Source organism: Lolium rigidum, chromosome 1, assembly GCF_022539505.1.
Source record: "Lolium rigidum isolate FL_2022 chromosome 1, APGP_CSIRO_Lrig_0.1, whole genome shotgun sequence".
Classification (NCBI taxonomy): domain Eukaryota; kingdom Viridiplantae; phylum Streptophyta; class Magnoliopsida; order Poales; family Poaceae; genus Lolium; species Lolium rigidum.
In genome coordinates, this window is record NC_061508.1 from 95,326,629 (window position 1) to 95,398,717 (window position 72,089).

Genomic DNA, 72,089 nt, shown 5'->3' on the forward strand with positions numbered 1-72,089 from the left:
TTGTTTCTTGTTTTCGAAACCAAAGCTCTAGCACAAATATAGCAATCAATGCTTCCCTCTGCGAAGGGCCTTTCTTTTACTTTTATGTTGAGTCAGTTCACCTATCTCTCTCCACCTCAAGAAGCAAACACTTGTGTGAACTGTGCATTGATTCCTACATACTTGCATATTGCACTTGTTATATTACTCTATGTTGACAATTATCCATGAGATATACATGTTACAAGTTGAAAGCAACCGCTGAAACTTAATCTTCCTTTGTGTTGCTTCAATACCTTTACTTTGATTTATTGCTTTATGAGTTAACTCTTATGCAAGACTTATTGATGCTTGTCTTGAAGTACTATTCATGAAAAGTCTTTTCTTTATGATTCATTTGTTTACTCATGTCATTACCATTGTTTTGATCGCTGCATTCATTACATATGCTTACAATAGTATGATCAAGGTTATGATGGCATGTCACTCCAGAAATTATCTTTGTTATCGTTTACCTGCTCGGGACGAGTAGGAACTAAGCTTGGGGATGCTGATACGTCTCCGACGTATCGATAATTTCTTATGTTCCATGCCACATTATTGATGATATCTACATGTTTTATACACATTATATGTCGTATTTATGCATTTTCCGGCACTAACCTATTAACGAGATGCCGAAGAGCCAGTCTTGTTTTCTCGCTGTTTTCGGTTTCGTAAATCCTACAAAGGAAATATTCTCGGAATTGGACGAAATCAACGCCCGGGGTCCTATTTTTGCACGAAGCTTCTAGAAGACCGAAGGGGAAGGAAGTGGGGCCACGAGGCGCCGACACAACAGGGCGGCGCGGCCCGGACTCCGGCCGCGCGGCCCGGTGTGTGGGGCCCTCGTGTGGCCCCCCGCGTTGCCCTTCCGCCTACTTAAAGCCTTCATCGCGAAACCCCCGGTACCGAGAGCCACGATACGGAAAACCTATGCGAGACGCCGCCGCCGCCAACCCCATCTCGGGGGATTCGAGAGATCGCCTCCGGCACCCCGCCGGAGAGGGGAATCATCTCCCGGAGGACTCTTCACCGCCATGGTCGCCTCCGGAGTGATGAGTGAGTAGTTCACCCCCGGACTATGGGTCCATAGCGGTAGCTAGATGGTTGCCTTCTCCTCATGTGCTTCATTGTCGGATCTTGTGAGCTGCCTAACATGATCAAGATCATCTATCTGTAATTCTATATGTTGTGTTTGTCGGGATCCGGTGGATAGAGAATACTATGTTATGTTGATTATCAATCTATTACCTATGTGTTGTTTATGATCTTGCATGCTCTCCGTTATTAGTAGAGGCTCTGGCCAAGTTTTTGCTCTTAACTCCAAGAGGGAGTATTTATGCTCGATAGTGGGTTCATGCCTCCATTAAATCTGGGACAGGTGACGGAAAGTTCTAAGGTTGTGGATGTGTTGTTGCCACTAGGGATAAAACATTGATGCTATGTCCGAGGATGTAGTTATTGATTACATTACGCACCATACTTAATGCAATTGTCGGTTGTTTTGCAACTTAATACTGGAAGGGGTTCGGATGATAACCTGAAGGTGGACTTTTTAGGCATAGATGCATGTCTGGATAGCGGTCTATGTACTTTGTCGTAATGCCCAATTAAATCTCACAATATTCATCATATCATGTATGTGCATTGTCATGCTCTCTTTATTTGTCAATTGCCCGACTGTAATTTGTTCACCCAACATGCTATTTATCTTATGGGAGAGACACCTCTAGTGAACTGTGGACCCCGGTCCATTCTTTACATCAAATACAATCTACTGCAATACTTGTTCTACTGTTTTCTGCAAACAATCATCATCCACACTATACATCTAATCCTTTGTTATAGCAAGCCGGTGAGATTGACAACCTCATTGTTTCGTTGGGGCAAAGTACTTTGGTTGCGTTGTGCAGGTTCCACGTTGGCGCCGGAATCCCTGGTGTTGCGCCGCACTACATCTCGCCGCCATCAACCTTCAACGTGCTTCTTGGCTCCTCCTGGTTCGATAAACCTTGGTTTCTTTCTGAGGGAAAACTTGCCGCTGTACGCATCACACCTTCCTCTTGGGGTTCCCAACGGACGCGTGCTGTACGCGTATCGGTGACTCGATAAGTTGTCGATGAAGAAGGGATGCCTTGGGCATCCCCAAGCTTAGATGCTTGAGTCTTCTTAAAATATGCAGGGATGAACCACGGGGGCATCCCCAAGCTTAGACTTTTCACTCTTCTTGATCATATTGTATCATCCTCCTCTCTTGACCCTTGAAAACTTCCTCCACACCAAACTCAAAACAAACTTATTAGAGGGTTAGTGCATAATTGAAAATTCATATATTCAGAGGTGACATAATCATTCTTAACACTTCTGGACATTGCACAAAGCTACTGAAAGTTAATGGAACAAAGAAATCCATCAAACATAGCAAAACAGGCAATGCGAAATAAAAGGCAGAATTTGTCAAAACAAAACAGTCCGTAAAGACGAATTTTTCTGGGGCACTTAACTGTGCATTGTATTGTCGAGAGTATTGTGAATCAAGTATTGTCGAGAGATGAAGAATCAACAGAGGGGTTTGGAGTTTTCTCAACTATGCATTGTATCTTATCTATGTAAGTTTCAGAGGTCCCTTTTTCATTACTCTTAGGCTTGCTATTCTCATCAAACAAATTTTCAGGAACAAGCCAACCATAGTTATTTTCTAGAGCTTCATGCATTCCTAGGAGCTTACTAGGTATCGGTACTTTAATCTCCCCACCATCATTAACATTATTAGTGTACTTTATTCTATCCATGTCCATCTTTTCAAGTGTTCTTGCAAAATCGGTGAAAAGACCAAGCCTCTTATGCTTAATAAAAACTTTTCTAGCTTCTTTAGCTATATCACCAAATTCTCTAAGAAGGACATCCAAAACAAAATTTCTCTTTTCTCCCATTTCCATATCAGAGTGTGTAAGCAACATATGTTGAATTATAGGATTGAGATTAACAAATCTAGTTTCCAACATGTGTATTAAGCAGGCAGTAGCACTCTCGTAAGTAGGAGCAACTTTTACCAAGGGTGTATCTTCAAAATCTTCATCCATACTAACATGGGTGAAAAATGCTTCTATATTATCTCTTCCAATGATAGACCCTCGTCCTACGGCCGGTATGTCTTTCAGAGTGAAGTAAGGAGGAAACATGATGAAATAAACAAAAGGTAAATAAAGTAAATGCAAGTAACTATTTTTTTTTGTGTTTTCAATATAAAGAATGCAAACAAGACAGTAAATAAAGTAAATGCAAGTAACTAATTTTTTTGTGTTTTTAATATGGAGAACAAGACAGTAAATAAAGTAAATCTAGCAACTAATTTTTTTTGTATTTTTGATATAGAGAGCAAACAAAGCAGTAAATAAAGTAAAGTAAAGTAAAGCAAGACAAAAACAAAGTAAAGAGATTGGATGTGGGTGACTCCCCTTGCAGCGTGTCTTGATCTCCCCGGCAACGGCGCCAGAAAAAGAGCTTGATGGCGTGTAAGACACACGTCCGTTGGGAACCCCAAGAGGAAGGTGTGATGCGCACAGCAGTAAGTTTTCCCTCAGTAAGAAACCAAGGTTATCGAACCGGTAGGAGTCAAGGAACACGTGAAGGTTGTTGGTGGCGGAGTGTAGTGCGGCGCAACACCGGGGATTCCGGCGCCAACGTGGAACCTGCACAACACAATCAAAGTACTTTGCCCCAACGTAACAGTGAGGTTGTCAATCTCACCGGCTTGCTGTAAACAAAGGATTAGATGTATAGTGTGGAAGATGATGTTTGTTTGCGAAGAACAGTAAAGAACAGAGTTTGCAATAGATTGTATTTCAGATGTAAAGAATTGACCGGGGTCCACAGTTCACTAGTGGTGTCTCTCCCATAAGATAAATAGCATGTTGGGTGAACAAATTATAGTTGGGCAATTGACAAATAGAGAGGGCATAACAATGCACATACATATCACGATGACTACTATGAGATTTAATCAGGGCATTACGACAAAGTACATAGACCGCTATCCAGCATGCATCTATGCCTAAGAAGTCCACCTTCAGGTTAACATCCGAACCCCTTCCAGTATTAAGTTGCAAACAATAGACAATTGCATTAAGTATGGTGCGTAATGTAATCAAGACAAATATCCTTAGACAAAGCATTGATGTTTTATCCCTAGTGGCAACAGCACATCCACAACCTTAGAACTTTCACGTCACTCGTCCCGCATTCAATGGAGGGATGAACCCACTATCGAGCATAAATACTCCCTCTTGGAGTTACAAGTATCAACTTGGCCAGAGCCTCTACTAGCAACGGAGAGCATGCAAGAACATAAACAACACATATATGATAGATTGATAATCAACTTGACATAGTATTCCATATTCATCGGATCCCAACAAACACAAATGTAGCATTACAAATAGATGATCTTGATCATGATAGACAGCTCACAAGATCTAACATGATAGCACAATGAGGAGAAGACAACCATCTAGCTACTGATATGGACCCATAGTATAGGGGTGAACTACTTACACATCAATCCGGAGGCGATCATGGTGATGAAGAGTCCTCCGGGAGATGATTCCCCTCTCCGGCAGGGTGCCGGAGGCGATCTCCTGAATCCCCCGAGATGGGATTGGCGGCGGCGGCGTCTCTGGAAGGTTTTCCGTATCGTGGCTCTCGGTACTGGGGTTTTCGCGACGAAGGCTTTAAGTAGGCGGAAGGGCAGGGTTGGAGGGCTGGCGAGGGGCCCACACCATAGGGCGGCGCGGGCCCCCCTCTGGCCGCGCGGCCCTATGGTGGCGGCGCCTCGTCGCCCCACTTCGTAATCCCTTCGGTCTTCTGGAAGCTTCGTGGAAAAATAAGACCCTGGGCGTTGATTTCGTCCAATTCCGAGAATATTTCCTTTGTAGGATTTCTGAAATCAAAAACAGCAGAAAACAACAACTGACTCTTCGGCATCTCGTCAATAGGTTAGTGCTGGAAAATGCATAATAATGACATAAAGTGTGTATAAAACATGTGAGTATCATCATAAAAGTAGCATGGAACATAAGAAATCTATAATATCTATAAAGTTCATCCCCACTAAAATGCATTTAATGTTTGCAAGCTGAAATATGGTGAAGCCACATCATCTCATTAAATTTGATCCATTGGATTGCAATCGTATGTTCCAGGCTACACTATGCTCGAAACAACATTTTGAGTACGGTATGGCGTGTCTCCTTTCCCAGTGTAATCGAATCCTGCAAACCTTCGTCTTCTAATCCATTTAACAATTCAACTTTATTCAAAGATTGATGGCGCACCTCGGATGACCCAGCAGGGGTGATCAGTTTTGCCTGTTTGCTTCCCCTTCCGATCCCCTCCACCTTCCACAATTTCAGGGTCGTCTTCTCACCTTCCGTGTGGTGTATACATATACTTCCTTCTCCTACCGCTGTAGGCTCGCGAGAGCACTCTCCGCCCTTGGAGTTATGCCTCCCGATGAACTTCCACACCATGTCCTTTCCTTCCCAGCGTCAACGCTTGATGCGTGCTCCAGAATTTTGCTTCATTTCCCGTGAGAGTTGCAGTGATGCCGGAATTTCAATGAGGTAGGTAAATTCTGAATCACGACCATCAGTTTTGTTATACTAATTATTGAGCATAATAGAAAGCAGGGAATACATGTATCACGAACTCTGTTGTTGAAATGACCAATTGCTAATGCCGAAGTTCTCCGTCAATGGCATCAGGGTCTCCGATCCTGCAACAGGTTTCTACGCTCTGTTTCTTCTCCACCAGTGCCGATATGTGTGCATGGCAGATGACCTTTTCTTTTTGAAGGAGAGTTTCATGATAACTTTGAGCCATCGCCAAGCTCGGCAACTTGGCAACGAAGCAATATCAACGGCATGTGTGAGTCGGCTTTAAATTAATTACGATTCAGGTGTTGCGCTCTGTTGAAATACCTGGCGGCATCTTTCCTTGCACAGCGGCCAGCAGCATTATATAACCTTCGACAGATTTGCAGCGGACAACCATAAGGGCCAGCAGATACATTTTTTGATATGTTATTTTTCTGGCTACGTATGCAAATTGGGCAAGGGCAACAATCAAACATGGGTGTGTTTCGCTTATGCTTATTCTGACGAGACCTCAAATTTTCTTTTCCACAAATTAGCAACTGCTGTATTTTTTCGTGTGGAGGAAAAGGCATGCCCCCTTTACTAATTTAGCTGAACATAATTTTTCCAAATTTGCTAGATATCATGTTGATGCAAGGTTGTTCAGCTGTGGCTACATTTAGTGGTGAAATTTCAAGGAAGAGAATATTGTGCAACACCAACAGGCATAACCAATGAATCCATAAGAAATGGAATAAATCATATCCATCCATATTATCGAAGAAGGAAAAGATTTTGTAAACATTAAACCTATATGCAATTACAATATTTCATTTTTTACCTTGCAATTATACCCTAGAAACAAAACATTTTATGTTGCAGCTATCATGTTACATTTTTTCACAGCATGAATTTAATAATGTGTAATGCAATTAATTTCCGCAGCAACGCGCGGGGTATCACCTAGTTATAGATACTTTTGAGACGTATCAAGTCTCATGATGTATTTTCTTTATTTTTGAGGACCATTTTATAATCTTGTATCAATCTCTTAAGTACTGCAAGTTTCTAGGCCCTTTGGGGCCTCTCTAGTTCAAAAGAAAAACGAATCACACGACAAAGTGGTAGGAAACACAGCCCTCTCCCCCTTTTAAGGTAGTAGAGAAACCTGCAAATCCATCAAGGAAAACACCATGTTTCACCTCGGGAATCCCACGCGACTCATCCTGGCTCCAAGCTCGCCACATGTGATGTGTCCTCTAATTAATCCAAAAGGAGATAACCAGGTGGGACTCCCAATAGACCTTATCCCTCTTCGAGTGATTCTCCGTAGAAATTTCCCCAATACTTCTCGCATGCGACCATGGATGCCTCGACACTGCATCAAGCATCTCATCGTCCTCTGTCACCTCGTCGTCCCTCGCCGCATTGTCCTCAAGTTCAAGCCCGATGTCACCACTAGTTCCACGGTCCTCGCGCCCGCCGTCGGTCCCCGCATATTCTATAGCTGGAGAGGGGGGTGTCGGTGTCTTGCACCAATTCCTTCTTCGATTGGAATCGGGGTTGTCGTTGCTGCTGCAAGTTGGGTGCCACGAGGGGTGGCCTTCCTACAAGGGGCGGCCAGCCTTGCTACGTGGAGCCGGTGGCGCTGCTGGCCAGCGGTTGCCGTCGTTGCTTCCAAGGCACATTTACTTCCATGGACCATGGGCGTTGATGGAAGCGCTTAGCATGTTGTTACTCCATGGCAACATCGTGCCACAACAACTGCCGTTCCGAAGCACTCCGTCCAACTTGTTTCCCACCATCTTGCGCCACCAAGGTCTTGATGCCACCATCGGCGTCTCCCTGCGGTCACCGTCACGAGGCATGGACGGTGGAATAGGAGAGCACATCAGTAGACGGGAACGGTATCATTGCATTGTGTGGGAGGGAACTTCCTCCACATCCATCCCGGTAGCCAACAAGACATGGCAGCAGGAGCACACAAGGCCCCGTCGGACCCGGTTGGGCCTAGATTGGGCCCGCAAAGCCCCCGCTGCCTCATTACATCAAGCCGACAGCCAGCACCGCCATCTCCAGTGATTGTCGGCGCTCCACCTCCACCTCAAGGGGACTAAGCCGATGCCATGAGAGCCGCCGGCCCGCCCCCTGCCCAAATGGTGCCCAAAGGGGCTGAAATAACTTGGCACTACCGCATTCATACGGGGCTCAACTGCTCTCTAGATCATGGTCGCAAATTGTGGCTCCTAAATTCTCCAAATACTTCTATTCTACCAATATCGATTGAGTAATAAAAGGAGCCATGAATCAAGAACCCTAAAGAAAAACTGCTCAAGTATGTCGTGACCTTCATCTGATCTAAAAAATAAGTATGTCGTGACCTTTTCCTCGGTCTCTCGTAGTCTCGTACGTGTGTGTTTGCGACCTGCAGAACGCTAGAACGCCAGAAAACGGTCTGCCATGGAGGAAAAAGGTCAAACCAAAATGCGAGCATCACATCACATCACATCACATCGCATCCCACGGTGGCCAACCTGGATCGCCACTTGCATATTCGCGTAATCTTAGCATATCCTTGACGCTTTCAATGGTGTGCACCATCGATCCGTCCGTACCGCGTAACGGCCAGGATAGGAGCTGGAGAGGAGGCGGTCGCAGCTCGCAACGCCTCGATCGATAGGGAATCAGCATCAGGAACGGGTCGTCCGTCGTCCACGGCTCGTGACGCGGCCGCGGCCGCGTCGCGCAGCGCAGCGCCGCACGCCGGCCGGGAGACAGACCCCCGCGGCTGAGACACCGCTCGCTCGCGGGCGTCGCCGGATGTTTGTTGTGTGTACCGACGGCGACGAACGATGGTCAACCAAAAACGCGAGCAGCCCGTCCCTCGATGCCAACCTCGATCACCACTTGCCTTCGATATAAACCTTGACGTTTCCAACACTGTACGCCCCTCTAGATCCGTCCGTACCGCGCGCACTACCGCGTAACGACCAGCAGAGGAGATGACCGTCGACGCAACTCGTCGTAACCCATCGGGAATCAGGAACGGGTCGTCACGGTCACGAGTTCACGACTTATCACGCGGCGGCACACGCCTCCACAGTCCACACGCCTGCCGGCCGACAGCCGCCGCGGTCGGGACACCGTTCGCGTGGTCGCCGGCGGCGATCGACCGTCGTGCGCCGTCGCGACGTATGGCGTGGGTGTGGGTGGGTGCTGCCGTCGCGGGGCGCCCGCGATTGCGAGGTGGGAAATGGCGGCGCTCGGAACCGTCGGGCGAGGCGTCAAGCACTGTCAACTGCTAAAAAAAAAAAGCACTGCCAACTGCTCGATCGATCGGTGGGGGACGTAGGTGGTTAGCCTGGACTTGGACGACCAGCTCGGTGATGGCGAGGCAGCCTGCCGGGCCGATGGAGCTGCCGAGAGCGGTCAAAGATGTCCAGCGTTTGATGAACTTTTTCAAATGCATGGACCGGGCCCTCGCCAGTTGTGCATTTGCGCATGGTGGTGAGCGAGCGCGTCAACGGTCTGGGTTTCCACCCCCTTTCTCGGATTACACCTCCATGTTTCCGGGTTTTCGCTAAGCGGCTATATCAGCAGCTCTGTCTTTTTTTTTTGGAATAGGACACTAGCGATTAAAAGAAATATCTTAATAGAAGTATCGAACGGTACAAAGTAACCAAAAAAAACAACAATTACAACGAGGTCCTTGAGAAGCTCTTCATCCTCTCTGAATCGGCCTGACGTTGTTGGTTGCGGACAGGAAGTCGCCGAACGGGTTGGAAAGACCACATCCGTCCCCGAGATGAAGAAGTAGGATAAACTACCAATGAAACTCCTTGACGATCGAAGATCTCCACGGCCGAACGGAATCCTCGAAGACCACACCACACCCACAAGCTTTTCGACATCACCATCGTGATGGGGTTGAAGTTGGGAAAACATTATTGCACGAGGCGCCGCCGCCACCACATGAGCGCCACCGCTACAAACAAAAACCATAAAGACTGAGAACGAACTTCCCAAATTTGGGAAACGGAGCCCTCCCATCGATGAGAGTCGCGATCCGCCACACCTCCATGGCCCGAAGGCCACAGGGGCGGCCAAATCGGAGGCGTCCGCCGACGGGAGGAAGAGGAACCCTAATCGCCTAAGGATCCCCTCACAAGCGAAGGGGTACAGGAAGTTCCTTCGTGTCAGAGCTATGTCATCAGTGGTTTATCACAACAAACCGCGCACGATCGTCCTACTCACCGTCGATTGCGTAGATGATTCTCTTACATTATGCTTTGGGCAAGCTAATTTGGTTTCCCAAAATTCCTTATATTGGTGAAAACACGAGGTTGCGATGGTATGTCTCTTTGTCCATAGCGTCGTCACCCTCTTTGGGGGCGTTGTCCTCGAGCTCCGATTTCTATCGGCCTCACCCCGCTGTCATCATCGGCGGGCATGGTCAGGGACATCTCTTGAGGCACTTCCAACGCTGGGGTGGGGGTTCACGATCGACGACCTTCTATCTAATACATGTGACTTTGGCTTCACCACTATTCGCCTTGTTGTCCACAAGCGGGATGAGCGCTCCACAACCCAGAGTGAGAGGGCAAGCAGTCCGACGCCAACTTGGTGGGTGTGGTTCGACGATGTCCGGTGGTTCACAAGAAGGCATGGTTGCACCTTTACCTTAGTTGTCTCGGGTGCTTTGTCGGGGCGTGGCTACTACTTTATATTTTCTTTATATGCTTATCAGAGGATTCTCTTATCGCTTTGTATATGTTTAGTCGAGTTTTGTTTTTGTTTATAAAGTGGGCGGAAACCTGTTTTGAGGGGTAAGAAGAACCCACGAAGTAAAATATTTGAAGTTACGCCATTTGGCCTTCGCCGTCGCCGCACCATGCGTGTTGATTGACAATCAGTCGGTGTCATGCTTAGCGAGCGCGTACACGTGTGATCGAGTGACGTGGTTGTGGGCATGAAGCTCCACACCTCAATATACTACTGCACTGATTCCAGGGACGATTACGCAAAAAACAAGAGGAACGGGCTGCGAAGAAAGCAACCAAACCCGAGACTCTCTCCGTCCCTATCTCGTAGTTATAAATCCTGCCCGCCGGCCGGCCCGAGCTGATCAAAAAGCTCAGCTACAGGCCGCCAGGACCCGGGACAGGAGGAAGAAACAAGCGCATATAATCCTCATCTCCCTCCTTGGCTCCTGCCACCTGACCTGAGCCCAGCCACCGTTCCACGAACTCATCGCCCGGCCCTGATCAAGATCTCTCCATCTTCCTCTCCGGCCGCTCCAGGAATCGACCACCATGGCAGTAAGTTCCTCTCCCCGCTTCCTTCCACATGCTAGCTTAGTTCGATGCCCCTCGTGGTATTATTTCCTGTCGATTGTTCCGACTAGTTTCCGGGTAGAATCAACGACAGTAACCTAGTTCTTAATTCGTGATTTCCGCTCTTGTTTTTCTTGTTCAAGAGCATCATTTTTTTTACTGCGGCGGCTCCCTCGAGGAGCTCGATTAGCTAGCTTTCCCGCCGTGGGCGTAGTTTCTCGTGGTATGATCTTGGCATGGGTACAACACTCTGAATTTTCTGAAGCAAGAACAGGTGGTTTCTCGTAGAGAGGATTAGCTGGTACCATCAGGTTACTAGTTTTTGAAGAATAGGTCGCCGGCCTGACCACTGAATCAACCTGTTGATTTTCGCTGCGAACTACTAGTAGAACTAGAAACATTCCTAAGGATTTATCGTGTGGATGAGTGAACGCGAATCCTTTGACTTGCAGAGCCAATCTGATTTTGCGGTGATCAAAGTCTTAATTTCTGAGCAGCTAAGGTGTATCTTTCGATCACAATTAAGTTCCGTCATCATCCCACAAAGACAAAGCACGTAGCGCGGTGATGTCGGCAGGCTAACTATCGCATGAAGATATTCTTCGTTAATACTAGCTCTCATCATGTATGTATACTATACATGAACTAGATTGAATTGTACTGTAGACTTTGTAGTACTCGTGCCTAATCAAATTCCAAAAGATAATAATAGCTGCAGCGCTCCGGCGACTTTTAACTGAATTTTATTACAGTTCGGAATTCAGACGGAACTTACCTACGTAGGGTGTCGGCAAGGTAGACCTGGCTGGCTACCTTGCGATATCACTTTAGATTAGTTTGGGTTGGCCTACAATTTGTCAAACCTGGAGAACACCAACCAGGCAACCACTGCAGTAGCCCATCCTGTAGTTTGGCCTCAACTAGTCCAAGTGGCGAGGTCACCGCATGTGATTAGCTTCCGGATTACATAATCTCGAATACTTTCCATTGATTTCCATTGATTAAGTCCATGACAGCATGTAAAATGTGTCCAGCATCCGGTCTACTACCCTCCATTTTCAATGGTCATAAGGTCGCTTATACCAATCTACCGCCACTAGCGCTTTCTTAATTCAGGCGTGTGCCAAGTTGACATATGCCCATCCGTGTTAATAATCCTCTGTTCATGCATGCTTAATGATCTCATCAAGAATGAAGCTTCCTTGTGGATCCAAGTTGGAGAGCTTGTATCAGAATATGATGATGTTCCCTAGGTTGTTCCTCTTTTATTTATGTTTTTTTTTCTATACCGGGTCCAAGCTCTAGTGTTTCTTCATACTAATGTTTTATTCCAAGTTGTGCCATTTCGGAAGCCTCGCTGACAATGATACTCCGTATTTGTTTTCGTAAAGAAATGCAAAGCCTCCCGGCAGCTATAATAATATTATTGAAATCAAAGACGCACAATAAAACTAATTTAAAAGATAACCCAAAGCCATTCACTTTAAACGAGCATCTTTGGCAAATACAATGCATTTGTTTTGGGAATTTATATGGATTGAACTGTCAATTTTGGACGCGCGGCACGGCAATTATCCCATTGTCGGATCTTTCAATTTACAATGAGATGGCCGTTACCACGTCATGTTGCCAGGTGGCAATTCCGGACTGGATCACGCTGTTGGGTCATATTAGGATCCTTTGTTTTGTTTGAAATGGACTACGTATATTCTATATTTGAAAAATCTCAATTCAATCGACTTACATTTAGATTGATTTTACATCAGCAAACTAAATACATAAACATCAATCTTTCCTAATTAAGCAGAACTTGATAATGGCATGAAAGCTCTTGAAAATCTCATCAATTTGTGTCACACAATGTGTTTCTGACCAGTGCAACCGCCCTGTTTAGTCGAGTGCTGGAGTGATATGAATTTGGAAATCTCAACGATGTCGGCGGTTGCTACAATTGGCGCGCGCGCGGCAGTTTCTGATTCTTCTCCCCTTTGCACCCATGCAGAAGCAGCAGAAGAACGGCGCGCACATCCCCAAGTTCGGCAACTGGGACAACGACGGCAACGTCCCCTACACCGTCTACTTCGACAACGCGCGCAAGGGCAAGGGCGTCGGCGGCAAGCCGATGAACCCCAACGACCCCGTCGACAACCCGGAGGCCTTCTCCTCCTCCTACGCCGCGCCGTCGCCGATGCGCTCCGGCTCCGAGCACGGCAGGGCGGCGGCGAACCTCCCTCCCCCTTCCCCGCCTCCCGCCCACCGCCACGAGCGCCGTCCCAGCGACGCGCCCGCGCCGCCGCCGCCCATGTCACCCAGCCCCTACGGCGGGGCGTCGCCGTACCGCGGCGAGGCACCGAGGAGAGCCGCCGGACGGGCAGGCGGGTACAGCGTGGAGCAGTCGCCATCGCCGTCGCCGCTGCACCCGTACAGCCAGTCCAGGGCCGCCGATAACTCCGTCGAGGGCAGCCCCTACGGCCTCGTCGCCAACTCCGCCGACCGGCCCAACCGTGCCAGGCCCGCGCCGCGCGGCAACGAAACGGTAAGCATCTGCTCTGCTCTGGACCATGGTGCTCCAAAGCTACTTCTCTCGTGGTGTGTATCTTCTTACCTTGGTTGTTGTTGCGATCCATCAATGGCAGCCGACGAGGGGTTCGGCGGTGCCCAAGTTCGGCGACTGGGACTCCAACCCGGCCTCGGCGGACGGCTACACGCACATTTTCAACAAGGTGAGGGAGGAGAAGAGCACCCAGGCCAAGGCGCCGGCGGGGTTTGATAAGGACGCCGGCCCGCGTGGGCGTGGCAACGGCCCCAGGCAGCACGACGACGGCTACGTCTCATCGGTGAGTTCCGCAGTACACTACCTCATGCTCTCTCGTCGTGGCCATTGGCTTGTCCATGCATGCCGGATGCTCGCTTTCTCATCCGTTGATCGAAATCGTACTCACTCATTCACCATGAACTCGAGCTCTGAATACTTCTCTGCTGGTTTCGCTTGCAGAGCCGCTGGTGCTTTGGGTGGTGCAAATAGGAACGGTTTGATCGATGATGCAGCAAGGATCAGTGGGAATGTAAATTGTGTGAAATTAAGAAGGGGTTTGCCATTGATTCGGCTTTGGCGACTCCTGTAATCCCCATTTTGTGGGACATTATTTGGCATTGGGCACTGAGCAGAGTCCATAATCTCTTGGTTGTGAGATCTTCTCTTTCTGGAGTTTTAGTCGTGGTTGTTGTAATGCTAGAAATTCTTTGCAGGACTTGGAATGCTAGACTGGGTGTTCATTTTTTGGTTCTCGTGTAATGAGTTTACTTTACGATACATGTATGACGGGTCTATACTTTGAGATGAATATTGCCAATTTCTCTTTCTCAACACAAAATGGTCAGCAGTGGCATTTTTGGTTGTAATCTGAACATTGTGAATTTTCTTGGCAAGTTCAAAAAATACTACTGTATTAGTTTTTTTTGGTTCATAACTACGCCTTGGGGAGAGAGGGTTTAAAATTATGACCTATGATGTTCAAGTAAGAATAAGAATAGGGATGTAATCGGATCAGATCGGACCGGATCAGATTTTTTTAGTTATATATCGTATACCATAATTTTTCGACGGATTCGGATCAGGTTTATAGATGCACCCGACGGGATTGTAGATGAATCTAGGGTTTGGAGCTATGGTGACCACGGCTACCAGTTGGGTGTAGATGTCCAATTTTGAACTTATAAGTGCACTAATCTAGTAAATTGTGTATTGATAATGGCACTAAGACATGTCCCGGTTGTAGCGCCATGTGGTTCTCTTCAAAAGGTCCCTGTTTGAATCCCATCGCAGTTTCTAGAGCATTATTAACATTTTTTTAATTATAAAAATTGAATTCAAATTTTGTTTGAAAAATGTGGTGCTTATTGTGTGGTATTTTTGGTAACCACAAAGCCCGACCGACCTCCTTAAAAAGTTAATATTAGGGAACCAAAAGCTAGGATCACTCGTCTATTCTAACTAAACCAAGCCTTCAGTTTTGTTCTCTAACACATTGCATCCATGCTTTGTGCAATGTCAAACCGGCTCGAACGAGCATTCAAATCGCTTTCAACTAAGAGTGGCATGAGAATGTTGATGGTTCAACTAAAAAAACAACGTGAATTGTCTTAGCAACTTGTCGTAATTGGTTGAGCCAGAATCACCAGGGGCCCACCTACTAGTACAACGAGAGATGAAATGAAAAGAACCACACATGTCCCGCAAAGGAAGACAGTGGAGGGGTTGCGAGTGTCTTGCCCCATCATATGCGAAGACACAGTGTCCTAGACCACGGCTATAGAGGTAGTCCGTGCCTATGACAATAATTCATACCTAGGCGACCCAAAGATGGTAGACGAAAAACAGGATACCTACTATTTCCTGAAGTCATGTCTAGGTCATCTTATCATATGCATGGTTATTCAAAATAATCTTTAGACCCAGAGCGAGTTAAAATGAATATAATTGTACTAAACTTTTATATTTATCTATATGTTTATACTACTATAATATCAGTGATTATATTTGTATATTACTTATTACTTAATTAACATTGTCAACCACACAACAATATTGCTAAACATTACTTGTGTTCTTTGTTATTTAGGTGCAATGTACGCATATGATTGATAAATACATTCAAGTTGTGATAAATTGAAAAGTATTTTGAGGTAACATTAGTTCTTATATATTTTTAGAAATTTCCCCTTAATAAGACATTCACATGCAATCAACATAATTGAAAAAATAGTGATATCATACGCCTCCTTGAATTATTTATTGTCAATCATAGGGTCAGATAGTGTATATGCATGTTTTGTTGGGGGTTCTTCTCTACTTTAATATTCTTAAATGTGTTGGTACATATTCCAAATCATATGACATAACAAATATCTTGATAGCATTTTATATCTTATGATTATATAGGTAAGGCAAATAATAGAAACTTCTGGGGTATAAAATGAACCATATGATTATTCTTCTGTAGTCAAGTGTGTCTTACAAGTAACAACGAGTTCAACAGTGAGTTGAAAACGTGTTGATACTTTGTATTTTTTATTAAATAGCATGGCTTACAGCAATTACTGATAAACGCAAGAATGTTATGGGATCTACTACATTTGTATACATTGTATTTTATTATTTAATATGTTGCGGGCTTGCGGCATATATTACACACGTTCTGCTCCCAGTTTCTCAACTAAAATATTGTGCACAAAATTAAAGCTCTCCTTCTTCTAGAGGCCCAGGCTGTCACCCAATTTTCCCGGCCAATGAACCAACCTTGATAATATGACGCAGCCACATCTGAGTCTCTGCTAAGAGCATCTCCACTCGTCCCCCGACGAGGCCCCCGGCGAGCCTTTTTTCCATCCGGACGGTGTAATTCGGTCCAGTCGCGCCCCCGGTTCCTCGTTTTCGTCCGGATTTGGGCCTAAATTCATCCGGCGATCCCACGCCATCCCCGGCCCCCCGGGGAGCGCTCGGGGACTCCGGACGAAACGAAAGCGCGGGAAATACCGAGGAAACTTCCCGCGCGTCTGGTAGCCCCAACTTGTCGGCGAGAGAAACCGATCGTCGTCCTCATCGCATCGTCTTCCGCGCGCTGTAAAAGCCTGCCGCCGGTCTGCATTCGCCGGTCACGCGGCGAGTTAATGTCGTCGTCTTCCGCGCACGCATCGTCTTCCGCGCGCACTAAAGGCTGCCGCCGGTCAGCTCGCCGCGGACGACGAATGGTACAAGCCATCTCCGGGGTGGGGAGACGCCGGCCAGGGCAGCAGCAGCCAGGCCGCGCAGCCGAAGGTCAACGACGACGGCTCCGACGACGACGGCGGCGACTACACGGTGTTCTACCGCCATTTCGGCATGTAGAGCGCCGTGTTTTAAAATTAGCATTTGAATTCCCCTAGCCGAATTCGAAATATAGTCGAATTCGGCCTCTATGTATGAACTCCGCCCGTTATATAATAAATATCATTAAATTTAGTCTATATTCACCCGTTTTTAGCCGTAGTTTGTCAAGTTTCCGTTTTTTAAATTCGCATCGTCGACTTCGCCTGGGCACGCGGCTGGGAAACTACTACTCCCCACGCCAAATCTTCCTCCAATTCGGACGAAAATTTCGCCGGATTTAGGCGTGGGGAGCACCAACGAGTGGGGATGCTCTAACATCGGCTAGGTCTCCAAGATTCTCAAGGCGGTCGGCGGTCGCAAATAATCCGAATTTGCAAGCTAAACTACCACTAATGCCGGCTGACTGTGAGACTCGCCAGCTCGGCTGCTCCAGAGGCTCTTTGTAGTGGTTCAAAGAATTTTTATAGGAATTTTGAAGGACTCGGTTCTCTAGAAAATTTTCCTATAAATCTTGTTTGGTTCGTAGAATTTGAATCCACAAGAATATTTTCTATGGTATGGCTGGATGTAATTCCATATAAATATTTTCCATAGGTCTAACCTCACCCGCTTCTGTGAAAATCATAGCAAACACATGATCGTTCAGAACAATTTCTATGTTTTTTTCTGTGTCGCAACGAAACAAGATGCAATAGAAATTCGTATGTTTTCAATTCAAGGAAGACTGAACATGTTATGACATTCTACTTCCTACGTATTTACTATTTCTGGCTTTCTAAATCACGAAAACCGAACACACTCCGACATTTGTGTTTCCTGAATCTTGTATTCTTCCACACCCACGAAAAAAATCCTTGCCCCCTTCCGTGTGTTCATGCTCCTTGTTCTAATTGTTTTCCCTACTTCTAATTTCTCCCGATTCACGTGCAAATCCTTGTGTCCCCCTTGTGCTATTTCCTCGTTCCACATTTTGCCTTTTCTCCATTTCAAACCCCTCCATGTTTTCTGAACAAATCTATGGATTCCTCTTGTTTGCGTTCTTTGTTTATTTCTTGGTTTCAACTTTGCGACATCAAAAGAGAAAGACTAGAAAAGGAATATATAGAACAAGAACCTTTTTAAAGCGTATAAGCCGACCCGGCTTACGAATTTATACCAACTATCAAGGAATTCCTAAAGTTTTGGGTGGAATGGAAATTTCTATTCTTTCTACTTCTCGAGGGATAATGACAGATCGAGAGGCTCGACTAAACAGAATTGGAGGAGAAGTCTTATGTTATATATGGTAATCTCTGTGGCTATAGTACCCGAATTCTATCTGGACCTTCCTATTTTGAAAATAAAAATGGAAAAATAGGAGAAAAAAAATAAAAAGACAGAAAAAAATAGGAGAGAAAAAAAACCCAAGAGAAGCAAAAGTCACTTTTGAAGGTTTAGTTACGGAAGCCCTACCCAACGGAATGTTTCGTGTTCGGCTAGAGAATGATACCATCATCCTGAGCTATATTTGAGGAAAGATCCGTTCTAGTTCTATACGAATACTGATGGGGGATAGGGTCAAAATTGAAGTAAGTCGTTATGATTCAAGCAAGGTACGTATAATTTATAGACTCCCACATAAAGATTCGAAGCGTATCGAAGACTCGAAGGATAGCGAAGATTTGAAGGATATCACAGATTCAAAGGATTAGGTATTTTTTCTAGGGTAATAAATTGAAGTTCAAAAATTAAAGAGAAGAGACTTATTTTTTTAATAATATTAGATTCATAGTTTAAGAAAGGATATGTGAAAGAACATCTCTCATATTATGTTTTGAGTGTTTGATGTCAATGTATGTGATTCACTAATGGTTGTTTAAGTGGTACAGGAATTACATAGATACATTTGTATGTGTGTTGGATGTGGTCAGTGTTGTCAAAAAGCAGTTGCAAAAATGTTCATCAGGCCGGATAATCCGGGCCGGATATTTCCAAAATATCCGGCCCCCAGAATTTCGGCTAAGGACTTGAGGAAATGCAGCTCAGTATAGGGGCCGGACATTTGCCCGGATATTGTCCCGGTTTTGTACCAGTGGCCGGATTATCCGGGCCGGATATTTTAAGAATATCCGGCCCCTCGAAAATGGCTAAGGACCTGAAGAATTGCTTCTCTGGATAGGGGCCGGACATTTGCCCGGACATTGTCATGGTTTTGTACCTGGAGGCCGGATTATCCGGGGGGGGGCGGATTATCCGGCCCTTACTTAGGCCGGATTATCCGGCCCCCCGAAAAGCTCAACGGCTGGATTTTGGGGAGGGGTATTTATACCCCTCTTCTTCTTCCTTACTCCTTGAGCTCAATCATTGCACAAGAAATCTGCCAAGCTTCACCTCCATTAGAGCCACCTCAAGAAACACAAGATTTGCAAGATCTCCTTTCTCCCCCAACCAAATCTCTTGATCTTTGGAGATTCGAAGGAGAAGCCACCGATCTACATCCTCACCGAAGCGTTTTTCATTTCCCCTCATTTGTTTGAGGGATCTCATGCTAGTGTTCCTATTTGGTTCCCTAGTTGATTTGTTGTTGATGTGTTGTTGTTGATTGTTGTATTGTTACAGATTTGGGAGCCTCCAATTCAGCTTGTGGATGTGTGCCCCAAGAACCTTGTAATGGCCCGGTTTCCGCCTCGAGGAAATCCCTTAGTGGAAGTGGGCTAGGCCTTCGTGGCGTTGCTCACAGGAGATCCGAGTGAAGCCTTCGTGGCTGTTGGTTTGGCTTGCGTAGCAACCACACTCCTCCAAACGTAGACGTACCTTCTTGCAAAGGAAGGGAACTACGGGAATCATCTCCGTGTCATCGCGTGCTCCACTCTCGGTTACCTCTATCCCATTCTATCTCCTATATATCGCGTAGCTATATCTTGCTTAGTTGATAACCTTGTCATATAGGTAAATTCACTTAGTTGCATATCTAGAGAATTTACCTTTGTGTCAAGCCTAAATTGAAAAAGAACTAAAAATTGGTTAGCACCTATTCACCCCCCCTCTAGGTGCGGCATACGATCCTTTCAATTGGTATCAGTGCCTCGGCTCTTATTTCGGGCTTAACCGCCTAAGAGTATGCCGAACGAGGAGTCCTCGGAAGGGGCCGCCAAGACGGTCTCCATGGAAGACTTCAATTCGTTGAAGTCCTCCATGGAAGCCCAAATGGAAAGCATGAAAAAGATGATTACCGAGCTTTTGACTCCGGCCCTTCCCAAGGCTCCTAGTGTAGAGGTAAAGGACACGGGTGCGTTAGATGAGGGAGATGCTTCGGACTTACCCTCATCTACCAAACCCGTGGAAGGTGATAACTTAAACACTATCAAATCTCCCATTGCATCTCCTAGGGGAACTAGTGGAGGTGAAAGCTACAATCGAGTAGCTCCACCTTTCCTATCTCCCGATATACCGGTTCCCCATCCCCATATGAACATTCGGGCGACCCACCTAAGTTTTCCATTGAGAATTTCGATACTTGGCAATTTGAGTTTCGCTCTCATGTTTGCAAGTGCCTCCAATGAACTTTGGAGAATCATCTTGGAAGGCTTCAAGCCATACAACCCCGACAAGTTGACTAGAAGAGAAGCGGTTGATAGTCAACTCAACAACACCGCCTTGCACATGATTCAAACTAGTGTGGGGACAAAGGAATTGCATCGTGTTCGGAACTACACCACCGCCAAGGAAGCTTGGGACGGTTTGTCCGCTAGTTGCATTGGAAGTGAGAGCACAAGGAGGAACAAGTACAATGCTCTTAAGAATAAAGCCGAAGGTTTCTTGAGGCTACCGGATGAAGATCATGAACTCATGTATGGAAGACTTCTCACCGTTGCCGATGCCTTCCGGATGATTGGTGCCACTCACATCAATGACTCTTGGATCAAGGAGAAGTACATTGAATACATGATGCCGTTTGTACCCATTGATATCAAGACTCTTGTTGGGAGGGAATGCTATTCCTCTCTCACTTCTCAACAAGTGGTGCACGAGATGCAAGCTCTCAAGGTGCTTGAAGAAAACTCTCATGACTCTCGCAACCGAGCTCTTGGGATGACAAAAGGGTCCAACCTTGCCTTGGCGGTCAACTCCGTTGAAGAAGTGATTCCTCAAGAATCTTATAGGGCATCTTGGAGTATGTCCTATCCGGAAGATTTGCAATGCCACTACCATGATCACATGGCCTTCCATGCAAAGTCCTTTTGGGTTGATCCCTCCAAGGCCAAGGAAGACAACATCAAGAGAAACAACAAAAGTGGGTTCACTAGCTTTGGTCCAAAGACAAGATCATGCTACAATTGTGATGACAAGCGCCACTTCATTGCCGAATGCCCCTATGAGAATAGAGAGCTTCATAATGGGAGGCTCATTCCCAAGGACAAGAGCAAAGACACAAAGGGCAAATATTCAAAAGCCCCCAACAAGAAATTCTACAACAACAAGACCAAGAAGGGCAAGAGGCCCTCAAGAGTTGTGCTAGTAACAAGGGAATAATATTCATCCGATGAAGTTGAAAGTTCTAGTGGTGATGAAGATGAAGAAAGCTCAAAGGAATTGGCCGCCATTGTCACCACCAACATTCCCTCTTCATCTCTCTTTGAATCTCCCAATGAGAATCCTCATATCAAGAATGCACATTGCTTCATGGCAAGGTCCTCCTTGGACACATCTATTGTGCTATCAACTCAAGAAGAGTATACCTCCGGAGATGATGATGTTGATGATGAAGAAGATGCAACCTCTAATGGATTGGTCGCTGATGCGCGTACAGCACGCGTCCGTTGGGAACCCCAAGAGGAAGGTGTGATGCGCACAGCGGCAAGTTTTCCCTCAGAAAGAAACCAAGGTTTATCGAACCAGGAGGAGCCAAGAAGCACGTTGAAGGTTGATGGCGGCGGGATGTAGTGCGGCGCAACACCAGAGATTCCGGCGCCAACGTGGAACCTGCACAACACAACCAAAGTACTTTGCCCCAACGAAATAGTGAGGTTGTCAATTGATACGTCTCCGACGTATCGATAATTTCTTATGTTCCATGCCACATTATTGATGATATCTACATGTTTTATACACATTATATGTCGTATTTATGCATTTTCCGGCACTAACCTATTAACGAGATGCCGAAGAGCCGCTGTCTGTTTTCTGCTGTTTTTGGTTTCAGAAATCCTAGTAAAGAAATATTCTCGGAATTGGACGAAATCAACGCCCAGGGTCCTATTTTGCCACGAAGCTTCCAGAAGACCGAAGGGAAGACGAAGTGGGGCCACGGGGCACCGCCACACTAGGGCGGCGCGGCCCAGGAGGGGCCCGCACGGCCCTGCTGTGTGGGGCCCCCGTGACCCCTCCGACTCCGCCCTTCCGCCTACTTAAGGTCTTCGTCGCGAAACCCCCAGTACCGAGAGCCACGATACGGAAAACCTTACTAAGACGCCACCGCCGCCAATCCCATCTCGGGGGATTCTGGAGATCACCTCCGGCACCCTGCCGGAGAGGGGAATCATCTCCCGGAGGACTCTTCACCGCCATGGTCGCCTCCGGAGTGATGAGTGAGTAGTTCACCCCTGGACTATGGGTCCATAGCAGTAGCTAGATGGTTGTCTTCTCCTCATGTGCTTCATTGTCGGATCTTGTGAGCTGCCTAACATGATCAAGATCATCTATCTGTAATTCTATATGTTGTGTTTGTCGGGATCCAATGGATATAGAATACTATGTTATGTTGATTATCAATCTATTACCTATGTGTTGTTTATGATCTTGCATGCTCTCCATTATTAGTAGAGGCTCTGGCCAAGTTTTTGCTCTTAACTCCAAGAGGGAGTATTTATGCTCGATAGTGGGTTCATGTCTCCGTGAACTGGGAGTGACGTAAACCTCTAAGGTTATGGATGTACTCGTTGCCACTAGGGATAAAACATTGATGCTATGTCCTAGGATGTAGTTATTGATTACATTACGCACCATACTTAATGCAATTGTCTCGTTGTTTTGCAACTTAATACTGGAAGGGGTTCGGATGATAACCTGAAGGTGGACTTTTTAGGCATAGATGCATGCTGGATAGCGGTCTATGTACTTTGTCGTAATGCCCAATTAAATCTCACAATATTCATCATGCCATGTATGTGCATTGTTATGCCCTCTCTATTTGTCAATTGCCCGACTGTAATTTGTTCAACCAACATGTTATCTTATGGGAGAGACACCTCTAGTGAACTGTGGACCCCGGTCCATTCTTTACATCTGAAATACAAATCTGCTGCTATTGTTCTTTACTGTTCTTGCAAACAATCATCATCCACACTATACATATAATCCTTTGTTACAGCAAGCCGGTGAGATTGACACCCTCGCTGTTTCGTTGGGGCAAAGTACTTTGGTTGTGTTGTGCAGGTTCCACGTTGGCGCCGGAATCTCTGGTGTTGCGCCGCACTACATCCCGCCGCCATCAACCTTCAACGTGCTTCTTGGCTCCTCCCTGGTTCGATAAACCTTGGTTTCTTTCCGAGGGAAAACTTGCTCGTTGTGCGCATCATACCTTCCTCTTGGGGCTCCCAACGAACGTGTGAGTTACACGCCATCAAGCTCTTTTTCAGGCGCCGTTGTCGGGAGATCAAGACACGCTGCAAGGGGAGTCTCCACAATCCAATCTCTTTACTTTGTTTTTGTCTTGCTTTATTTTATTTACTACTTTGTTTGCCGCATTATATCAAAACACAAAAAAATTAGTTGCTAGCTTTACCTTATTTACTGTCTTGCACACTATATCAAAAACACAAAAAAAATTAGTTACTTGCATTTATTTTATCTAGTTTGCTTTATTTACTACTGTGAAAATGGCCACTCCTGAAAATACTAAGTTGTGTGACTTCACAACCAAAAATAATAATGATTTCTTATGCACACCTATTGCTCCACTCGCTACTACGAGCAGAATTCTTTGAAATTAAACCTCGCTTTACCGAATCTTGTTATGCGAGAGCAATTTTCCGGTGTTAGTTCTGATGATGCTGCTGCCCATCTCAATAACTTTGTTGAATTGTGTGAAATGCAAAAGTATAAAGATGTAGATCTTGACATTATAAAATTAAAATTGTTTCCTTTCTCATTAAGAGGAAGAGCTAAAGATTGGTTGCTATCTCTGCCTAAGAATAGTATTGATTCATGGACTAAATGCAAGGATGCTTTTATTGGTAGATATTATCCCCCGCTAAAATTATATCTTTGAGAAGTAGCATAATGAATTTTAAACAATTGGATAATGAGCATGTGGCACAAGCTTGGGAAAGAATGAAATCTTTGGTTAAAAATTGCCCAACCCATGGATCGACTACTTGGATGATCATCCAAACCTTTTATGCAGGACTGAACTTCTCTTCGCGGAACCTATTGGATTCAGCTGCTGGAGGTACCTTTATGTCCATCACTCTTGGTGAAGCAACAAAGCTCCTTGATAATATGATGATTAATTACTCTGAATGGCACACGGAAAGAGCTCCACAAGGTAAGAAGGTAAATTCTGTCGAAGAAACCTCTTCCTTGAGTGATAAGATTGATGCTATTATTTCTATGCTTGTGAATGATAGGACTAATGTTGATCCTAATAATGTTCCGTTAGCTTCATTGGTTGCCCAAGAAGAACATGTTGATGTGAACTTCATTAAAAATAATAATTTCAACAACAATGCTTATCGGAACAATTCTAGTAATAACTATAGGCCATATCCTTATAATAATGGTAACGGTTATGCTAATTCTTATGGGAATTCTTACAACAATAATTACCCCCTGGACTTGAAGCTATGCTTAAAGAATTTATTAGTACACAAACTGTTTTAACAAATCTGTTGAGGAAAAGCTCAATAAAATTGATATTCTCGCTTCTAAGGTTGATAGTCTTGACTCTGATGTTGATCTTTTGAAATCGAAAGTTATGCCTAATAAGGATATATAAAATAAAATTGTTACTACATCAAATGCCATCCAAGTTAGAATTAATGAGAATATAAGATTGATGGCCGAATTGCATGCTAGGTGGGAAAGAGAAGAAAATGAAAAACTAGCTAAAGAGAATAATGTAGCTAAAGTTTGGAATATTACCACCACTAGTAATGTTAATGATTCACATGTTGCTGCATCTCCTACTATCAATAATAAAATAATTGGTGTTGGCAATGTTACTACTCCTAGAGCAAAGCGTGCAAAATTGCCTGAAACTGCTAAAACTGCTGAAACTGCCTGTGATAAAACTGCTGAAATTTTTTCCAACGTTGGGGATGATGATCCCATTGCTGTAGATTATGATGGTTTGGATTTTGATGATTGCCACATCTCTGAAGTTATAAAGTTCTTACAAAAACTTGCTAAGAGTCCTAATGCTAGTGCTATAAATTTATCCTTTACAAAACATATTACAAATGCTCTCATAAAAGCTAGAGAAGAGAAACTAAAACTTGAAACTTCTATTCCTAGAAAGCTAGAGGATGGTTGGGAGCCCATCATTAAGATGAAGGTCAATGACTTTGTTTGTAATGCTTTATATGATCTTGGTGCAAGTATTTCCGTTATGCCTAAGAAAATCTATAATATGCTTGACTTGCCGCCATTGAAGAATTGTTATTTGGATGTTAATCTTGTTGATAATGCTATAAAGAAACCTTTGGGGAGAGTTGATAATGTTCGCATTACCGTTAACAATAACCTTGTCCCCGTTGATTTTGTTGTCTTGGATATTGAATGCAATGCATCTTGTCCCATTATATTGGGAAGACCTTTTCTTCGAACTGTTGGTGCTACCATTGATATGAAGGAAGGTAATATTAAATATCAATTTCCTCTCAAGAAAGGTATGGAACACTTGCCTAGAAAGAGAATGAATTTACCTTTTGATTCTATTATTAGAACAAGTTATGATGTTGATGCTTCGTCTCTCGATAACACTTGATATACACTTTCTGCGCCTAGCTGAAAGGCGTTAAAGAAAAGCGCTTATGGGAGACAACCCATGTTTTTACTACAGTATTTTTGTTTTATATTTGAGTCTTGGAAGTTGTTTACTACTGTAGCAACCTCTCCTTATCTTAGTTTTGTGTTTTGTTGTGCCAAGTAAAGTCTTTGATAGTAAGGTTCATACTAGATTTGGATTACTGCGCAGATATCGATTTCTTTGTCTGTCACGAATTTCGACCTGCCCCTCTGTAGGTAGCTCAGAAAAATATGCCAATTTACGTGCGTGATCCTCAGATATGTACGCAACTTTCATTCAATTTGGGAATTTTCATTTGAGCAAGTCTGGTGCCTCAATAAAATTCATCTTTACGGACTGTTCTGTTTTGACAGATTCTGCCTTTTTATTTCGCATTGCCTCTTTTGCTATGTTGGATGCATTTCTTTGATCCATTAATGTCCAGTAGCTTTATGCAATGTCTAGAAGTGTTAAGAATGATTGTGTCACCTCTGAACATGTTAATTTTTATTGTACACTAATCCTCTAATGAGTTGTTTCGAGTTTGGTGTGGAGGAAGTTTTCAAGGATCAAGAGAGGAGAATGATGCAATATGATCAAGGAGAGTGAAAGCTCTAAGCTTGGGGATGCCCCGGTGGTTCACCCCTGCATATTCTAAGAAGACTCAAGCGTCTAAGCTTGGGGATGCCCAAGGCATCCCCTTCTTCATCGACAACATTATCAGGTTCCTCCCCTGAAACTATATTTTTATTCCATCACATCTTATGTGCTTTGCTTGAAGCGTCGGTTTGTTTTTGTTTTTGTTTGAATAAAATGGATCCTAGCATTCATTGTGTGGGAGAGACACGTTCCGCTGTTGCATATGGACAAATATGTCCTTAGGCTTTACTCATAGTATTCATGGCGAAGGTTGAATCTTCTTCGTTAAATTGTTATATGGTTGGAATCGGGAAATGCTACATGTAGTAAATTCTAAAATGTCTTGAATAATTTGATACTTGGCAATTGTTGTGCTCATGTTTAAGCTCTTGCATCATATACTTTGCACCCATTAATGAAGAAACACCTAGAGCTTGCTAAATTTGGTTTGCATATTTGGTCTCTCTAAAGTCTAGATAATTTCTAGTATTGAGTTTGAACAACAAGGAAGACGGTGTAGAGTCTTATAATGTTTACAATATGTCTTTTATGTGAGTTTTGCTGCACCGGTTCATCCTTGTGTTTGTTTCAAATAACCTTGCTAGCCTAAACCTTGTATCGAGAGGGAATACTTCTCATGCATCCAAAATCCTTGAGCCAACCACTATGCCATTTGTGTCCACCATACCTACCTACTACATGGTATTTCTCCGCCATTCCAAAGTAAATTGCTTGAGTGCTACCTTTAAAATTTCCATTCTTTACCTTTGCAATATATAGCTCATGGGACAAATAGCTTAACTATTGTGGTATTGAATATGTACTTATGCACTTTATCTCTTATTAAGTTGCTTGTTGTGCGATAACCATGTTTTCTGGGGACGCCATCAACTACTCTTTGTTGAATATCATGTGAGTTGCTATGCATGTCCGTCTTGTCTGAAGTAAGAGAGATCTACCACTTTAATGGTTAGAGCATGCATATTGTTAGAGAAGAACATTGAGCCGCTAACTAAAGCCATGAATCATGGTGGAAGTTTCAGTTTTGGACATATATCCTCAATCTCATATGAGAATACTAATTGTTGCTACATGCTTATGCATTAAAGAGGAGTCCATTATACTGTTGTCCATGTTGTCCTGGTATGGATGTCTAAGTTGAGAATAATCAAAAGCGAGAAATCCAAAATGCGAGCTTTCTCCTTAGACCTTTGTAGAGGCGGCATGGAGGTACCCCATTGTGACACTTGGTTAAAACATGTGTATTGCGATGATCCGGTAGTCCAAACTAATTAGGACAAGGTGCGGGCACTATTAGTATACTATGCATGAGGCTTGCAACTTGTAAGATATAATTTACATAATACATATGCTTTATTACTACCGTTGACAAAATTGTTTCTTGTTTTCAAAATAAAAGCTCTAGCACAAATATAGCAATCGATGCTTTCCTCTTTGAAGGACCTTTCTTTTACTTTTATGTTGAGTCGGTTCACCTATTTCTCTCCACCTCAAGAAGCAAACACTTGTGTGAACTGTGCATTGATTCCTACATACTTGCATATTGCACTTGTTATATTACTCTATGTTGACAATTATCCATGAGATATACATGTTATAAGTTGAAAGCAACCGCTGAAACTTAATCTTCCTTTGTGTTGCTTCAATACCTTTACTTTGAATCATTGCTTTATGAGTTAACTCTTATGCAAGACTTATTGATGCTTGTCTTGAAGTGGTATTCATGAAAAGTCTTTGCTTTATGATTCATTTGTTTACTCATGTCATTACCATTGTTTTGATCGCTGCATTCATTACATATGTTTACAATAGTATGATCAAGGTTATGATGGCATGTCACTCCAGAAATTATCTTTGTTATAGTTTACACGCTCGGGACGAGCGAGAACTAAGCTTGGGGATGCCGATACGTCTCGACGTATCGATAATTTCTTATGTTCCATGCCACATTATTGATGATATCTACATGTTTTATACACATTATATGTCGTATTTATGCATTTTCCGGCACTAACCTATTAACGAGATGCCGAAGAGCCAGTTGTTGTTTTCTGCTGTTTTTGGTTTCAGAAATCCTAGTAAAGAAATATTCTCGAAATTGGACGAAATCAACACCCAGGGTCCTATTTTGCCACGAAGCTTCTAGAAGACCGAAGGGAAGACGAAGTGGGGCCACGGGGCGCCGCCACACTAGGGCGGCGCGGCCCTGCTGTGTGGGGCCCCCGTGACCCCTCTGACTCCGCCCTTCCGCCTACTTAAGGTCTTCGTCGCGAAACCCCGATGCGAGAGCCACGATACGGAAAACCTTATCGAGACGCCGCCGCCGCCAATCCCATCTCGGGGATTCGGAGATCACCTCCGGCACCCTGCCGGAGAGGGGAATCATCTCCCGGAGGAATCTTCACCGCCATGGTCGCCTCCGGAGTGATGAGTGAGTAGTTCACCCCTGGACTATGGGTCCATAGCAGTAGCTAGATGGTTGTCTTCTCCTCATGTGCTTCATTGTAGGATCTTGTGAGCTGCCTAACATGATCAAGATCATCTATCCGTAATTCTATATGTTGTGTTTGTCGGGATCCGATGGATAGAGAATACTATGTTATGTTGATTATCAATCTATTACCTATGTGTTGTTTATGATCTTGCATGCTCTCCGTTATTAGTAGAGGCTCGGCCAAGTTTTTGCTCTTAACTCTAAGAGGGAGTATTTATGCTCGATAGTGGGTTCATGTCTCCGTGAATCGGGGAGTGATGAGAAACCTCTAAGGTTATGGATGTACTTGTTGCCACTAGGGATAAAACATTGATGCTATGTCCTAGGATGTAGTTATTGATTACATTGCGCACCATACTTAATGCAATTGTCCGTTGTTTTGCAACTTAATATCGGAAGGGGTTCGGATGATAACTCTGAAGGTGGACTTTTTAGGCATAAATGCATGTTGGATAGCGGTCTATGTACTTTGTCGTAATGCCCAATTAAATCTCACAATATTCATCATGTCATGTATGTGCATTGTTATGCCCTCTCTATTTGTCAATTGCTCGATCGTAATTTGTTCACCCAACATGCTATCTTATGGGAGAGACACCTCTAGTGAACTGTGGACCCCGGTCCATTCTTTACATCTGAAATAAAAATCTGCTGCTATTGTTCTTTACTGTTCTTGCAAACAATCATCATCCACACTATACATCTAATCCTTTGTTACAGCAAGCCGGTGAGATTGACAACCTCATTGTTTCGTTGGGGCAAAGTACTTTGGTTGTGTTGTGCAGGTTCCACGTTGGCGCCGGAATCTCTGGTGTTGCGCCGCACTACATCCCGCCGCCATCAACCTTCAACGTGCTTCTTGGCTCCTCCTGGTTTGATAAACCTTGGTTTCTTTCTGAGGGAAAACTTGCTGCTGTGCGCATCATACCTTCCTCTTGGGGTTCCCAACGAACGTGTGAGTTACACGCCATCATCAATCTCACCGGCTTGCTGTGACAAAGGATTAGATGTATAGTGTGGATGATGATTGTTTGCAAAGAACAGTAAAGAACAATAGCAGCAGATTTGTATTTCAGATGTAAGAATGGACCGGGGTCCACAGTTCACTAGAGGTGTCTCTCCCATAAGATAAATAGCATGTTGGGTGAACAAATTACAGTCGGGCAATTGACAAATAGAGAGGGCATGACAATGCACATACATGATATGATGAATATTGTGAGATTTAATTGGGCATTACGACAAAGTACATAGACCGCTATCCAGCATGCAAATATGCCTAAAAAGTCCACCTTCAGAGTTATCATCCGAACCCCTTCCGGTATTAAGTTGCAAAACAACGAGACAATTGCATTAAGTATGGTGCGTAATGTAATCAATAACTACATCCTCGGACATAGCATCAATGTTTTATCCCTAGTGGCAACGAAGACATCCACAACCTTAGAACTTTACGTCACATCGTCCCGATTTAATGGAGGCATGAACCCACTATCGAGCATAAATACTCCCTCTTGGAGTTAAGAGTAAAAACTTGGCCGAGCCTCTACTAATAACGGAGAGCATGCAAGATCATAAACAACACATAGGTAATAGATTGATAATCAACATAACATAGTATTCTCTATCCATCGGATCCCGACAAACACAACATATAGAATTACGGATAGATGATCTTGATCATGTTAGGCAGCTCACAAGATCCGACAATGAAGCACATGAGGAGAAGACAACCATCTAGCTACTGCTATGGACCCATAGTCCAGGGGTGAACTACTCACTCATCACTCCGGAGGCGACCATGGCGGTGAAGAGTCCTCCGGGAGATGAATCCCCTCTCCGGCAGGGTGCCGAGGTGATCTCCGGAATCCCCGAGATGGGATTGGCAGCGGCGGCGTCTCGGTAAGGTTTTCCGTATCGTGGCTCTCGTCTCCGGGGGTTTCGCGACGAAGGCTTTAAGTAGGCGGAAGGGCAACGCGGGGGGCCACACGAGGGCCCCACACGCCGAGGCCGCGCGGCCAAGGGCCGGGCTGCGCCGCCCTGCCTGTGTCGGCGCCTCGTGGCCCCACTTCCTTTCCCCTCGGTCTTCCGGAAGCTTCGTGCAAAAATAGGAACTCGGGCGTTGATTTCGTCCAATTCCGAGAATATTTCCTTTGTAGGATTTACTGAAACCAAAAACGATAGAAAACAACGAATCGGCTCTTCGGCATCTCGTTAATAGGTTAGTGCCGGAAAATGCATAAATACGACATATAATGTGTATAAAACATGTAGATATCATCAATAATGTGGCATGGAACATAAGAAATTATCGATACGTCGGAGACGTATCAGCATCCCCAAGCTTAGTTCTCGCTCGTCCCGAGCAGGTAAACGATAACAAAGATAATTTCTGGAGTGACATGCCATCATAACCTTGATCATACTATTGTAAACATATGTAATGAATGCAGCGATCAAAACAATGGTAATGACATGAGTAAACAACTGAATCATAAAGCAAAGACTTTTCATGAATAGTACTTCAAGACAAGCATCAATAAGTCTTGCATAAGAGTTAACTCATAAAGCAATAAATCAAAGTAAAGGTATTGAAGCAACACAAAGGAAGATTAAGTTTCAGCAGTTTCTTTCAACTTGTAACATGTATATCTCATGGATAATTGTCAATGTAAAGTAATATAACAAGTGCAATATGCAAGTATGTAGGAATCAATGCACAGTTCACACAAGTGTTTGCTTCTTGAGGTGGAGAGAGATAGGTGAACTGACTCAACATAAAAGTAAAAGAAAGGTCCTTCAAAGAGGAAAGCATCAATTGCTATATTTGTGCTAGAGCTTTGGTTTTGAAAACAAGAAACAATTTTGTCAACGGTAGTAATAAAGCATATGTATCATGTAAATTATATCTTACAAGTTGCAAGCCTCATGCATAGTATACTAATAGTGCCCGCACCTTGTCCTAATTAGCTTGGACTACGGGATCATCGCAATGCACATGTTTTAACCAAGTGTCACAAAGGGGTACCTCCATGCCGCTTGTACAAAGGTCTAAGGAGAAAGCTCGCATTTTGGATTTCTCGCTTTTGATTATTCTCAACTTAGACATCCATACCGGGACAACATAGACAACAGATAATGGACTCCTCTTTAATGCATAAGCATGTGGCAACAATTAGTGTTCTCATATGAGATTGAGGATATATGTCCAAAACTGAAACTTCCACCATGATTCATGGCTTTAGTTAGCGGCCCAATGTTCTTCTCTAACAATATGCATGCTCTAACCATTAAAGTGGTAGATCTCCCTTACTTCGGACAAGACGGACATGCATAGCAACTCACATGATATTCAACAAAGAGTAATTGATGGCGTCCCCGAGAACATGGTTATCGCACAACGAGCAACTTAATAAGAGATAAAGTGCATAAGTACATATTCAATACCACAATAGTTTTTAAGCTATTTGTCCCATGAGCTATATATTGCAAAGGTAAAGAATGGAAATTTTAAAGGTAGCACTCAAGCAATTTACTTTGGAATGGTGGAGAAATACCATGTAGTAGGTAGGTATGGTGGACACAAATGGCATAGTGGTTGGCTCAAGGATTTTGGATGCATGAGAAGTATTCCCTCTCGATACAAGGTTTAGGCTAGCAAGGTTATTTGAAACAAACATAAGGATGAACCGGTGCAGCAAAACTCACATAAAAGACATATTGTAAACATTATAAGACTCTACACCGTCTTCCTTGTTGTTCAAAACTCAATACTAGAAATTATCTAGACTTTAGAGAGACCAAATATGCAAACCAAATTTAGCAAGCTCTAGGTGTTTCTTCATTAATGGGTGCAAAGTATATGATGCAAGAGCTTAAACATGAGCACAACAATTGCCAAGTATCAAATTATTCAAGACATTTTAGAATTACTACATGTAGCATTTCCCGATTCCAACCATATAACAATTTAACGAAGAAGATTCAACCTTCGCCATGAATACTATGAGTAAAGCCTAAGGACATATTTGTCCATATGCAACAGCGGAGCGTGTCTCTCTCCCACACAATGAATGCTAGGATCCATTTTATTCAAACAAAAACAAAAACAAAAACAAACCGACGCTCCAAGCAAAGTACATAAGATGTGATGGAATAAAAATATAGTTTCAGGGGAGGAACCTGATAATAGTTATCGATGAAGAAGGGGATGCCTTGGGCATCCCCAAGCTTAGACGCTTGAGTCTTCTTAAAATATGCAGGGGTGAACCACCGGGGCATCCCCAAGCTTAGAGCTTTCACTCTCCTTGATCATATCGTATCATCCTCCTCTCTTGATCCTTGAAAACTTCCTCCACACCAAACTCAAAACAACTCATTAGAGGGTTAGTGCATAATAAAAATTAATATGTTCAGAGGTGACACAATCATTCTAAACACTTCTGGACATTGCATAAAGCTACTGGACATTAATGGAACAAAGAAATTCATCCACCATAGCAAAAGAGGCAATGCGAAATAAAAGGCAGAATCTGTCAAAACAGAACAGTCCGTAAAGATGGATTTTATTGAGGCACCAGACTTGCTCAAATGAAAATGCCCAAATTGAATGAAAGTTGCGTACATATATGAGGATCACGCACGTAAATTGGCATATTTTTCTGAGCTACCTACAGAGAGGCAGGTCGAAATTAGTGACAGCAAAGAAATTTGTTACTGCACAGTAATCCAAATCTAGTATGAACCTTACTATCAACAACTTTACTTGGCACAACAAAGCACAAAACTAAGATAAGGAGAGGTTGCTACAGTAGTAAACAACTTCCAAGACTCAAATATAAAACAAAAATACTGTAGTAAAAACATGGGTTGTCTCCCATAAGCGCTTTTCTTTAACGCCTTTCAGCTAGGCGCGTAAAGTGTATATCAAGTGTTGTCAAGAGACGAAGTATCAACATCATAACTTGTTCTAATAATATAATCAAAAGGTAACTTCATTCTCTTTCTAGGGAAGTGTTCCATACCTTTCTTGAGAGGAAATTGATATTTAATATTACCTTCCTTCATATCAATGGTAGCACGAACAGTTCGAAGAAAAGGTCTTCCCAATATAATGGGACAAGATGCATTGCATTCAATATCCAAGACAACAAAATCAACGGGGACAAGGTTATTGTTAACGGTAATGCGAACATTATCAACTCTCCCCAAAGGTTTCTTTATAGCATTATCAACAAGATTAACATCCAAATAACAGTTTTTCAATGGTGGCAAGTCAAGCATATTATAAATTTTCTTAGGCATAACGGAAATACTTGCACCAAGATCACATAAAGCATTACAATCAAAGTCATTGAACTTCATCTTAATGATGGGCTCCCAACCATCCTCTAGCTTTATAGGAATAGAAGTTTCAAGTTTTAGTTTCTCTTCTCTAGCTTTTATGAGAGCATTTGTAATATGTTTTGTGAAAGCCAAGTTTATAGCACTAGCATTGGGACTCTTAGCAAGTTTTTGTAAGAACTTTATAACTTCAGAGATGTGGCGAGTCATCAAAATCCAAACCATTACAATCTGAAGCAATGGGATCATCATCCCCAATGTTGGAAAAAATTTCAGCAGTTTTATCACAGGCAATTTCAGCAGTTTTAGCAGTTTCAGGCAATTTTGCAGGCTTTGCATTAGAAGTGGAAACATTGCCAACACCAATTATTTCACCATTGATAGTAGGAGGTGCAGCAACATGTGGAACATTAGCATTGCTAGTGGTGGTGATAGTCCAAACTTTAGCTACATTATTCTCTTTAGCTAGTTTTTCATTTTCTTCTCTTTCCCACCTAGCATGCAATTCGGCCATCAATCTTATATTCTCATTAATTCTAACTTTGATGGCATTTGCTGTAGTAACAATTTTATTTTCAATATCCTCAGGTTTAGCAGCCATTTTATTAATTAAAGAAGATTGTGACGCGGACATGTATGAGATTCGGTTTTCAGCATTTGCAAGTTTAGTTTGCAACCCAGAAATCTCCATATTCAGATTTTCAAGTTGATTTCCTATATTCTTCAATAAGGTAGATTGTTCATTCATAGTTTTAGTAGACAATTTGTTTTGCTCATATTGTGATTGCATAAAGCTCTTGGTGGATCTTTCAATTTCTAACATCTTTTCCTCATTAGGTGAAACATATCTACCATAAGAGTTACCATTAGCAGGATATGGCCTAGAATTTTGAGCAACCAATGAAGCTAACGGAACATTATTAGGATCAACATTAGTCCTATCATTCACAAGCATAGACATAATAGCATCAATCTTATCACTCAAGGAAGAGGTTTCTTCGACAGTATTTACCTTCTTACCTTGTGGAGCTCTTTCCGTGTGCCATTCAGAGTAATTATCAAGGAGCTTTGTTGCTTCACCAAGAGTGATGGACATAAAGGTACCTCCAGCAGCTGAATCCAATAGGTTCCGCGAAGAAAAGTTCAGTCCAGCATAAAAGGTTTGGATGATCATCCAAGTAGTCAGTCCATGGGTTGGGCAATTTTTAACCAGAGATTTCATTCTTTCCCAAGCCTGTGCAACATGCTCATTATCTAATTGTTTAAAATTCATTATGCTACTCCTCAAAGATATAATTTTAGCAGGGGGATAATATCTACCAATAAAAGCATCCTTGCATTTAGTCCATGAATCAATACTATTCTTAGGCAGAGATAGCAACCAATCTTTAGCTCTTCCTCTTAATGAGAAAGGAAACAATTTTAATTTTATAATGTCACCATCTACATCTTTATACTTTTGCATTTCACACAATTCAACAAAATTATTGAGATGGGCAGCGAGCATCATCAGTACTAACACTGGAAAATTGCTCTCGCATAACAAGATTCCAGTAAAGCAGGTTTAATTTCAAAGAATTCTGCTGTAGTAGCAGGTGGAGCAATAGGTGTGCATAGGAAATCATTATTATTTGTGGTTGTGAAGTCACACAACTTAGTATTTTCAGGAGTAGCCATTTTAGCAGTAGTAAATAAAGCAAACTAGATAAAATAAATGCAAGTAACTAATTTTTTTGTGTTTTTGATATAGAGTGCAAGACAAGTAAATAAAGTAAAGCTAGCAACTAATTTTTTTGTGTTTTGATATAATGCAGCAAAAAAAGTAGTAAATAAAATAAAGCAAGACAAAAACAAAGTAAAGAGATTGGATTGTGGAGACTCCCCTTGCAGCGTGTCTTCATCTCCCCGGCAACGGCGCCAGAAAAAGAGCTTGATGCGCGTACAGCACGCGTCCGTTGGGAACCCCAAGAGGAAGGTGTGATGCGCACAGCGGCAAGTTTTCCCTCAAAAAGAAACCAAGGTTTATCGAACCAGGAGGAGCCAAGAAGCACGTTGAAGGTTGATGGTGGCGGGATGTAGTGCGGCGCAACACCAGAGATTCCGGCGCCAACGTGGAACCTGCACAACACAACCAAAGTAATTTGCCCCAACGAAACAGTGAGGTTGTCAATCTCACCGGCTTGCTGTAACAAAGGATTAAATGTATAGTGTGGATGATGATTGTTTGCAAAGAACAGTAAAGAACAATAGCAGCAGATTTGTATTTCAGATGTAAGAATGGACCGGGGTCCACAGTTCACTAGAGGTGTCTCTCCCATAAGATAAATAGCATGTTGGGTGAACAAATTACAGTCGGGCAATTGACAAATAGAGAGGGCATGACAATGCACATACATGATATGATGAATATTGTGAGATTTAATTGGGCATTACGACAAAGTACATAGACCGCTATCCAGCATGCATCTATGCCTAAAAAGTCCACCTTCGAGTTATCATCCGAACCCCTTCCGGTATTAAGTTGCAAAACAACAGACAATTGCATTAAGTATGGTGCATAATGTAATCAATAACTACATCCTCGGACATAGCATCAATGTTTTATCCCTAGTGGCAACAAGCACATCCACAACCTTAGAACTTTCTCGTCATCTGTCCCGGATTTAATGGAGGCATGAACCCACTATCGAGCATAAATACTCCCTCTTGGAGTTAAGAGTAAAAACTTGGCCAGAGCCTCTACTAATAACGGAGAGCATGCAAGATCATAAACAACACATAGGTAATAGATTGATAATCAACATAACATAGTATTCTCTATCCATCGGATCCCGACAAACACAACATATAGAATTACGGATAGATGATCTTGATCATGTTAGGCAGCTCACAAGATCCGACAATGAAGCACATGAGGAGAAGACAACCATCTAGCTACTGCTATGGACCCATAGTCCAGGGTGAACTACTCACTCATCACTCCGGAGGCGACCATGGCGGTGAAGAGTCCTCCGGGAGATGAATCCCCTCTCCGGCAGGGTGCCGGAGGTGATCTCCAGAATCCCCCGAGATGGGATTGGCGGCGGCGGCGTCTCTGGAAGGTTTTCCGTATCGTGGCTCTCCGTCCTGGGGGTTTCGCGACGAAGGCTTTAAGTAGGCGGAAGGGCAACGCGGGGGGCCACACTGTCAACACCAGGATTTTTAAGTCCAGATGCCTATTATGCCATTCCTCGCAATCCCAGGAATATTGTTTTTGCGAGACATAATAGATTGATATCACAACACATCATTCATTACAACACATAATCGTCTTACAAATAAAGGATCACATGATCCAGTCTCATTACAATAATAGAAGTTCTATTTATTCATTACATAACACATAGCGGAAGCGAAATAGCGTAGTAGTAGTCCATCTATTCCACGAGCAACCGTTGACGTCGGGAGTGATCCTAGTTGTCGTAGACGTCATGCTCGTCCTTCTTCCGGTTCCGGTACTCCTCTTCATAGTCTGGCCATTTGAATAGCCAGGGACACAGCCATGAGTACTTTAAAGTACTCGCAAACTAATACTAAGGTAAATACTATCAACTATAGTAAAGGGGGTTCTAAGCTCTAGTTTCATTTGCATAAAGACAATTTTATTTCATAAACACTTTAATAATCAAAACCTCTTCATTCGACTAACTTACTCAAGTGGGAACATTAGTGTCATTCCCACAACTCAGTTGTGATTCAAAGTCAAAGTCACCTTTCAATTCAAATCACAAGTCACCATTCATATTTTTAGAAAAGTTCAATATGGCCTTTCCAACTATCCATAACCGCGGACGCGGCTATTCGAATAGGTTTAACTCTGCAGAGGTTGTACACTTGTGCCACAACAATTGCAATAGTTCGTCAGGGGTAACTGGCCCTGATTTATCGTACGCGGTACGCGAACTACCAATCCTAACCTTTCATTTACATACTCTAGTATAGGCACCTCTCCCCATGAGCTTGGCCTCCCAGTGAAGACACGCGGTCAGCCTGGGAACTGCACAGGGCTTGGGCCGGACATTCACCTCATTTCACGTCATTTCACATCATTCCTTTTGTAGAGGCAGCCTCCAGCATAACCCCGATGATGCTTGTTCAGAGGGAACCCATACTAAAATACATAAGTTTCCAGCTAAGCCTTACCCAGATTCAGGTATTGTGGGGGTACTTGTAAAATTGGAATGGTATCGCATCCGAACCCAACCATCAGATTTTGGTAAAATTCACCAAGTCATTCACCAGTCATATTCACCTTCAAAATCTCTCAATAGAATGACTCATCATTCCAAGGTTTTCAAAGTCATTTCAATTCACAAGTTCCCAACTAGAGTAGTCACTTTTAATATTGAGCACTAGCCATTAGTTATAAGGGGTGCTAAGTATCTTGGAGCTTGCTAGGCTAAGTGTGATTCTCTTGTACTACTCTATAATTCAACCAAGTGAATCATAAATCAAAAAGTAACTTTGATAAATAAAATCAAGTAAAGCTTGTAAAGTAAAAACTTGGGATAGGTTCATAAAGTAAAATGTAATGGTGCCTTGCTCTTATAGAGCTTTGCATTGCAAGAATATAAGCTTGCAACCAAAATGGTTTGCATTTGTCTAGCTTGCATTGGTAATAGCTTGCCTTGATTGGTGATGTGATCAAAGTTTTCTTGCTCTTCCTCTTGGTAGAAGACCTCTTCCTCTTGATAGTCTCCGGTACTAGCGTCTATAAACGAATACGAGGATACAATCACCAAACAACACTTAAGTATTCTTAATTAGCCTTAATGGCTCACATAATTGATCTAGTATCACTACTTAACATTTATTCTCAAATTATGCTAGGGTTTCTTTATTTAATCTTAGGAGAAATAATTTCCTCTCATTGAATCTTCTTAAAATTTAATCTTCTCAAATAACCAGGGATGATCCCATGTTGACCAAGGTCAACACTTCACCTTTAGTATTTGAGAAAAGTGATTTAAATGAGATTCATCATCTCATGTGATTTAATTAACCTTTGGAAAATTTAAATACTATTTAGATTTAAATTCTACAAGTGAGCAAGTATGAGCCTAAGCAATTAAAGGTCAACCCATTACTTCATATCACTTGAGAACATGATTTAAATGAGGTGCTACACCTCATAGATTCAAATTCCTAGAATTTGGATATAGTTTAAATGGGCTAGTATTGACTACATAGCCAATATTTTGGTTCTAGCCCATGATCATGTACAGAACCCATATCATCTTTTTACATAGTAAATTAGAGTTGGTTAAATGTGAATTATTGCAATTGGATTCACTTGAAAATTCAAAATGGTTGATTTTTAAGATTTATTTGAATACTGAAAAGTCTCTGTTTTGTTATTTTTGCTATACCAAATCTACAAAACATATGAGGTTGAAACCAGTGAGGTTGGCTAGATAATTTCATAATCTCTCTGGAACATTTTGATTTACTAGATTTGGATTTGTAGATTTGAAACTATTCGAAATATGGCACAGACCAGATTGAAATATTTGCTGAATCAATTTATTTGAATTAAATCTAACTGGGCTTAGGCGGGAAACATTTGGGCCGAAACGGTTTGAATGGGGGAAACAGGCCCAGTAACGGCGCGGGCCTGCTGACAAGCGGTCCCACGCGTCAGTGGGTTATTTCACCGAAACGGTACCTGTCAATGTTGGCCGTCGGATTAGAACAAGATCGCACGGCTGTGGTGCTTCTTCTTCTCCGGCGAGAGGAGGGTGTACTGGCGGCGGAGGTAGGGGGTCGGGGAGCGTCCTAGGCCGCCGGCGGTCGAGGGAGAGGGTCGAGGCGATGTTGTCGATGGTGTAGAGGCCCCTGGTACAGCGGCGAGGCTCGGGGCGGCTCCGGAGCGATGTAGAGGATCTGCGGGCTCCGGCGACTTCGAGCTCGCAATTGGAGCTCCTCCGGCGAGGTAGGATCAAATTGGTGGGTTGAGAAGGGGCAAGGATGAGAGAGGAGCAGTTTGTGTGAAGAATTGTGGCTCGGATCTCCTCTATTTATAGCGGGGTGAGAGGGCCGGCGGGTGCTGTGAAGGGGTCGACGACGACGAGGTCGTTCCAAGGAGCGAAGGGGCAAGCTATGGAGCGCATCATGTAGGCGACGTCTAGGTGAGTCTCTGGGTATAGCTGGCGCGTCCAGGGGACGACGGGATGGCTCGGGTTGCTTCTGTGAAGGGGACAGTACGGTGCGGCAAGCTTTTGATCATGGCGATGGCTAGGGCGTTCCCGCGTGCCAGCGAGCATGTCCAGCGTGTAGCTGGTGGCGTGATGAGCGTGCGTGCCAAGTGGGAGAGGGAGAGAAGGACGAGGGCGTCCAGGCGAGCGGCGTACTGGCGCGTCCAGGGCGTCGTCTGGGCGCGCTCACCGCGTGGTCTGGCACGCCGTGGCGAGGTACTGGGCGCACGCGTTCTGGCCACTAGCGTGCGTCTCTTTGCTTAGGGCTGGTACGAGCGTGTTTAGGGTGGTGCGAGGAAAGCGATGAGACATGGTGTAGGGGAGAGGAGGGGCTCAGGTCAATCAAGTGCATGTGTGGCCGACATGGGACTTGCCATGGCCAAAGTATGATCATGGCCTCACTTTACTCAGTGCAAAAGGGCTTGGCTGGGTACAGAGGGGGTGCAGGAAGTTGATGATCACATATGGAAAGGGGTGGAGGCTAAAAACCAGTGGACATAAGCATGTGTCACCTTTCCAGATTTGTGCACACAAGGTGCTCGACACAATGGCCGCATGAAACTTTTTATCAAATTTTGGATTTCTTTTTGGTGGAGCTCAAACATATAATTAAAGGGTTGGAATGGTGGTGGTTGTGTTCAATTTGGAGGTGTTTTGCAAAGTTTCAAATTTGAGGTTGATCTTCACTTTGCTTCACATACACTATTTGTCACATTTATTCTGGTCAACCTAGTCAACTATAGCCATGGTGGTCAACATGAAAGTTACTCACCTTGACATGGTCTTGGATGACATGGCTTTGGTTGACCAAGTTTAGTTGGAGAAAAGTCAAAGCCAGGGGGGTAAAGTAGTGAACATTTTATAAAATGGCAATATGACCATTATCACATGTAAGTTGATTTTGAGATTTCCTTTGATTTGATTCTTGTTTCTTTGATGCAATTGTGTTTTTTTATCATATATAAACATTTTACAAGCAAGGGATCAAGCAATGGTGGCCTTGGTTGAAGATTTGCAAATTTGGCTAAGTGTATGTGAGTAAAAATGGAATTATCTCACCATTTGAATTCTCTCCATTTGATTTGACTTTTCTTGACTCTAATGTGGTTCTTATTAGTTTAGAAACATTTTAAGACCATTGAAACCATTTCAAATGATCTTGTTCAAAGATTTGCAAAAATGGCCATAACACATAAGAGGTGATGTGTCACTTTTCATTATTCTTGTAAATTGTTGACTTTGCTTTACTTGGACATGGGTTGGGGTCAATTTAGTGTTATTTTAGGTTGAGGGATGGTTTCACATCAATTGGTCAAGGTTTAAAGTCTTAGATCAAATTTTGATGAAATGGCTATGTGTCACATATGCCTCTATGCATATGTTGCATTTGATTTTTAATTTGACTTGGCTTGACCCAATTGGTGTTGTTGAGTGTTGAAATGGTATATAGGAGTGATCCAACCAATCACAACAGGTCTTAGGGTCAAGATTCTTAAATTCACATATTTGCTATTTTACTCCCATATGCCTCTATGGCATTTTTAGTTTCTTTTTATTTTCTTTTGTTTCACTTTGGATTTGGTTTGATAAGTACTAGGTAAGGTGTATGAAGGTTTTCCAAACCTCTAAACAAAGTAGAAGGGCTTAGGGTAAAGATTTATACATATAGCCATAGGCACATATACCTTTTTCTTATTTAATTTCCTTTTATTTTATTTTAACTTGGGTGATGAAAAGAGGGGTGAGGTTTAGGGTTTAAGATCACTTCAAATACTAATAACAAGCAATCATAGCAATAGCACAAGAATTAAGCAAGATCACTATGTATCAAACTTAATTTAATAAAAGTTTTTGTTAGTTCCAAAATTTGGAACTAGGGAAATTCATTTGTTTTGTTTTGAATTTTTGGGATGTTACAAACCCTTCCCCTTAAACAAATCTCGTCCCGAGATTTTAAGAAAAGTTAGGTTCCTAAGAGAGATTGAGCATTTTATTAACAGGAAGACATACTTGGCATGGTCTGGGGTGCTTCCTGAGCTTCAGTGGCAGTCATGTGGTAGAGACGGCCGTTGTTGTTGTTCTGGTTCCATCTACCTGCGAAGCGACGCTGTTGCTGAGCAGGTGCTGCGGTATTGGCGGCAATCCTGGCAAGCTTCTTGGGGCACTCATTGGAGAAGTGACCCACAACTCCACATTCATAGCAGTTGACGGTGGACTTGTCTTTGGGAATGATGGGGGTAGCATTGCTTCCAGTCCTTGGGGCAGTATTGGTGGTGTTGTTGTTGTTTCCATTGTTGTTGTTGCTGTTGTGGTGGTTGTTGTTGTGGCTGTTGTTGTTGTTGTTGTTGCCTCCGGGCTTCGGGGGTCCTCCGTTGTTGTTGTGGTTGTTGGGGCGATAATTCTGGGTAGGGGGCTTGTTGTATCTTGGGTTGAATCCTCCAGAGGAGTTGTTGCGGTACTTCTGGGTATGGTGGGGTCCATTCTGGTTCATCATTCTGCGCTTGCGGTTCTCATTGGCCTGATGCAGCTTTCCTTCCATCTGTATGGCTGAGTCCACGAGGGCTTCCAAGTCAGCGAACGGAATGTTCACTAACACAGTCTGCATCTCGTCGTGCAGTCCGTTCAGAAATCTTTCCTTTCTCTTCTCATTGGTGTCGGTCTCATCCGAGGCGTACCTTGACAGAGTGAGAAACCTGTCGCGGTATTCCACCACGGACATTCTTCCTTGCTTGAGTTCACGGAACTCGTCTCTCATTTTCTTGATCAGTCCTTGGGGCACATGGTACTTGCTAAATTTCAGCTTGAAGTCTTCCCATGTCATCATCTGTCCCGCATTCATTGCACGGGCACTTGTCCACCAGGCTCTGGCAGGTCCTGACAGGTAGTGGGTGGCGAACAGTACTTTTTCTGCGGCTTCTACTCTCGCAACTTCGAGGTTTTTCTCCATGGTCTGGAGCCAGTCATCAGCATCTAGGGCCTCTTCAGTCTTGTTGAACATCGGAGGGTTGGTGTGCTGAAAGTTCTTCAGCTTCGATCCAGGGTGATCGTGGTTTCCATGGCCTTGATTGTTCTGAGCTATCTGTTGCAGTGCGGTAATGTTGGCTTGGCGTTTAGCTCTCTCGATTTCCCGGTCGGCAAGCAGGGTTTGCAGCAGTTGCATCATCGCGTCGTTTGTGCGATTGGGAGGGGCCATCTGAACATTGATGTAGATGATAAGATAAGAGGGAAATTTCTATGGTTTGTTTTGTTAAAGTTTAAAAAAATTCATAATATTGAAAACTTGAGTAGTGTTGCGGGGGTAAAAACCAACAACACTTTTTCATTCATACCAAGCATCATACATTACAAAGCTAACACACCGTTGGTTTGAAGAACCATTCATCGCTCTACGATACAAGGGGATCCTGATACAACTCACACATACGAAAGTGCTTTAAATGATACTACTCTTCAGGGGGGTGGGGATTCTTCGTCTTCACGGGTAATGTGCTTGGCGAAAAGCGAGGGCGTTGTCCAACTCCTTGCGGGTCTTGTACAGCATGAAGTCGAGGTGTGCTACATAGTGGTTCATCTCCGTGTGCGGGGGCATGGTCATCGGTCTTCCGGTGGGGTCATGTCTTGGGTAGTAGATGAAGCGAGTGTTCTTAATCTTGTTCTCATTTTGTCCACACAGACGAGAAATTGCTTCTTGCATAGCTCTGACTAGTCCTTCCTTCCAAGTGTTTCCCGTTACAGAAAACCATATAGTTTCCCATATTGGGGTTCCAGGCTTCCTTCGTAGATCGGTAGAAACTTCCCACCGAGGTGGTCCTCCGGAGTGATTGTTGAGGGGTGTTCCGAAGAACTCGGGGTATGTGCGTCCTAGATAGTCCACTAGTTGCTTCAAGTCTTTCTCGAACATCAGGTTTCCCTCGTGACCAAGCTGATAGAACTCCCATTTGTACTCCATCTGTGAAGAATTATGATGAGTAAGTTAGAGAAGTGTGTCAAAATTTTAGGTAATAGTATAAGAAGACTAGAGCATAACTTTCTTATTTTGAAAAAGATCTCAATGATAAGAGGGAGAATAAGTTTTTCATAAATAGTCACTTCATTTGTTTTGAAACTAAATTTTTCACACTAACTAGGGTCTCCTAAGGTCAAACAATGGCTCTGATACCAACTTGTCAACACCCGGATTTTTAAGTCCAGATGCCTATTATGCCATTCCTCGCAATCCCAGGAATATTGTTTTTGCGCGACATAATAGATTGATATCACAACACATCATTCATTACAACACATAATCGTCTTACAAATAAAGGATCACATGATCCAGTCTCATTACAATAATAGAAGTTCTATTTATTCATTACATAACACATAGCGGAAGCGAAATAGCGTAGTAGTAGTCCATCTATTCCACGAGCAACTGTTGACGTTAGGAGTGATCCTAGTTGTCGTAGACGTCCCGCTGTCCTTCTTCCGGGTTCTGGTACTCCTCTTCATAGTCTGGCCATTTGAATAGCCAGGGACACAGCCATGAGTACTTTAAAGTACTCGCAAACTAATACTAAGGTAAATACTATCAACTATAGTAAAGGGGGTTCTAAGCTCTAGTTTCATTTGCATAAAGCCAGTTTTTATTTCATAAACACTTTAATAATCAAAACCTCTTCATTCGACTAACTTACTCAAGTGGGAACATTAGTGTCATTCCCACAACTCAGTTGTGATTCAAAGTCAAAGTCACCTTTCAATTCAAATCACAAGTCACCATTCATATTTTTAGAAAAGTTCTGATGACGGAACAGTATGGCCTTTCCAACTGTCCATAACCGCGGACGCGGCTATTCGAATAGGTTTAACTCTGCAGAGGTTGTACACTTGTGCCACAACAATTGCAATAGTTCTTCGAGGGGTAATCGGCCCTGATTTATCGTACGCAGATACGCGAACTACCAATCCTAACCTTTCATTTACATACTCTAGTATAGGCACCTCTCCCCATGAGCTTGGCCTCCCAGTGAAGACACGCGGTCAGCCTGGGAACTGCACAGGGCTTGGGCCGGACATTCACCTCATTTCACGTCATTTCACATCATTCCTTTTGTAGAGGCAGCCTCCGAGCATAACCCCGATGATGCTTGTTCGGAGGGAACCCATACTAAAATACATAAGTTTCCAGCTAAGCCTTACCCAGATTCAGGTATTGTGGGGGTACTTGTAAAATTGGAATGGTATCGCATCCGAACCCAACCATCGGATTTTGGTAAAATTCACCAAGTCATTCACCAGTCATATTCACCTTCAAAATCTCTCAATAGAATGACTCATCATTCCAAGGTTTTCAAAGTCATTTCAATTCACAAGTTCCCAACTAGAGTAGTCACTTTTAATATTGAGCACTAGCCATTAGTTATAAGGGGTGCTAAGTATCTTGGAGCTTGCTAGGCTAAGTGTGATTCTCTTGTACTACTCTATAATTCAACCAAGTGAATCATAAATAAAAAAGTAACTTTGATAAATAAAATCAAGTAAAGCTTGTAAAGTAAAAACTTGGGATAGGTTCATAAAGTAAAATGTAATGGTGCCTTGCTCTTATAGAGCTTTGCACTTTGCAAGAATATAAGCTTGCAACCAAAATGGTTTGCATTTGTCTAGCTTGCATTGGTAATAGCTTGCCTTGATTGGTGATGTGATCAAAGTTTTCTTGCTCTTCCTCTTGGTAGAAGACCTCTTCCTCTTGATAGTCTCCGGTACTAGCGTCTATAAACGAATACGAGGATACAATCACCAAACAACACTTAAGTATTCTTAATTAGCCTTAATGGCTCACATAATTGATCTAGTATCACTACTTAACATTTATTCTCAAATTATGCTAGGGTTTCTTTATTTAATCTTAGGAGAAATAATTTCCTCTCATTGAATCTTCTTAAAATTTAATCTTCTCAAATAACCAGGGATGATCCCATGTTGACCAAGGTCAACACTTCACCTTTAGTATTTGAGAAAAGTGATTTAAATGAGATTCATCATCTCATGTGATTTAATTAACCTTTGGAAAATTTAAATACTATTTAGATTTAAATTCTACAAGTGAGCAAGTATGAGCCTAAGCAATTAAAGGTCAACCCATTACTTCATATCACTTGAGAACATGATTTAAATGAGGTGCTACACCTCATAGATTCAAATTCCTAGAATTTGGATATAGTTTAAATGGGCTAGTATTGACTACATAGCCAATATTTTGGTTCTAGCCCATGATCATGTACAGAACCCATATCATCTTTTTACATAGTAAATTAGAGTTGGTTAAATGTGAATTATTGCAATTGGATTCACTTGAAAATTCAAAATGGTTGATTTTTAAGATTTATTTGAATAATGAAAAGTCTCTTTTTTGTTATTTTTGCTATACCAAATCTACAAAACATATGAGGTTGAAACCAGTGAGGTTGGCTAGATAATTTCATAGTCTCTCTGGAACATTTTGATTTACTAGATTTGGATTTGTAGATTTGAAACTATTCAAAATATGGCACAGACCAGATTTGAAATATTTGCTGAATCAATTTATTTGAATTAAATCTAACTGGGCTTAGGCGGGAAACATTTGGGCCGAAACGGTTTGAATGGGGAAACAGGCCCAGTAACGGCGCGGGCCTGCTGACAAGCGGTCCCACGCGTCAGTGGGTTATTTCACCGAAACGGTACCTGTCAATGTTGGCCGTCGGATTAGAGGATGATCGCACGGCTGGGGTTCGTCTTCTTCTCCGGCGAGAGGAGGGTGTACTGGCGGCGGAGGTAGGGGGTCGGGGAGCGTCCTAGGCCGCCGGCGGTCGAGGGAGAGGGTCGAGGCGATGTTGTCGATGGTGTAGAGGCCCCTGGTACAGCGGCGAGGCTCGGGGCGGCTCCAGGCGATGTAGAGGATCTGCGGGCTCCGGCGACTTCGAGCTCGCAATTGGAGCTCCTCCGGCGAGGTAGGATCAAATTGGTGGGTTGAGAAGGGGCAAGGATGAGAGAGGAGCAGTTTGTGTGAAGAATGGTGGCTCGGATCTCCTCTATTTATAGCGGGGTGAGAGGGCCGGCGGGTGCTGTGAAGGGGTCGACGACGACGAGGTCGTTCCAGGGAGCGAAGGGGCAAGCTATGGAGCGCATCATGTAGGCGACGTCTAGGTGAGTCTCTGGGTATAGCTGGCGCGTCCAGGGGACGACGGGATGGCTCGGGTTGCTTCTGTGAAGGGGACAGTACGGTGCGGCAAGCTTTTGATCATGGCGATGGCTAGGGCGTTCCCGCGTGCCGGCCGAGCATGTCCAGCGTGTAGCTGGTGGCGTGATGAGCGTGCGTGCCAAGTGGGAGAGGGAGAGAAGGACGAGGGCGTCCAGGCGAGCGGCGTACTGGCGCGTCCAGGGCGTCGTCTGGGCGCGCTCACCGCGTGGTCTGGCACGCCGTGGCGAGGTACTGGGCGCGCGCGTTCTGGCCACTAGCGTGCGTCTCTTTGCTTAGGGCTGGTACGAGCGTGTTTAGGGTGGTGCAGGGAAAGCAGTAGACATGGTGTAGGGGAGAGGAGGGGCTCAGGTCGATCAAGTGCATGTGTGGCCGGCATGGGACTTGCCATGGCCAAAGTATGATCATGGCCTCACTTTACTCAGTGCAAAAGGGCTTGGCTTGGTACAGAGGGGGTGCAGGAAGTTGATGATCACATATGGAAAGGGGTGGAGGCTAAAAACCAGTGGACATAAGCATGTGTCACCTTTCCAGATTTGTGCACACAAGGTGCTCGACACAATGGCCGCATGAAACTTTTTATCAAATTTTGGATTTCTTTTTGGTGGAGCTCAAACATATAATTAAAGGGTGGTGGTGGTTGTGTTCAATTTGGAGGTGTTTTGCAAAGTTTCAAATTTGAGGTTGATCTTCACTTTGCTTCACATACACTATTTGTCACATTTATTCTGGTCAACCTAGTCAACTATAGCCATGGTGGTCAACATGAAAGTTACTCACCTTGACATGGTCTTGGATGACATGGCATTGGTTGACCAAGTTTAGTTGGAGAAAAGTCAAAGCCAGGGGGGTAAAGTAGTGAACATTTTATAAAATGGCAATATGACCATTATCACATGTAAGTTGATTTTGAGATTTCCTTTGATTTGATTCTTGTTTCTTTGATGCAATTGTGTTTGTTTATCATATATAAACATTTTACAAGCAAGGGATCAAGCAATGGTGGCCTTGGTTGAAGATTTGCAAATTTGGCTAAGTGTATGTGAGTAAAAATGGAATTATCTCACCATTTGAATTCTCTCCATTTGATTTGACTTTTCTTGACTCTAATGTGGTTCTTATTAGTTTAGAAACATTTTAAGACCATTGAAACCATTTCAAATGGTCTTGTTCAAAGATTTGCAAAAATGGCCATAACACATAAGAGGTGATGTGTCACTTTTCATTATTCTTGTAAATTGTTGACTTTGCTTTACTTGGACATGGGTTGGGGTCAATTTAGTGTTATTTTAGGTTGAGGGATGGTTTCACATCAATTGGTCAAGGTTTAAAGTCTTAGATCAAATTTTGATGAAATGGCTATGTGTCACATATGCCTCTATGCATATGTTGCATTTGATTTTTAATTTGACTTGGCTTGACCCAATTGGTGTTGTTGAGTGTTGAAATGGTATATAGGAGTGATCCAACCAATCACAACAGGTCTTAGGGTCAAGATTCTTAAATTCACATATTTGCTATTTTACTCCCATATGCCTCTATGGCATTTTTAGTATCTTTTTATTTTCTTTTGTTTCACTTTGGATTTGGTTTGATAAGTACTAGGTAAGGTGTATGAAGGTTTTCCAAACCTCTAAACAAAGTAGAAGGGCTTAGGGTAAAGATTTATACATATAGCCATAGGCACATATACCTTTTTCTTATTTAATTTCCTTTTATTTTATTTTAACTTGGGTGATGAAAAGAGGGGTGAGGTTTAGGGTTTAAGATCACTTCAAATACTAATAACAAGCAATCATAGCAATAGCACAAGAATTAAGCAAGATCACTATGTATCAAACTTAATTTAATAAAAGTTTTTGTTAGTTCCAAAATTTGGAACTAGGGAAATTCATTTGTTTTGTTTTGAATTTTTGGGATGTTACACACACGAGGGCCCTACACGCCAGGGCCGCGCGGCCAAGGGCCAGGCCGCGCCGCCCTGCTGTGTCGGCGCCTCGTGGCCCCACTTCCTTTCCCCCTCGGTCTTCTGGAAGCTTCGTGCAAAAATAGGACCCTGGGCGTTGATTTCGTCCAATTCCGAGAATATTTCCTTTGTAGGATTTCTGAAACCAAAAACAGCAGAAAACAGCAACTGGCTCTTCGGCATCTCGTTAATAGGTTAGTGCCGGAAAATGCAAAAATACGACATATAATGTGTATAAAACATGTAGATATCATCAATAATGTGGCATGGAACATAAGAAATTATCGATACGTCGGAGACGTATCAGTCGCTCTTGCCTCCCTCTCCACTAACTCTTCATCACCAAGTGAATCCCCCAATGAGGTCATTCATGTGGAGGAAGAAAGTTGCCTCATGGCTAAATCCTCCGAGGTATCATCTCCTAGCCCCTCTATGCCTAACATATCTAGTGATCTAGGGGTTGATGATGCTAGTCTAAAAGTGAAACAAGAAATGCTAGATTTTGATGATTTCATTCTCAACCTACAAGGTAACACTAAAAAGCATGTTTCAAATCTCATGGTTCGTATAGCTCAACAAAGTGATATTCTTGAGAAAAAGGGTCAAATAGAGAGAGAAGACTCTCTTGAAATCCATGCTCTTAAAAATGCTCTTGAGGAAAGTCAAGAAACTATAGCTTCTCTTGAGGAGAGACTAGAAACTCTTGAAGAGCCTCAAGATAAAATTAACAAGCTCACAAAAGCTAGAGATCTTGCTAGGGCTAAGACTAAAGTGCTTAAAAAGGAAAAGGCCCAATTTGAGGTTGATCATGAGAAACTTGTGAAGGATCTAGATGAACTAGACAAAGCTCACAAAGCTTTGAAGAGTGAATACACTCTCCTATCCAAGTCTTATGAGCAACTTCAAATTAGGCTTGCTTCATATGATGTGCCTAGTTCCTCTACTCCTTCATGTGATCATGCAAATGTTATTGAGGAAAATGCTAGGTTGAAGGATGAACTTGCTAAGGCCTCCTCTCCCCAAAGTAAACTTTCGTTGGATGATCTTTTGAGTAAGCAAAGATCAAACAATGGGAAGGAGGGCCTTGGTTATGGGGCCAAGGCAAAGAAGGCAAACAAGCAAAAGGCCAAGCCCGCACAAGAGAAGAAGAAAGATATCACTAATGGTGAAGCCCCTAAGGGCAAAACCATTAATGATGATGATGCGGGAAATGCTAACCCTCACTATGTTTTATTTAAAGATTATTATGGTGATGTTTATGCTAAATATGTTGGCCCATATGATGGTTATGTTGCTTGGTCTATTTGGGTCCCAAAGACCCTTGTTGCTAACAAAAGAGGACCCATTGAGAAATGGGTACCTAAATCCAAGAATTGATCTCATGTAGGACTATGCCGTCGGAGGTTCAAAATGGGTACTTGATAGTGGATGTACAAGTCATATGACCGGCAGCAAGAACCTCGTCAAGGAGTTGAGGCCTAACATAAATGATATCACCGTCTCCTTTGGCGATAATTCTACATCCGAGGTATTGGGTTTTGGCAAGGTTGTGGTTGCACACAACATTACTCTTGTGGATTTCATGCTTGTCAAAACCCTTGGTTACAATTTGCTTTCCATTTCCGCCCTTGGCAAGATGGGTTTCGCCGTCTTTATTGATAATGATATTGTGGTCCTCTTGTGGAGCAAGACTCTAAAAGTCGCTTTCGTTGGGTATCGCGAACACAACTTGTATGTGGTGGACTTTTCCGGGACCACCACGACAAGTGCGATGTGCCTATTCGGAAAGGCGGACGTGGGTTGGTTGTGGCATCGCCGCCTAGCCCATGTCAACATGAGAACTTTGCAAAGTCTTCACAAGGGGAACCATATTGTGGGACTAATGGAAAATGTGTAATTTGCCAAAGATCGTGTTTGTAGGGCTTATGTTGAAGGTTGATGTCTACGGGAGCTTCTATTCTTGTAGACAGTGTTGGGCCTCCAAGAGCAGAGGTTTGTAGAACAGCAGCAAGTTTCCTTTAAGTGGATCACCCAAGGTTTATCGATCTCGGGGAGGAAGAGGTCAAAGATATCCCTCTCATGCAACCCCGCAACCACAAAGCAAGAAGTCTCCTGTGTCCCCAACACACCTAATAGGTGCACTAGTTCGGCGAAGAGATAGTGAAATACGGGTGGAATGAATAAATATAAGCAGATAGTAGCGGCGCCGGAAAAGTGCTTGTCTGGCGTGCGATTGATGGTAGTAATATTGCGAGAAGTAAAGATGCGGTAAAACGAGTAAACAAGCAGCGATAGCAGTATTTGGAAACAAGGCCTAGGGATTATACTTTCACTAGTGGACACTCGTCAACATTGATAACATAACAGAATAAATAAATAGATGCTAGACTCTACACTCTCTTGTTGGATGATGAACACCACTAATCGTGTAGGATTACACGAACCCTCAATGCCGGAGTTAACAAGCTCCACAATATTCGATGTTCATGTTTAAATAACCTTAGAGTGCATGACGGATCAACATAACCAAACCAAGTACTAACATAGCATGCACACTGTCACCTTCACACTACGAAAGGAGGAATAGATCACATCAATACTATCATAGCAATAGTTAACTTCATAATCTACAAGAGATCACAATCATAGCCTACGCCAAGTACTACACGATGCACACACTGTCACCATTACACCGTGCGGGAGGAATAAACTACTTTAATAACATCACTAGAGTAGCACACAGATAAATTGTGATACAAAACACATTGCAATCATAAAGAGATGTAAATAAGCACTTCACTATGCCATTCATAACCGTGAATAAGTATTCTGTGAAATATAGCCTAAGAGACCCACACGGTGCACACACTGTCACCTTTACACACGTGGGACAAGGAGTCTCCGGAGATCACATAAGTAAAACCCACTTGACTAGCATAATGACATCTAGATTACAAGCATCATCATATGAATCTCAATCATGTAAGGCAGCTCATGAGATTATTGTATTGAAGCACATAGGAGAGAGATTAACCACATAGCTACCGGTACAGCCCCGAGCCTCGATGGAGAACTACTCCCTCCTCATGGGAGACAGCAGCGTTGATGAAGATGGCGGTGGTGTCGATGGAGGAGCCTTCCGGGGCACTTCCCCGTCCCGGCGGCGTGCTTGGAACAGAGACTCCTATCCCCCAGATCTTGGCTTCGCGATGGCGGCGGCTCCGGAAGGTTTTCTCTCGGTTTCGTCGAACGTGTCGAGGTTTTTAGGTCGGGGACCTTTATATAGGCGAAGAGGCGGAGTCGGAGGGTCGACGAGGCGACGACACACTAGGGGCGCGGCCAAGGCCCGGGCCGCGCCACCCTGTCGTCCGGGGCCCACAGGGCCCTCCTCCGCGGCTCTCGGGTGTTCTGGAAGCTTCGTGGAAAAATAGGATGCCGGGCGTTGATTTCGTCCGATTCCGAGAATATTTCCTTACTAGGATTTCGGAACCAAAAACAGCGAAAACAACAGAACTGGCCCTTCGGCATCTCGTCAATAGGTTAGTTCCGGAAAACGCATAATAATGACATAAAGTATGCATAAAACATGTAGATATCATCAATAATGTGGCATGGAACATAAGAAATTATCGATACGTCGGAGACGTATCAGCATCCCCAAGCTTAGTTCCTGCTCGTCCCGAGCAGGTAAACGATAACAAAGATAATTTCTGGAGTGACATGCCATCATAACCTTGATCATGCTATTGTAAACACATGTAATGAATGCAGCGATCAAAACAATGGTAATGACATGAGTAAACAACTGAATCATAAAGCAAAGACTTTTCATGAATAGTACTTTCAAGACAAGCATCAATAAGTCTTGCATAAGAGTTAACTCATAAAGCAATAAATTCAAAGTAAAGACATTGAAGCAACACAATGGAAGATTAAGTTTCAGCGGTTGCTTTCGACTTGTAACATGTATATCTCATGGATATTGTCAATGTAAAGTAATATAACAAGTGCAATATGCAAGTATGTAGGAATCAATGCACAGTTCACACAAGTGTTTGCTTCTTGAGATGGAGAGAGATAGGTGAACTGACTCAACATAAAAGTAAAAGAAAGGCCCTTCGCAGAGGGAAGCATTGATTGCTATATTTGTGCTAGAGCTTTGGTTTTTGAAAACATAAAGAGAGCATAAAAGTAAAGTTTTGAGAGGTGTTTGTTGTTGTCAACGAATGGTAGTGGGCACTCTAACTACCTTATCAACCAGACTTTCAAGAGCGGCTCCCATGAAGGACGTTATCTCTACCAGCAAGGTAGATCATCCCTCTTCTCTTTTGTTTACACATGTACTTTAGTTTTATTTATGGTTGACACTCCTCCCAACCTTTTGCTTACACAAGCCATGGCTAACCGAATCCTCGGGTGCCTTCCAACAATCACATACCATGAAGGAGTGTACATTTGCAAAATTAAGTTGCTTACTGATGAATCAGAGCAAAACATGTGAAGAGAATTATTAATGCAAGTTAATTAATCGGGGCTGGGAACCCCATTGCCAGCTCTTTTTGCAAAATTATTGGATAAGCGGATGAAGCCACTAGTCCATTGTGAAAGTCTCGTCGAAGTAAATGACAAGATCGAAAGATAAAACACCACATACTTCCTCATGAGCTATAAAACATTGACACAAATCAGAGGTGATAAATTTTGAATTATTTAAAGGTAGCACTCAAGCAATTTACTTTGGAATGGCGGAGAAATACCATGTAGTAGGTAGGTATGGTGGACACAAATGGCATAGTTATTGGCTCAAGGATTTGGATGCATGAGAAGTATTCCCTCTCGATACAAGGTTTAGGCTAGCAAGGTTATTTGAAACAAACACAAGGATGAACCGGTGCAGCAAAACTCACATAAAAGACATATTGTAAACATTATAAGACTCTACACCGTCTTCCTTGTTGTTCAAACTCAATACTAGAAATTATCTAGACCTTAGAGAGACCAATTATGCAAACCAAATTTTAGAAAGCTCTATGTATTTCTTCATTAATGGGTGCAAAGTATATGATGCAAGAGCTTAAACATGAGCACAACAATTGCCAAGTATCAAATTATCCAAGACATTTTATCAATTACCACATGTAGCATTTCCCGTTTCCAACCATATAACAATTAACGAAGCAGTTCAACCTTCGCCATGAACATTATGAGCTAAGAACACATGTGTTCATATGAACCAACGGAGCGTGTCTCTCTCCCACACAAGCATTTATTCAAACAAAAACAAAAACAAAAGCACACGAGACGCTCCAAGTAAAGTACATAAGATGTGACCGAATAAAAATATAGTTTCAAGAGAAGGAACCTGATAATTTGTCGATGAAGAAGGGGATGCCTTGGGCATCCCCAAGCTTAGATGCTTGAGTCTTCTTGATATATGCAGGGATGAACCACCGGGGCATCCCCAAGCTTAGACTTTTCACTCTTCTTGATCGTAGTATATCATCCTCCTCTCTTGACCCTTGAAAACTTCCTCCACACCAAACTCGAAACAACTCATTAGAGGGTTAGTGAACAATAAAAATTAACATGTTCAGAGGTGACACAATCATTCTTAACACTTCTGGACATTGCATAAAGCTACTGGACATTAATGGATCAAAGAAATTCATCCAACATAGCAAAAGAGGCAATGCGAAATAAAAGGCAGAATCTGTCAAAACAGAACAGTCCGTAAAGATGGATTTTATTAGGCCACCAGACTTGCTCAAATGAAAATTCTCAAATTGAATGAAAGTTGCGTACATATCTGAGGATCACTCACGTAAATTGGCATAATTTTCTGAGTTACCTACAGAGAATTAGACCCAGATTCGTGACAGCAAAGAAATCTGTTTCTGCGCAGTAATCCAAATCTAGTACTTACTTTACTATCAAAGACTTTACTTGGCACAACAAAACACAAAACTAAGATAAGGAGAGGTTGCTACAGTAGTAAACAACTTCCAAGACACAAATATAAAACAAAGTACTGTAGCAAAATAACACATGGGTTATCTCCCAAGAAGTTCTTTCTTTTTAGCCATTAAGATGGGCTCAGCAGTTTTAATGATGCACTCGCAAAAGATAGTATGTGAAGCAAAAGAGAGCATCAAGAGGAAAATTCAAAACACATTTAAGTCTAACATGCTTCCTATGCATAGGAATCTTGTAAATAAACAAGTTCATGAGGAGCAAAGTAACAAGCATAGGAAGATAAAACAAGTATAGCTTCAAAAATTTCAGCACATAGAGAGGCATTTTAGTAACATGAAAATTTCTACAACCATATTTTCCTCTCTCATAATAACTTTCAGTAGCAACATGAGCAAACTCAACAATATAACTATCACATAAAGCATTCTTATCATGAGTCTCATGCATAAAATTATTACTCTCCACATAGGCATAATCAATTTTATTAGTTGTAGTGGGAGCAAATTCAACAAAGTAGCTATCATTATTATTCTCATCAAGTGTAGGAGGCATAGTATAATCACAACAAAATTCACTCTCCATAGTAGGTTGTACCAAAAGACCACTATTATTATCATCACAAATAGGAGGCAAGGTATCATCAAAGAAAATTTTCTCCTCAATGCTTGGGGGACTAAAAACATCATGAAAACCAGCTTCCCCAAGCTTAGAACTTTCTATATCATTATCAACAATGGTGCTCAAAGAGTTCATACTAATATTACTACCAGCATGCAAATAAGATTTCATAGGTTTTTTAATTTTCGCATCAAACAATCCATGTTTTAAATCAGGAAATAGAATAAGAAGCTCACTCTTGTACATTATGCCAAACTAGTGTAAACAAGAAACAACAAGATGCAATTGCAGGATCTAAAGGAAATAGCTTTGAGCACACACACAACGGCGCCGGAAAAATACTTTACCTGAGACCGTAGTATGAGTGCCTTTTTACCTTTCCTCCTCGGCAACGGCGCCAGAAAAGTGCTTGATGTCTACGGGAGCTTCTATTCTTGTAGACAAGTGTTGGGCCTCCAAGAGCAGAGGTTTGTAGGACAGCGAGCAAGTTTCCCTTAAGTGGATACCCAAGGTTTATCGAACTCGGGGAGGAAGAGGTCAAAGATATCCCTCTCATGCAACCCCGCAACCACAAAGCAAGAAGTCTCTTGTGTCCCCAACACACCTAATAGGTGCACTAGTTCGGCGAAGAGATAGTGAAATACAGGTGGTATGAATAAGTATGAGCAGTAGCAACGGTGCCGGAAAAGTGCTTGGCGCGTAGTTGATGGTGGTGGTATTGCAGCAGTAGTAACGCAAGTAAAACGAGAAACAAGCAAGTAGTAACTCAGCAGTATTTAGGAACAAGGCCTAGGGATTACACTTTCACTAGTGGACACTCTCAACATTGATCACATAACAGAATAGATAAATGCATACTCTACACTTTTGTTGGATGATGAACATATTGCGTAGGATTACACGAACCCTCAATGCCGGAGTTAACAAGCTCCACAATAATGCTCATGTTTTAGTAACCTTCAGTGTAAGATAGATCAACAGACTAAACCAAGTACTAACATAGCATGCACACTGTCACCTTCATGCATATGTAGGAGGAATAGATCACATCAATATTATCATAGCAATAGTTAACTTCGCAATCTACAAGAGATCTTGATCATAGCATAAACCAAGTACTAACACGGTGCACGCACTGTCACCTTTGCACACATGCAGGAGGAATAAACTACTTTAATAACAAATCACTAGAGTAGCACATAGATAAATTGTGATACAACATGCTGCAATCATAAAGAGATATAAATAAGCACCTCACTATTCCATTCAATGAGTAAGTATTCTGTGAAATATGGCCTAAGAGACCCACACGGTGCACACACTGTCACCTTTACACACGTGGGACGAGGAGTCTCCGGAGATCACATAAGTAAAACTCACTTGACTAGCATAATGACATCTAGATTACAAGCATCATCATATGAATCTCAATCATGTAGGGCAGCTCATGAGATTATTGTATTGAAGCACATAGGAGAGAGATGAACCACATAGCTACCGGTACAGCCCCGAGCCTCGATGGAGAACTACTCCCTCCTCATGGGAGCAGCGAGCGGTGATGAAGATGGCGGTGGAGATGGCAGCGGTGTCGATGGAGAAGCCTTCCGGGGGCACTTCCCCGCTCCGGCAGGGTGCCGGAACAGAGATCCTGTCCCCCAGATCTTGGCTTCGCGATGGCGGCGGCTCTGGCAGGTTTCTGTGGGTTTCGTCAATTGTGTTCGGGTTTTCTGATCCAGGGGCTTCTTATAGGCGAAGAGGCGGCGCAGGAAGGTCGAAGGGCTGGCCAAACCCTAGGGGGGCGCGGGCCCCCCCTAGGCCGCGCCAGGGTATGGTGTGGTGGGCCTGTGCCCCCTCCGGTCCCTCTCGTGTGTTCCGGATGCTTCCGGGGATTCTAAGATCTTTGGCGTTGATTTCGTCCGATTCCGAGAATATTTCGTTACTAGGATTTCGAAACCAAAAACAGCAGAAAACGAGAACCGGCACTTCGGCATCTTGTTAATAGGTTAGTTCCAGAAAATGCACGAATATGACATAAAGTGTGCACAAAACATGTAGATAACATCAATAATGTGGCATGGAACACAAGAAATTATCGATACGTTGGAGACGTATCAGCCATCATCATGCTTATATCTCCTTAGTGGAACCCAAGAAAGTATTTGAAGCCCTTGAAGATTCGGATTGGTTGGAAGCTATGAATGAAGAACTCAACAACTTCAAGCGCAACAAAGTGTGGACTTTAGTAAAGAAGCCAAAGGAGTGCCGCAATGTTATAGGCACTAAATGGATTTTCAAGAACAAGCAAGATGAGTTTGGAAATGTTGTGAGGAACAAGGCAAGATTGGTGGCTCAAGGGTTCTCTCAAGTTGAGGGAATTGACTTTGGAGAAACCTATGCTCCCGTGGCTCGCCTTGAGTCCATCCGTATCCTTCTTGCTTATGCTTCGCATCATAACTTTAAGTTACAACAAATGGATGTGAAAAGTGCTTTTCTTAATGGTCCTTTGCATGAAGAGGTTTATGTTAAGCAACCCCGGGGTTCGAGGATCTCAACTTCCCTAACCATGTCTACAAGCTTGATAAAGCACTTTATGGTCTCAAACAAGCTCCTAGAGCTTGGTACGAGCACCTTAAGGAATTGTTGGTAGACCGTGGGTTTGATGTTGGGCTAATCGACCCCACTCTTTTTACTAAGAGGGTCAATGGGGAGCTTTTCGTTTGCCAATTATATGTTGATGATATTATATTTGGCTCTACTAACAAAGCTTTCAATGATGAATTCTCAAAGCTTATGACCGATAGGTTTGAGATGTCTATGATGGGAGAGATGAAGTTCTTCCTTGGTTTTGAGATCAAGCAATTGAGGGAAGGAACCTTCATCAACCAAGCAAAATATCTCCAAGACATGCTCAAGAGGTTCAAGATGACCGAGATGAAAGGTGTGGCCACTCCTATGGTTACCAAATGTCATCTTGCTCTAGATCCCAATGGTAAAGAGGTGGATCAAAAGGTATATCGCTCCATGATTGGATCCTTGCTTTACCTTTGTGCATCTAGACCGGATATAGTGTTGAGTGTTGGTGTGTGTGCAAGGTATCAAGCTTCTCCTAAGGAGAGCCACATGATGGCTCTCAAAAGAATCTTTCGATATTTGGTTGATACCCCAAGATATGGTATTTGGTACCCCAAAGGCTCAAGTTTTATTCTCAATGGTTATACCGATGCGGATTGGGCGGGTGACAAGGATGATAGGAAATCAACTTCCGGGGCTTGCCAATTCCTTGGTAGGTCCTTGGTGTGTTGGTCTTCTAAGAAGCAAAATTGTATATCTCTCTCCACCGCCGAAGCCGAATATGTTGCCGCCGCAAGTGGATGCACTCAATTGTTATGGATGAGGCAAACTTTAAAGGAATACGGTGTCATTTGTGACAAAGTGCCTCTATTATGTGACAATGAAAGTGCCATCAAGATTGCCTATAATCCGGTGCAACATTCAAGAACGAAGCATATTGAGATCCGGAATCATTTCATTAGGGATCATGTTGCCCGTGGTGATATTGAGCTTATCTATGTTCCAACCAAAGATCAACTTGCCAATATATTCACGAAGCCTCTTGATGAAGCAAGGTTCACTTATTTGAGGAATGAGCTAAATATCATTGATTCAAGGAGTATAGCTTGACCATCTTGCAAACACACCTTTGTCTCAAAACTTTATTTGGTTTAGATGTGGGCATGGAAATAGGGGGAGTGCGGTTTAAATTATTGAGCTATCCCTCCCCCATAATGCCAACATTAAGAAATCATTCTCTTTATATCATATGTTGATATGTGAGCGTTCAATGATGAGTATTGGTTTGGACCCAAGATATATCTTCGCGGTGCCATGCCATCACACTCATATATGGTGGCCTAGGCCACCACACTCTTCTTTGTGAAGAGTTGGAGTTATTTGGATCTTATCGCCTTTTATTTGACAACTCCATGTTCTTATGGGAAATCACTCTAGTTTGGCCTTATTTGCTCATATCTTGCAAACTTGAGTGATCATGTACCATTAACAGTTTGTGTCTTCTAAACCCAAGCCGACACTCATCTATAAGCCATTTCCATCTTTCTCATTTGTCATGTTTGGTAAAAACTTGGAGTTTGAGGTTTCTCGGTCGGATGATCTAGGTTGCCCCATCTTATTGGTAAATATGCATCTTATATGTGAGGTGATAGTTTATTGCACCTCATATGGGTACGCAAATAACCAACTAAAGATAGGCGGGATTGACGGTGTTCGAAATTTTCAGAACACCGGATAATCCGCCCCCCTGGCGACCCGGAAAATCCGGCCCGGCCGGATTATCCGCCCTAAACTAGGGCCGGATTATCCGGCCTGGGCTGATCTTGAAAGGGCTGAGGACGAGGCCGCGGGGGGGAAACGGTTTATTCCACCCCCACGCGCCTCTCTCTCCTCTCAAGGTCGCCGGAGACTCTCCTCCTCGCCGGAGTTGCCCCGTCCACTCCCTCCCGGAGTTTTTGGGTGGATCGGGTGCTCCTCCCTCCTAGCTACCTTCTCCTCCAAGCGGCTTTCGCAATGGATGCGGGTATGACTCACAATCCCTAACCCTAGGTGTTGTGTTTTATATGTGCTATTTTCTTGGTGGATTTGGTGTCTAGTTGTTCCAAATCGCTTGTAGTGTACTCCTCTTGCATGCTATAAGGCCGATCTGTTCCAAGACAAGTTGTTGATTGCAAAATCTGCTAGATTTGCGGGGCCGGATTATCCGGCCCCGCGAGGACCGGATTATCCGGTCCGGCCGGATTATCCGCCCCTTGGGGCACCGGATTATCCGGCCCGGAGCTTCATCGCCACCTGCAGTTTTAATTCAATCTATCTTGTTTTAGACTTGTACCAGCTTATAGTATGTTTCTAGAGTGCATTACTGTATCATACATGACTCATGAGCATTATCTTCTCTTTGCTATCCATCTTTGCTATTCACAGGTCGTTCTTCTCGGGGTACCTCTCGGAGACGCCCAAGGGCTGATCGTTCAAGTGATGAGTTCGTGTCCAACGCTCCTCGCAAGTCAACCTCATCTAGGCACAAGAACAAGGCTTCAAGGGAAAACTACAAGACTATGGACATTGTCTCTTATCAAGCAATCCGTATGAAGAACTGGTATGAAGACCTCCCAAGGGATGAAGAGACGAGAGGGCAGAAAATACCGGTGCATGGAGCAGGAGTTCATCTATAAAGATATCTATGAGCCCATGAGGAAAGTACGTCCCATGCAAGCTATCGATGTGGACGTTACGGCGATCAACAATCACTTTGAGGATGCCATTTGGGTGGCTGGAAGGTTGGGCTTGAAGGACTTGATGAAGATTCAATGTGACTATAGTCCGGAGTTGTTGAAGCGAGTTCTTTGCTACGTTGGCCATCAAGAAAGATGAGGACCGTACTATGGAATGGATGTCTGGCTCCACTCACTGTAGTGCCACCTTGCACCGTTTTGCTGCTATTCTTGGAGTTCCTGCAGAAGGAGGCCGTCGTCTCCATGGACCTCAGAGGGCAGATAAGAATGCACTGCATGATCTCTATACATCTGCTGGAAAAGTGGGAGAGTCCAAGGGGCTGCTTACCATCTATGGTCAGTTGCTTAGGTTCTTTCGGGCCACCATCGCTCCTAGTGGTGGTAACAATGATGCACTCCGGGGAACTCTTGTGGACCTCATGTACCTCAGCTTTCGGTGTGCTCGTGATGAGAATGAGGAACGTAACTTCACTATTGATATCATGGACTACATCTTCCATGAGATTCGTGATGCCATGGTCTCCCGGACCACTATACCTTATGCGCCTTACATCCAGCTCCTCATCAACAACACTGCGGGCGTGCGTGGTGAAGACTTGAGCGGGTACTCTTATTTGAAGCACACTATCAAGAAGGCCTACAAGCTTAAGCCTGTCTCTTCTGCTGTACCTCCACCTGACTCCTTCATGGGTGATGCTCGTTCTAGTGGATTTGCTCCTGCTCGCCATTCTGACCTCCCTGCTATGAAGAAACAAGTGAACAGGCTCAGTTGGTTTCAGCGTTACATTCTTTGCATGAACATTGAGATCCATAAGGAGAACTATGCGGCCAGCCGGAAGCGTTACGAGATTAAGCATACTCGGGCGGTTATTCCGCACAAGCTCGGTGGTGAGCAAGGACCCCCTCCTCGGCCTCCGAGTTCACCCAGGTTACAGTGGGTGGCATTCTGCACAGGTTCCGTGGAGTGATCTTGATAGTTGCATTCAAAGGTCCAGCCTCACTCGCCGCTCTCCGGATGCCCCTGACACTGATGAAGAAGAAGAAGAAGAAGAAGAAGAGGCGCAAGATTCCGATGATGATGATGCCTCCGAGTGATCCCCATGGGGCGAGTAGCATCGCGCTTGTCCCCTTTTTGGCGTCTCGATGCCAAAGGGGAGAAGCGTTCTATTAGGAACTCTCTCGGGGATTTGCATGGTTTGGGCACAAGCATATGCGTTTATCATTCCTTTATTGCTTGTGTTCCATCTTATTTGAACTATTTGCTTTGGTTGTGTTCCGTTTAAAACTATGTGCTATGTGGTGTGAGACATTGTTATGGTTTTCGGATTTCTATATGTTGAGATCAAGACTATTATATCATGTGTGATGCTATATCTCCGTATCATATATCTACACATGGGTATGACTTCTAGCATCCTATCTCAACTTCATATATGTATATGTCTCTTGTTAGAGCTCATGATGGATACCTCTAGTGTTGAGGCACCTCAATCCTATGTGTTGTGTATTTGTATTCAAATGCAAATTACTTATATGCACACATGTAGGGGGAGTTTCTCTATGTTTTTGCCATCATGCTTGCCTCTATAGTTATTCTCTTGCAAATCTGTATATTGTCATCAAACACCAAAAAGGGGGAGATTGAAAGAACATCTCTCATATTATGTTTTGAGTGTTTGATGTCAATGTATGTGATTCACTAATGGTTGTTCAAGTGGTACAGGAATTACATAGATACATTTGTATGTGTGTTGGATGTGGTCAGTGTTGTCAAAAAGCAGTTGCAAAAATGTTCATCAGGCCGGATAATCCGGGCCGGATATTTCCAAAATATCCGGCCCCCAGAATTTCGGCTAAGGACTTGAGGAAATGCAGCTCAGTATAGGGGCCGGACATTTGCCCGGATATTGTCCCGGTTTTGTACCAGGGCCGGATTATCCGGGCCGGATATTTCAAGAATATCCGGGCCCCCTCGAAAATGGCTAAGGACCTGAAGAATTGCTTCTCTGGATAGGGGCCGGACATTTGCCCGGACATTGTCATGGTTTTGTACCTGGAGGCCGGATTATCCGGGGGGCGGATTATCCGGCCCTTACTTAGGCCGGATTATCCGGCCCCCCGAAAAGCTCAACGGCTGGATTTTGGGGAGGGGTATTTATACCCCTCTTCTTCTTCCTTACCCTTGAGCTCAATCATTGCACAAGAAATCTGCCAAGCTTCACCTCCATTAGAGCCACCTCAAGAAACACAAGATTTGCAAGATCTCCTTTCTCCCCAACCAAATCTCTTGATCTTTGGAGATTCGAAGGAGAAGCCACCGATCTACATCCTCACCGAAGCGTTTTTCATTTCCCCCTCATTTGTTTGAGGGATCTCATGCTAGTGTTCCTATTTGGTTCTCTAGTTGATTTGTTGTTGATGTGTTGTTGTTGATTGTTGTATTGTTACATATTTGGGAGCCTCCAATTCAGTTGTGGATGTGTGCCCCAAGAACCTTGTAAAGGCCCGGTTTCCGCCTCGAGGAAATCCCTTAGTGGAAGTGGTTTAGGCCTTCGTGGCGTTGCTCACAGGAGATCTGAGTGAAGCCTTCGTGGCTGTTGGTTTGGCTTGCGTAGCAACCACACTCCTCCAAACGTAGACGTACCTTCTTGCAAAGGAAGGGAACTACGGGAATCATCTCCGTGTCATCGCGTGCTCCACTCTCGGTTACCTCTATCCCATTCTATCTCCTATATATCGCGTAGCTATATCTTGCTTAGTTGATAACCTTGTCATATAGGTAAATTCACTTAGTTGCATATTTAGAGAATTTACCTTTGTGTCAAGCCTAAATTGAAAAAGAACTAAAAATTGGTTAGCACCTATTCACCCCCCCCTCTAGGTGCGGCATACGATCCTTTCAATATGAAAATATGAAAATAAGAGCTTCCGTTCGTAAAATTTGTACAAAATGTCGACTGATTCATAGGCGTGGACGAATCTGAGTCATTTGCTCTAATCCGAAGCATAAACAAAGACAGGAGTAATCTTTCGAAAAATAACTTTATACTTTCTAAATAAAGAAAAAAGTACCTAAAGTCCTGTGAAAATGGTCAAATTCCAAATAAAATAATTTGAAATAATTAAAGTAAAGGGTATTTTTTACCCTGAAACGGATATCTTTGTATCTTTTTTTCTTTATTGTTATTTCTAACTCATATTTATGAGATAATAAAATATGGCAAAAGCTATACCAAAAATTGGTTCACGTAAGAAATCGTGTATTGGTTTATCGTAGGAGTGCACGTTTTAGTTTACGGAAGGGTGCGCGTAGAATAACAGAAGGGGTTATTCATGTTCAAGCTAGTTTCAACAATACCATTATAACTGTTACAGACCCACAAGGTCGGGTGGTTTTCTGGTCCTCTGCGGGTACTTGTGGATTCAAAAGCTCAAGAAAAGAATCACCTTATGCTGGTCAAAGAACATCAGTAGATGCTATTCGTACAGTAGGTTTGCAACGAGCAGAGTTATGGTAAAGGGTGCTGGTAGTGGAAGATATGCCGCATTACGAGCCATTGCTAAAAGCGGTGTGCGATTAAGTTGTATACGGGATGTAACACCTATATATGCCGCATAATGGATGTCGACCGCCTAAAAAAAGACGTCTGTAAAAGAATAAATCTGCTTTCAAGAGAAATAAACGATTCAATGATCAAATAATAATACTAGTCTATTATGGTTCGAGAGGATGTAGCAGTATCCACTCAAACACTACAATGGAAATGTGTTGAATCAAGAGTAGATAGTAAGCGTCTTTATTATGGTCGTTTCATTCTGTCCCCGCTTAGGAAAGGGCAAGCGGACACCGTAGGTATTGCCTTGCGAAGAGCGTTACTTGGAGAAATAGAAGGAACATGTATCGCACGACGCCAAATTTAGGAGCGTACCACACGAATATTCTACTATAGCAGGTATTGAGGAATCCGTACAAGAAATTTTACTAAATTTGAAAGAAATTGTATTGAGAAGTTATCTCTATGGAGTTAGAGACGCATCAATTTGCGTCAAAGGTCCTAGATACATAACTGCTCAAGATATAATCTTACCACCTTCCGTAGAAATCGTTGATACGTCACAACCTATAGCTAACTTGACAGAGCCTATTGATTTTTGTATTGAGCTACAGATAAAGAGAGATCGTAGATATCAGACAGAACTCAGAAAGAATTATCAAGATGGAAGTTATCCTATAGATGCTGTATCCATGCCTGTTCGAAATGTGAATTATAGTATTTTTTCTTGTGGGAATGGAAATGAAAAACACGAGATACTTTTTCTAGAAATATGGACTAATGGAAGTTTAACCCCTAAGGAAGCGCTTTATGAGGCCTCTCGTAATTTGATTGATTTATTTCTTCCTTTTCTACACGCGGAAGAAGAGGGCACTAGTTTCGAAGAAAATAAAAATAGGTTTACTCCACCCCTTTTTACTTTTTAGAAAAGATTAACTAATCTAAATCTAAAGAAAAACAAAAAAGGAATTCCATTGAATTGTATTTTTATTGATCAATTAGAATTGCCTTCTAGAACGTATAATTGTCTCAAAAGGGCCAATATACATACACTATTGGACCTTTTGAGTAAGACTGAAGAAGATCTTATGAGAATTGACAGTTTTCATATGGAAGATGGAAAACAGATCTGGGACACTCTAGAGAAGTATCTCCCAATTGATTTACTTAAGAATAAGCTCTCGTTTTAAATCCATTGCAATTTTTTATTCTTCTTCTTTTTTCGAGTTAGAATAAAAAGAAAAAAAGAAAACAATTTTGCATCTTTGGCACAATCTATATTTTCGCGAAATGGATCATAATAAAATGGATTTTAGGTATCTAGGGAAGATTCACTTGGAAGTAACTATTTCCTAGATACCTATGCACGGTACTTTACGGTTGAATAAATCAAAAAATACCTAAAAAAGGCCTAAAGTTAAAGATTTATCAATGGGTAATGTTGCTCCAATACCCAACCAAAGAGCTACTGCAGTACCAATTAAAAAAACGGTCGTAGCTAATATATAGAACAAGAACTTTTTTAAAGCGTATAAGCCGACCCGGCTTACGAATTTATACCAACTATCAAGTAATTCCTAAAGTTTTATATATATTCCTTCTCTCTCCTCGTTTCTTTCTCTTCCACCTCACCCAAAAATCTGACCTAAAACCTGGCACAGACAACTGACGGTGTCCATATGCCCCTAGTTAGTATTGGCCCAATATTCCTCTGCAGCCCAAGCGGCAAACGGAAAAGAAGCACGCGCGCTTCCGTCCGCAAACGAAAGATGGTAACCGCGCCTCCCGCTCGATCCGATCCCTCGAATTTAGAGGTCGAGGAGATCTCTTTCTCGAGAGGGTCGCGCGGCGCTCCCGGCGGCAACCCTAGCTATCCGCGCCGTCCGTGTCGGATTCAAGTAGGAATCCCGCGCCAACTCCATCCTCCCCGTTCCGTATATACCACCACTCCGCATCGGCTCGTCTTCTGATCAATCCGCCTTCTTTTCCTCCGCAAATTAACCTCCCGATCTACTAGTAGGGTTTATGCGAGTGACTGGGATTTGCGAGCAGATTCCAAGGAGAATGGGTACCGCCGGCAATGCGTGCTCAGGGAGCCCAGCACATGGTGGTTCGACCAGTGGCGAAGCCCTCCTGGACTTGAACCGATCTCCTCCCGTCGACGGGGGCGGGGGCAGCGAGAAGGAGGCCACGATCGTCGCGGGCTCGCCCGTCGTCGTGGACTGCTTCGATCGATCTCCCTTTGAAGCGGGCGGGAGCAGCCAGAACGAGGCTCCGGTTCCGATCGCTGCCGGCAAACGGGCGCCGCCAGTCGTCGTGGACTTGGATCGATCTCCCCTGGCCGGGGAAGGGCGCAGCCGGAACGAGGCTCTGAATCCGATCGCTGCGGGCACACGAGCCTCGCCAGTCGTCGTCGATTTGGATGGATCTCCCGTGGCTGGGGGTGGGGGCAGCCAGCACGAGGCTCCGACTCCGATCGCTGCGGGCACACGGGCGTCTCCAGTCGTCGTCGACTTGGATGGATCTCCCGTGGCCGGGGGTGCGGGCAGCCAGCACGAGGCTCCGATCGCCGCCGGCACACAGGACTTGCCAATCGACGTCGAATCTCTAGTCGACGAGGTCTGTTTGATTTCTGTTCCATTGGACCAATCCCCATGGTTTTACATCGAGATATAATGTTTCCTTTTTTCTAACAGGGTAGGAGGAACAGGACGGTAACAATGAGGAGACGTCGTGTGATTGTTTTCGATGTGGAGGCGGGTACAGATCAGCAAGGTGAGTTTACTAGTAATACTGCAAGTGAAAATCACGGGTCATTAGTTACTGCAGAATATTGAATATTAGTTCAATTTATACCTTTTATGTTCATGATCTAATTGTTGCGTAATTGTTCATCGGGATATACATGTGAAAACTGAAACGTCTGAATTTTATTCTGCATGCTATGCATTTCTCTTGGTACAAAACTACAGTCTATGCAGATCATTGTTACAAGAAAGTACATTTCAATGTTTAGGACTAAATAAGATGTCTACTATGTATCAGAATAAATAGATAAGAAAATGTTTGTTTTGGTGGAATCTGATTCCATGTTTTCCCTGTGATTCAAGGTGGTGGTGATGCTAGAACATTACATTTACTTCCCGGTGGGAGCAAACGACGGAAGGTTGGACCTGTTATATGCCTATCTCCGGTCAGGCTAGAAAGATCCAGCAACCAGGTTTTCATTTTCTTCTTTTGTTGTGAAGCAAAGTTTTTGTGCTTTAGAGATTAATATTACTGCAATTAGCTTTTGTGCATTATTTTCTTAAAGGGGGCTGGGATCTAGGTTTATCCGCAAAACTTAAGCAATACTGGTAAACGGGATCAGCTAGAATTATGCTACATATGTGATGTGTACTTCTCTATCAATTTTCAGAATATTCAAGTGGGCACATTTGCTGTAAATTGATTTAATTCTGTAGAGTATGCATATCTTTCCATGTATTTGTGCAGCAGAAATGGAATCAATGATGATTTTTTTTTCACTATAACCAACACTTTCTGAACACTACAGATTTTAGATAATCTTATATTCACCATTTGCTGCTACGGATAACTTGTAATATATTCCCCAAAAGAAGTACTGAAATGGGACATACTGATGTGAGTCAGGGTATAAGGATCCAGTAACCTGGTTTTCAGTTTCTTCTTTTGTTGTGAATCAAAGTTTTTGTGGTTTAGAGATAACCGCAGTTAGCTTTATGCATTGTTTTTCTTAAGGGAGATTGCAATTTAGATTTATCCACAAAACTTAATCAATAATAGTAAAGGGAACATCCAGAGTTATGTTGCATCTGTGATGTGTTTTTCTCTATCTATTGTCTGAATGTTCAGGTGGGCACATTTGTTAATTGTTATACACTGTTTTGAATGTTGCACGGTCTGCATATCTTTCCCTGTACTGGTGGAACAGAAATGGTATCATTGACATGAAACTTTTATTTCCATAACCAACATGTTCTGAACATTACAAATTTTAGATATTCTTGTATTCGCCATATATGCTACTGATAATCTTAAACATGTTCCTTAAAAGAAGTACTGTATTAAAATGGGACATCCTGATTTTCGATTAATTTGCGACTTCTTTGTGCTGTACATGGATCTCATGAACTATGCTGTAGTCTGATCTGTTTTCGCTTGTCTCCTTAGCAGCAGCGAAGCGCCTTTGTGTCAGTCAGTAGACCAAGAGCAAAAGCTGCTCCAAAGGAACCGGTCTTCACCTGCCCAGTGTGCCTGAACAAGATAGAGCAGCCGTCCACAACTAGCTGCGGCCATGTCTTCTGCGAGAAGTGTATCCAGGCGTCCATCAAGGCTCAGAAGAAATGCCCTACCTGTAGGAAGAAGCTGGGTCCTAAGAGCTTCCACCGTGTTTACCTCCCTGCAACTGCTGATCAATGCTGAGCTTAAGGTCCTCCGTTTCTTCAGCTTCAGTATTGGCGTCAGAAGAACTTTGACGGTGTGCGATCAAACAAATAGAGTTGCTGTCTGTTGCAAGTCTTTTGCAACAAGTTTACAGCATGTAACCTGTGTACTTGAACAGATCAGTAACTGTAGAGTGATGCTCTTGTTGGTTGTGTGCATCGATCGATGCATAGACCAGGGGGCACCTCCTTTTTTTTCCCCTAAAAAATCAGAGTGATGATCGGACTTAGATCATGGTTCACAGTTCACATATATGCTCCTCAAGTGAAGTGTGGTGCAACTTTGCAACAGTAGTGCCTTTGCAATTGGTATGTCTGGCGCTTGCTCAGTTATGTATATGATCCACTGGGCTATTCTATGTTGATGTTCCAACAACCGGCCCTAGGCTCTCAGGCTCAGCGCTTTGCTAGCCCTGTTATCTGAAGTGATCGGGGATGTACTAGTACCCTTCTGTAGCGCTAAGAAAATGACATGCCCTGACGACTATACATTAGCCGATCTGATTCGCCCAATCGGATGATGTGATCTGATCGACTCCATTCCTATCCAAACTCACGCTGCAGTGCCCAACTTCACGAGCATCTCGCTCTCGCGCCAGTTAGGATTCGGTGTTTCCTTTGACGAAACATCTTTCAGAGAAGCTCCACTAGCGTGTGTTTCTTTTACCTTTATTCTTCCTCCAGCCTCCTTGATCTTCTTTTCCTTTCAGCACCATCATCCGGGCAGAGAATAGCACCTGCACATGACAATATACCTCTTTTTACCTAAAAAAAAGGATCATCGAGTCCCTTTGAAAAAAAAGGATCATCAAGTCCACTTCAATCAGGAAAGCTGAAACGACAGCGTCCCTTGTCCGGACCAGATGCCGAATCGGGTCTCGATTGGACCTGTCTGGATTTGGACACCCATGTGTAGAACGATACTAGAGAATCAAGAGCCAGGAAATCGTGACCGATCATCACTCATGATGAGCGCATGAGCCTGAACCCTGAAGGTTCCACGAGGCGCCATGAGAATCATGGCGCGTCAAGAACCTTCCATGGCTCCACTCCATGTATATAAGTCATCAGGCTCCTGGCTGAGTCATGTGAGCCACTCCATTCATCCCGGCTGACGCACTGCTCTTCTCATCAGTCGTCACCGAGATGTTTCAGGGATGTGTTCGTTCCATTCCGAGGTCACGGGACGGTTCCGATCCCGTGTTCGATTCGGACAAAATTGAGGAACGGAATGGTTCCGTTTTCTGTTCGGTTGGAGGAATTCGGAGCGGAACGGAATAGCCATAATTATACTTAAATTTTGCCTTTTGTCTCAAAACGGGCTAATTTGACTCAAAACGGGCTAATAGACGAAATAGAATCAAATCGGAAACTGCGCGCGCCACCGCCACCGCCTCCTCCTGCGCGCGCCACCGCAGCTGCCTGCGCGCGCCACCGCCGCCTGCGCGCGCGCCACCGCCTGCGCCTGCGAGCGCCGCCACCGCCTCCTGCGCGCGCCACCGCAGCCGCCTGCGCCTCCCGCGTGCTCCCGCGTGCTAATGAAGGTTGGAAGAATTAGTTTGGCTGGTTAGCGATCCGTTCCTCGCCGTCCGACCGATTTGGCCGTACGGGTGCATTCCGCATATCTGAGGAATATGCCGTTCCTAGGAACTACTTGGTTCCGTTCCTCCGACCAAACCAAACACAGGAACTCGTCCTAGGCACGGAACGGAACGGTTCCGTTCCACCAAATTCTGGAACCGAACGCACCCCAGATCTGTGCGTGTCATTTGTCCCATCGTCTAATAGTGTCGTTTCATTCGATGTTGCTGCTGTCAATAATGATAGGTCTCTTGTGTCTGAAGGGATAGCGTGGAAACTCAATACAAGTGGGCGTTTTACTACCAAATCCCTCTATCTTTTGTTGGAAAATGATGTTTTTGGTTCTAATAATAAATGGATTTGGGATGCAAAGTTGCCTCTTAAGATTAAATTTTTTCTTTGGCAACCCTTTCAGAATGCTGTTCTCACTTGAGATAATCTCAAGAAAAGGAATTGGCCTGGTTCACCTATTTCTTCTTTTTGCAATGAACACGAATCCTTGAAGCACTTATATTTTTTTAACTGCTCGCATGCTAATGTGATCAGGGAGGTTTTGGGGTGTGTTTTGAATGCTTCTGGCTGCCCCAAATCTCTTTGGCAAAGTATTACATGGTTGCATGTTTTCTTCCCTCATGGAGAAAAGTATCATGTGCTTGTGTTGGCTGCTCTTTTCTGGGCAGTGTGGAATACAAGGAACCATTTCACCTTCGAGAAAAAAAATGTGAGATCCCTTGTTGTGACTATCTTTTGCATGTGTTCATTTCTCCGTTTTTGGGCAGGTCTGTACATTGTACGGAGGCAGAGGAGATCAGAGAGGGACGCAGATCAGCTGATGCC

At 43.4% G+C, this 72,089-nt stretch overlaps 1 protein-coding gene across 1 annotated transcript; it reads left to right on the plus strand.

Moving 5' to 3' along the window:
- Positions 1–10,769: 10,769 nt before the first annotated feature.
- On the plus strand, positions 10,770–14,342 carry LOC124698803 (RPM1-interacting protein 4-like). The gene is made up of 4 exons (XM_047231251.1): positions 10,770–10,972; positions 12,990–13,523; positions 13,624–13,824; positions 13,983–14,342. The coding sequence occupies exons 1-4, from the start codon at positions 10,967–10,969 to the stop codon at positions 14,010–14,012; spliced, it is 771 nt and encodes a 256-aa protein (XP_047087207.1). The 5' UTR covers positions 10,770–10,966; the 3' UTR covers positions 14,013–14,342.
- The last annotated feature ends 57,747 nt before the right edge of the window (positions 14,343–72,089 follow it).

What these genes read in the sequence shown, in the direction of transcription:
- LOC124698803 (XM_047231251.1), top strand. An exon ending in CGCCGCGCGGCAACGAAACG is followed by an intron (nt 13,524 to 13,623) that starts GTAAGCATCTGC and finishes CATCAATGGCAG; the next exon opens with CCGACGAGGGGTTCGGCGGT. An exon ending in ACGACGGCTACGTCTCATCG is followed by an intron (nt 13,825 to 13,982) that starts GTGAGTTCCGCA and finishes TTTCGCTTGCAG; the next exon opens with AGCCGCTGGTGCTTTGGGTG.